The following is a 72,089-nucleotide window of genomic DNA, read 5'->3' as shown; positions in this document are numbered from 1 at the left end:
TATCTCTAAACTAAACTAAACTAAATTTTAATGCCAACCTCAAAATTAAATGAGTCAGGATGTATTGAAATAACACATTGTCATCTGTTGAATATGGAACATATACTTTCATAATCCCTCAGGACTGTAGGGCCTGTCCCACTGACCTTCAACTGCGAGCTGGATTGAACACACACCACACACACACACACACACACACACACACACACACACACACACACACACACACACACACACACACACACACACACACACACACACACACACACACACACACACACACACACACACACACACACACACACACACACACACACACACACACACACACTGCGAAGGCGGGCCAGGGAAATTGTCTGAAATTCACACCCGCCATGAACAGAAAGGTAAAATACGGCTGCATAGTGTGCGGTAAGTCCTTCACAGAGTTCGAGAGAAGGGGAGAGAAGGAGAGAGAATGGGGGGAAAAGGTGTCGAGAAGGAGTAGAGACACTTTTAAGAAGCCAGCCAACTTATAATAAAGTTTTGTGGGCATTTTACATTACCAGTCGGTTTTCCTTGGTCCTGAAAACTCCAATGAGCCAATGAGCGAAGGAGATTGCCTACGGCTGCCCTCGACTGCCTGTAACTAAATAGCGACCCCACTCCACTGCACTACGAGTCAAAAAGAACCATGCCGACCAATTTTTACTTGCGGAAAATGATTCAACATGCTGAAACATTTTCCTCGACCAAGCTGAGGCCGCGAGTATGTGGGAACTTCCCTCAAACATGAAGGAGAGTTCCAGTGGACCTCATAGGACCACGTGTCGACCATGCTGCGAGTTTGGGTCGAGGGCAAACTCTTCTAAACTCGCAGAATAGGTCGCCGCAGTGGGACAGCCCCTATAGACATACTAGACACATCACAATGGAATGTTTTGTCAAAATCCCTGGGTGTTTATGCAGAATAATCAATACCAAGGAAGGTTAAATGCTCTAATTCACTTTCACAAATTCAAAAGTTCACAAGCCATAGTAGTAGAATTAGGCCATTCGGCCCATCGAGTCTACTCCACCATTCAATCATGGCTGATCTCTGCCTCCTAATCCCATTTTCCTGCCTTCTCCCCATAACACTCGACACCCGTTCTAATTAAGAATTTGTCTATCTCCGCCTTAAAAATATTCACTGACAGCCTCCACAGCCCTCTGTGGCAATGAGTTCCAGATTAGCTACCCTCTGACTAAAGAAGTTCCTCCTCACCTCCTTTCTAAAAGAGCGTTCTTTAATTCTGAGGCTATGATTTCTGGTCCTAGACTCTCCCAGCAGAGGAAACATCCTTTCCACATCCACTCTATCGATGCCTTTCATTATTCTGTAAGTTTCAATGAGGTCTTCCCTCAACCTTCTAAACTCCAGCCGAGTACAGGCCCAGTGCCGTTCACTTGCACTCTACTCCCAATGTGCTAAATGCACCACGCTGATATGTTTATCAAACTACAGCTGACACAAATCAGCAGTTGGCAATGAGCAATGTTGTTTGCTTTTTTTGTTTAGAAGTAGAATTGATTTTCTTCCAAAGCCAAAAAGTGATGTTTCTAATCTTTACAAATGCTCAGGATTGTAGTTGTGATTAGTTATGAAATCTCTGCTTCTTGAGACGTTTGTCCTTTTCTGTGATCATCTGCTCTCAATTAAAATGGAAAATTACAATCATTGCAAGCAGCTTGATTTATATTTCCATAAACATTATAATGAATGAATGAATGAATGAATGAATGAATGAATGAATAAGTTTATTGGCCAAGTATGTTCACATACAAGGAATTTGCCTTGGTGCTCCACTCACAAGTAACAACACGACACACAGTGAACAATTAAGAATAAAACATAAAAACATTAGGAATCAAACATTATAGTTTAAACTTGTGAATGAAATAAAATACCGGAGCAAAAGGAGGCTACAGACTTTTGGTTATTGAGTAGAGCTACTGCTCGTGGATAAAAAGCTGCTTTTACTCAAATAGAGAAAGCTAGTAGACAGAATGGGAGGCAGGAAGCAGAAAAGGGAAGCACTCGGACACAAGAGGAGAAAGAAGAAAAAGGAAATAAACAGAGAATAAGAGGCGGGGGGTTTCTTAAATGTGCATATTTTAATGCTAGATTGTAAGAAAAGTGGATGAGCTTAGAGTCTGGATTGACACCTGGAAGTATGATGTTGTGGCGATCAGTGAAACATGGTTGCAGGAGGGCTGTGATTGGAAACTAAATATTCCAGGATTTCGTAGCTTCAGGTGTGATAGAATTGGAGGGGCAAGAGGTGGAGGTGTTGCATTGCTTGTCAGGGAAGATATTACAGCAGTGCTTTGGCAGGATAGATTGGAGGGCTCGTCTAGGGAGGCTATTTGGGTGGAACTGAGAAGTGGGAAAGGGGTAGCAACACTTATAGGGGTGTATTATTATAGACCGCCAAATGGGGAGCGAGAATTGGAAGAGCAAATATGTAAGGAGATAGCAGATATTAGTAGTAAGCACAAGGTAGTGATTGTGGGAGATTTCAACTTTCCACACATAGACTGGGAAACACATTCTGTAAATGGGCTGGATGGTTTGGAGTTTGTAAAATGTGTGCAGGATAGTTTTTTGCAGCAATACATAGAGGTACCTACTAGAGGAGGGGCAGTGCTGGACCTCCTGTTAGGAAATGAGACGGGACAGGTGGCGAAGGTATGCGTTGGGGAGCACTTCGGGTCCAGTGATCACAATGCCATTAGTTTCAATATAATTATGGAGACGGTCAGAACTGGACCTAGGGTTGAGATTTTTGATTGGAGAAAGGCTAACTTTGATGAGATGCGAAATGATTTAAAAGGAGTGAACTGGGACATTTTGTTTTATGGGAAGGATGTAGAAGAGAAATGGAGGACATTTAAAGGGGAAATTTTAAGAGTACAGAATCTTTATGTTCCTGTTCGGTTGAAAGGAAACAGTAAAAATTGGAAATAGCCCTGGTTTTCAAGGAAATTTGGACATCTTTTTGGAAAAAGAGGGAGATCTACAATAATTATAGGCAGCATGGAGTAAATGAGGTGCTTGAGGAGTATAAGGAATGTAAAAAGAATCTTAAGAAAGAAATTAGAAAAGCAAAAAGAAGACATGAGGTTGCTTTGGCAAGTAAGGTGAAAGTAAATCCAAAGGGTTTCTACAGCTATATTAATAGCAAAAGGATAACGAGGGATAAAATTGGTCCATTGGAGAGACAGAGTGGACAGCTATCTGCAGAGCCAAAAGAGATGGGGGAGATATTGAACAATTTCTTTTCTTCAATATTCACCAAGGAGAAGGATATTAAATTGTGAGGTAAGGGAAACTAGTAGAGTAGCTATGGATACTATGAGTTTCAAAGTAAAAGAAGTACTGACACTTTTGAAAAATATAAAAACCGATAAGTCTCCAGGTCCTGACAGGATATTCCCTAGGACATTCAGGGAAGTTAGTGTAGAAATAGCCGGGGCTATGACAGAAATATTTCAAATGTCATTAGAAACGGGAATAGTCCCTGAGGATTGGTGTACTGCGCATGTTGTTCCATTGTTTAAAAAGGGTTCTAAGAGTAAACCTAGCAATTATAGACCTGTTAGTTTGACTTCAGAGGTGGGCAAATTAATGGAAAAGATACTTAGAGATAATATATAGAAGCATCTGGATAAATAGGGTCTGGTTTGGGACAGTCAACATGGATTTGTGCCTGGAAGGTCATGTTTGACTAATTTTCTGGAATTATTTGAAGAGATTACGCGGGAAATTGATGAGGGTAAAGCAGTGGATGTTGTCTGTATGGAAATTAGTAAGGCCTTTGACAAGGTTCCTCATTGATGGTTGGTTAAGAAGGTTCAACTGTTGGGTATAAATGCAGGAGTAGCAAGATGGATTCAACAGTGGCTGATGGCAGATGCCAGAGAGTAATGGTGGATGGCTGTTTGTCGGGTTGGAGGCAGGTGACTAGTGGGGTGCCTCAGGGATCTGTGTTGGGTCCTTTGTTGTTTGTCATGTACATCAATGATCTGGATGAAGGTGTGGTAAATTGGATTAGTAAGTATGCAGATGATACCAAGATTGTTGTGGATTGAAGTGTTGTGGATAATGAAGAGGATTTCCAAAGTCTACAGAGTGATTTAGGCCATTTGGAAGAATGGGCTGAAAGATGGCAGATGGAGTTTAATGCTGATAAATGTGAGGTGCTACACCTTGGCAGGACAAAAGGCAGGTGGGACTAAGGGAAAATAATTGTTCGGCACGGACTTGTAGGGCCGAGATGGCCTGTTTCCGTGCTGTAATTGTTATATGATTATATGGTTATATGGTTTATGTCTGGCTGTGGCAGCTTTGACAGTCCAGAGTCGCCTTCCAGAGGGTAGTGATTCAAAGAGTTTGTGGCCAGGGTGAGAGGAGTTAGAGATTATCTTACCCGCTCGCTTCCTGGCCCTTGCAGTGTACAGTTCGTCAATGAAGAGAAGGTTGCAGCCAACAACCTTCTCTGCTGATCGGCCGATTCGCTGCAGCCTCCGGATGTCGTGCTTGGTGGCTGAGCCAAACCAGACCATGAAGGAGAAGGTGAGGACAGACTCTATGATGGCCGTATAAAATTGGGCCATCATTGCCTGTGGCAGATTATGCTTCCTCAGCTGCTGCAGGAAGTACATCCTCTGTTGTGCCTTTTTGACTGTGGAGTCGATGGTGGCCCCCCACTTAAGGTCCTTGGAGATGATGGTTCCAAGGAACTTAAATGACTGCACAGATGTGACTGTGGTGTTGTTGATGGTGAGTGGGGTGAGGGGAGGGGGAGTTCTCCTAAAGTCTAAAATCAATTCCACTGTCTTAAGAGCATTGAGCTCTAGGTTGTTACGATGGCACCAGGATGCCAGCTGTGTCTCTTCCTGTCTGTAGGCAGATTTGGTAGAGAGAGTAGAGGAGAGGAGAGAGTACGCAGCCTTGCGGTGCTCCTATGTTGAGGGTCTGTGGGTCCGAGATGTGCTTTCCCAGCCTCACAAGCTGCTTCCTGTCCGTCAGGAAGTTGGTGATCCATTGACAGAGGGGTTCAGGCACAGTCAACTCCGAAGGTTTGGAGCGTAGTAGCTCTGGCACAATGGTGTTGAATGCAGAGCTAAAATCAACAATCTGGGTGAGAAAGTTTTTTCTCACCTCAGTCTTAAATGGCCTCCCCTTTATTCTAAGACAGTGGCCCCTGGTTCTGGACTCGCCCAACATTGGGAACATTTTTCCTGCATCTAGCTTGTCCAGTCCTTTTATAATTTTAAATGTTTTTTATCTCAGATTCCCCCTCATCCTTCTAAACTCCAGTGAATACAAGCCTAGTCTTTTCAATCTTTCCTCATATGACGGTCCCGCCATCCCAGGGATCAATCTCGTGAACCTACGCTGCACTGCCTCAATCACAAGGATGTCCTTCCTCAAATTAGGAGACCAAAACTATACACAATTGTTGGTACGGTGCAGGAAGGAAAAGGAGGTTTAGGGCTCAGCATAGGGAAACCAGTGTGGAGTAAGGAAGGTCCAACAGAGAGGAGGAAATTGGTCATAGAGCGGGTACATCGTCAGGAGGAAGCAGTGCGATGTATAAGGGCAGTAGCTCAGGTTAAGCTGGGACAGTGGATGAACTGGGAAAGTGTAGAAAAGAGGAGGGACCTGTGGTGCATGGAGGCGGGTCCTGTAAGTTTCCTTATAAGGGCTATTTATGATGTGGTGCCATCACTGCAGAACCTCAAACAATGGGTAGCTGGGGACCCGGCGTGTCCCTTGTGTACAGAGGTGGCAATGTTGAGGCATATTTTGTCAGGATGTAGGACTAGCCTCTCTCAGGGTCTATATACGTGGTGGCATAACCAGGTATTGAAGTGTATCGCTGCAGCAATTGAGAGGAAGGGAGTACAGATGGATTCAATGGGCATCAGGACTGGGAGTGTGGTGATTATTTTTGTCCGTGAGGGAGAGAGAGGTAGAGGTGGGAAGTTTTCAGACAGGTACGAGTCAGGCCAGTTACGGGGAGCCAGTGATTGGGAGATGCGGGTAGATTTAGGAGGAAAGCCTGTTGTTCCGCAGGGAATCATTAGTGCTAGTTTGAGGCCTGATACAGTTTCATGGTCAGTTAGTCAGTGGATAGTGTATTTTATAGAACTGGCAGTGCCCTGGGAGAACAGTGGATGAGGCTGATGAATGGAATAGGCTTAGATATGTACAGTTGGCAGCAGAAGTTGACCAGCGAGGATGGGGAGCAAGAGTACGTGCGTTAGAGGCGGGTTGTAAAGGTTTCATAGCCAGATCCACCACGTCGCTATTTGGAGAGCTGGGAATCCGCAGACAGAGTTTGCTTCAGGCTGTAAAGCAGATGTCAGAGGAAACAGAGCAAGGCAGTAGGTGGATTTGGTGAAGAAGAAATAGTGTCAGTTGGGGGCGGAAAGGAAATGTATAGCATGCAGTTTGTGTATTTCTTTGTACCTGTAGTCTGTGTAAGTCTTATGCAAGGGTGTTTGTGGTGTTACAAGCTAATGATGGGCTGGCATTAGTGGAAGATAGGATGTAGGTGTTTAGCATTTGTAAGAGTGAACTAATTGGCTCCAGCTTCCTTTGTTTAGTAGATACTGGTAGCGGAGATGGTGAGAGTGGGGGTGGTTCTGGGATGCCAGAACCAATTGCTGAGCTTTCCCGAGGTGTTGTGGGCCTAACTCAATGAAATACCATTGAAGGGAGGTGCCCACTTGATGATCCCAATGATATACTTGTATCCAGTGGCGGGCTGGCCAGGGTGTCAGCTTGCCCGGTGGCAAGTGGGCCCCTGATGAAGTGATAGCAACGGATGGCAAGTGTGCCCCTGTTAAATGATAGCATTATAGTTGTGGGTGGGCCCCTTTGGTCTCCTGGCAACCAATATTTTTAGACCCAGTCTGCCACTGCTTGTATCTACAGGATTGTCAAGTCAAGAGAATTTATTGTCATGTGTCCCAGATAGGACAATGAAATTCTTGCATTGCTGCAGCACAACAGAATATTTTAGGCATAAATACAGATCAGATCAGTGTGTCCATATACCATAGAATATATATATCTACACACACACATAAATACACAGGTAAAGTGTAATAGGCTGTTATAGTTCAGAGTTTGTTTGAATCACCGGTTCCTCGCTCCCCTCCATTGAGTCTGTCCAAAGCAAGCGCTGTCTGCGGAGGGCGCTCGGCATCACCAAGGACTGCTCTCACCCCAACCATGGACTGTTTACCCTCCTACCATTCGGGAGGCGCTACAGGTCTCTCCGTTGCCGAACCAGCAGGTCGAGGAACAGCTTCTTCCTCTGTCACTCTACTCAACAACGTACCTCGGTGACTGCCAACCACCACCCCCCCCCGGACACTTATTATTATTTATTCAAATAATTTGCTATGTCGCTCTTCCAGGAAGATGCTAAATGCATTTCGTTGTCTCTGTACTGTACACTGACAATGACAATTAAAATTGAATCTGAATCTGAATCTGAATTGAAGTTGTGTTTAATAGACTGATGGCTGTGGGGAAGAAGCTGTTCCTGAATCTGGATGTTGCTGATTTCAGGCACCAGAGTGTAGTGGGGAGATGAGTGTGTGGCCAGGATGATGTGGGTCCTTGATGGTGTTGCCAGCCTTTTTGAGGCAGCGACTGCGATAGATCCCCTCTATGGTAGGGAGGTCAGAGCCGATGATGGACTGGGCAGTGTTTACAACTTTTTGCAGCCTTTTCCGCTCCTGGGCGCTCAAGTTGCCGAACTGTTTTTTTTTAAAGAGCTTGTTAATATGTAGATAGCTGTTTTTTGCATACGGAGTTATTTATTGTGAGTTGGTATATTTAGTTAGATAGTTAGATAATACTTTGGCTTTGGGCTTGGTTTTCTTAGTTGAGTGCTTATCCTGGAGTTACAGCACAACTACTTTGTGTTTTAATTGTAATTTAAATTAACATTTAATCTGCAAATACACTAGTTCCTAAAAATACCAGAGAGGCTAAGGATGAGATACATTTTGTTTGAAATAAAAGCAGGAGCAGCTGCAACCAGTTCTGTAAATTCAAAAGTCACAGTAAAATCATAATCTGCTGAATATGTCATTGATAATGTACATATTTGTCCATTTTACTAGCAAAAATCCAGCTGGTATATTTAGTGTAAAAACACGAGAAGAACCTATTCACTTTATTATTCAAATACGTAAATTACATTCATTGATTTTACTTGATCTAACGCAAACTTATTTGTGTTTCTTTACATATCCTCTCTTTGGTTTAGATTCCAGCTACACTGCGGAAACAGGCCCTTCGGCCCACTGAGTCTGTGCCAACCAGCGATCCCCGCACCCTAACACTATCCTACACACACTAAGGGCAATTTACGATTGTACCAAACCAATTAGCCTACAAACCTATACGTCTTTGGAGTGTGGGAGGAAACCTGAGCTCGTGGAGAAAACACACGCAGGTCACGTGGAGAACGTACAAATCTTGTAACAGACAAGTACCCCATGTCAGGATCGAACCCGGGCATTTGGCGCTGTAAGGCAACAACCTTACCGCTACGCCCCCGTCCCACAACTACGACTTTCCTACCTCTCTCTTGCTCTGTCCTAGCTCTGACTATCTTTTTGCTTTATTATCATCATATCTTTATTGCTTCCTCTTGCCTAACCTTTCCTGTTTCTCTCGTTCCTCTATCCATTTTCTTTAAAAGAATGTAGCATTTCTATTTTCTAATACAGCCACTCTCTTCCATTCAGTCATCTCTCTCCTGCGTCACGCTGCCTTTGAATTACGTGGTTAGCACTTCCTTTGCCTCATCCTCTTTGTTCACTTCCTGTTTATTTTAACCATTTTCATCGTCTGCCATTGTGTCTGGCTTAGACTTTTAAGTTTCCAAACTCCATTTATAAAACTGGTTTTTAGAATCATCAATAAGTTATTTCAGGATACATAACTGTGAAAAGAATAATATATTTGACTATTCCACAACAAAAGGATATTTTTGTGTTGGAAGGAACTGTAGATTCAATTCAATTCAACTTTAATGTCATCGCACAAATACAAGTATCAGTACAACGAAATGCAGTTTTGCGTCAGTCCGTAGTAGTTGTACATAAAGAGAAAAAAAACAAGAAAAAAAATAGAAAGAGAGAAGATACAGAATAATCAGGAAATACAGAATGATTAAACAAAGGGGGACGGAGGGACCAGAGAAGTCTATCGTCGGGACTCCGAGTTCAGCAGTGTGATTGTGTTGTTATAGAAGCTTTTCCTCATCCTGCTGGTACGTGACCTGAGGCTCCTGTACCGCCTCCCTGATGGGAGGAGGGCAAACAGTCCATGGTTGGGGTGTGAGGGGTCTTTGATGATCATCCCAGCCCGTCTCAGACACCGTTTTCGGTGGAGGGCATCCATGTCAGGGAGCGGGGCACCGATGATGTGCTGCGCGGTTTTCACCACCCAGATGCTTTATAAACTGAAGACAGACACAAAGTGCTGGAGCAACTCAGCGGAATCTGTGACCTGCGTGGGCTTTTTTTAGTTTAGTTTAGAGATACAGCGCAGAAACAGGCCCTTCGGCCCACCGGGTCCTCACCGCACATTAACACTATCCTACAACCACTAGGGGAAGGGAAGAAGAAAGAAACCTGTACATCTTTGGAGTGTGGAAGGAAACCGAAGATCTCGGAGAAAACCCATGCAGGTCACGGGGAGAACGTACAAACTCCGTACAGACAGCACCCGTAGTCGGGATCGAACCCGGTTCTCTGGCGCTTCATTCACTATAAGGCAGCGTAAACGCCCTACTTGTCTCCGGGAGCTTTGGTTTCCTCCCACACACCAGCATTTTGTGTCTATATAACAATATTTTTATTTGAAAAGTATTATCTGGTCTCAGAATTACACAACTGGAAATGATTATTAAACTTGTTAATAAACACAAAATGCTGGAGTAGCACAACAGGCCAGGCCGCGTCTCTGGCGAGATGGAATGGGTGATGTTTTGGGTCGAGACCCTTCAGGCTGAGAGTCAGGGGAGAGGGAGTCTAGAGATATGGAAACATAGAAACATAGAAATTAGGTGCAGGAGTAGGCCATTCAGCCCTTCAAGCCTGCACCGCCATTCAATATGATCATGGCTGATCATCCAACTCAGTATCCCGTACCTGCCTTCTCTCCATACCCCCTGATCCCCTTAGCCAGAAGGGCCACATCTAACTCCCTCTTAAATATAGCCAATGAACTGGCCTGGGGAAGAGCACAGTGTGAAAACAACACATCAAAGCAGACGATGATAAGGAAATGTAGACCGGTTCATTGTTGGCTGAGGGGAAGGTGACAAGGAGGCATGCAATCAGTACAATTAATCAGGAGGGCAATGAAACTAGTCAGAGAATTCGGATGGGGGAGGGATAGGAAAACAAGGGTTATTCGAAGTTTGTGAAATCAATATTCATACTGCTGGGTTGTAAGCTGCCCAAGCAAAATATGAAGTGTTGTTCCTCAATTTGCGCTGGGCCTCACTCTGACAGACTTGTTAAATTGGTCAATGTTCATAAATTCAATATGACAATATTTAAGATAAATATTAGTCATATAGCACTTCAGCTCAACTTGCCCATGGGACATCTACACTAGTCCCACCTACGCACATCAGACCCATATCCCTCTAAACCTTTCTAAGCCATGTACTTTTCCTTGTAAAATCCAACATCCACTCTGTGAAAACGGTACCACTCGAGGCAAAAGGAATCACGGTGTGGCGCGGCGTGGCGCATCCCAATGGCTGGCATGTCTCACCTACCGTGGGAGCAGGAACCCGCCTGGAGAGGGAAGCCACGGAGACGAGGACAGAGGGAGATCGGACAGAAGAACCAGGAGGTCTTACCTGCTGTCCTTAAGGTCGGCTGCGGCAGCCCCCCCCGGGAACAAGGGCTGAAGAGGGAGGGCCGTGCAAGGAGAGGGACGATGGTTCACAGGATGATCGGGATAGAGGCGATGGCTGCAACGGGCCTCCATGCCCAGCTACAGCTGGGACTGTAAAATGACACCAAAATGGCACATCTTGCGTATAGACTCAGTGGGCTGTTCTGTACATTATGTATTGAGCAGGGGATTGTGTTTATGTATGATGAGTGTGTGGCACCTTCACACTCACGTTGGTATTGCATACAGCCTGTTACCACTGGCAACTTGCCAGCAGCCACACGAGAAGGCCCAGCCACAAGACCACAATAACAACTCCATCAGATGCACTAATTGGCCTTATCTGCACACTGGTTATGATTGGTGAGAATGTAGGCAAAAGGGGCCTTCTGGAATAAATGTAACACATGGTGTCTGGCTCAGCTAGATGTTGTTTGTTCTTTGCTTTCAGTAGATCCTGCAATAGTCTGGCTAAGATGAATGCAAAAAAATATTTCACTGTACCTTGGTACATGTGATAATGAAGAAACCATTGAACTATTCAATCTTTCACCTCCAAGTATAAATCTATGTCCCCTGGTTCTTAATTTCCCAATTCTTTGTAAAAGCCTGCATTTACCCTATCTATTCCCCTCATGGTCTTATACACCTCTATAAAATCACCCCCTCATCCTCCTGCTCTCCAAGGAACAAAGTCCTTGCCTTCCCAACCTCTCCCTATAACTCAGGCCATCAAGTCCTGGCAACGTCCTCAGGTGTGGTGCTTGGTGGTTGAGCCAAACCAGACCATGATGGAGAAGGTGAGGACAGACTCTACGATGGCCGTGTAGAATTGGACCATCATTGCCTGTGGCAGATTGTGCTTCCTCAGCTGCCATAGGAAGTGCATCCTCTGTTGGGCCTTTTTGACCGTGGAGTCGATGGTAGCCCCCCACTTAAGGTCCTTGGAGATGATTGTTCCCAGGAACTTAAATGACTCCACAGATGTGACTGTGGTGTTGTTGATGGATCCGGACCGCAACGGCCTTGAGCCCCAGGCCGAGCTCGGCGATCGTTTGCCTGCTTCTGCTGCTGTTGGAGGTGAGACGTTGCGTCGCGCCAGGGTCTTGGGCCTGTCCCACTTTGGCCGTCAGTTACGCGACAGGCCGGTGGCGCGCGAAGATTTTGTTTGCTACAAAACTTTCGAAGACCCGCTCGATGTCGCGCACAACTACATACCCCTCCTCGCTTCTCAGTGGGACCGGCCAAACGATGCCCGTGCCCCTCAACGCGACCACGAGGTCACGTAATTTGCGTGCCAAGGACAAGTAAGTGGGACAGGGCCTTAAGAATTTCAGTGCTCTCTCTGGGACATTTGACAATAAAACACTCTTGACTCTTGACTTGCTGTTCCCCATTGAGTTCAATTACCTCTTAGTGGCGCTGTTGGTGAAATCATCGTCCCAATTTCCCCCCACTTGATTGCACCAAAGTAGAACCAGGCGTACCTCTGCGTTTTGTGCTGCCGGTCTAACTTCAGCTGGTACCTGCCCACATTTAAAACACAGCACCTTTAATAATTTTCTTTGAACAAATAACACCACCTGCAAAATGAACAACAAGGTGGTTTCAAACAGAGCCATGAATACAATGGATACGGATTCTTAGGTGACACGGTGAATCTAATAGACAGGGGCGCGCGGTGTGTTTTTGAAAGTGGGGGGGAGGTGAGCGATCACTGATCACCAGCCTCGGGGGTGCCCGGCGAGGGAGCGGAGAGATCGAGTGGGGGGAGGGGGGTCCCACAGTAGGGATTTTTTGGAGTTTGATGCATTAAAATCATGTTTTGGTGCATTGTAGAAGTGTGATTTCAATGTTTTTTTAAGACAATGTAGAGCCTACATGAGAGATGGGAGCAGGTGATTATTATTTTCATTATTGCTTGTCCTCCACAAACTGGGGGATAATAATACTGGCCATCCCCCACCTCAAAAAATGGGGGGGGGGGGGGGGTATAACCCCCACCCCACTGGGGCACCGGTCACCAGGTTCCAGGTATCAGGGGGGGATGTTGGAGCGGGAGGGTGTTGTTGGGCAAGAGGGGTTGTGTTGCGCTGGAGATGTTGGCATGCAGGGAGGTGTGGAGTTGGCACCAATATTGCTGCTGGTGTCGAAGGTGCAGTTGGTGGCGGCCATTTGGCCCATTGAGCCCAGCCTGTCGTCTATTTGAACGAGCACCCTCCTAGGTCCCCTTCTACCTTGTGTAGGAAGGAACTGCAGACGCTGGTTTATACTGAAAATAGAAACAAAATGCTTGGGTAACTCACTGGATCAGACAGCATCTCTGAAGAAGGGTCCCGACCCGAAACGATACTTCATCCATTCATTTTCTCCAGAGATGCTGCCTTACTGAGCTACTCCAGCATGTTGTGTCTATCTCTCCTATTCCCTTCCATCTTCCTCACAGACTTTAACAACGTTTCCCCTTTAGTGCGAGGCCCAGCCCTCTTTACGAAGGGTCTCCTGAAGCACTGTCTCTCTGCCGATTGCCTCTGGTGTGTTCACCGAAGCCCATGTTGTACATCTCTTGGAACAACTTCTCCTTGTTTGTTCCACCACAGGATTGTGAACATGCTCTCAGTCTCCTACCCCCTTCCCCTGCAACGTAAATAGCCCGAGAGTCTACACATGACTGAGACCTTTCATCGCTCACCCATTCTGGCTTCCCTACGAACTCTTGACATCTGTCCAGGTGTGAGACCAGAGCTGACCCTGGAATCTATCCGGGGTTAGCCAGTGTTTGGCATGGCAGCTCTGTGTGTTTTTTGTCCCTGATTCCTCTATCAATAGGAGCAGGAAGGTTGGGTTGTTCAGCAGCGTTCTCCATTAGTCCGACCCCTTGACCCTTCCACATGGCTCTGTGTGTGTGTGTGTGTGTGTGTGGGAAGCCTCCACTCTCCCTCCTCCCCACCCGCCGCCAGCCTGTCCCTACCGCGGTGAGTTGCTAACCCCCCCCCACCCCCTCCTGGTATGTTATAGGTGAGGTTGGTGCTTGCTGCAGACATTGAACCATCCGTGTCGGTCACTAAAGTACATCCGCTGGGCTGGCCGCTAACTCCCAGGGGAAACAGCGGTAAAAATGTGGGGGGGGTGGGGCTGCAGCCCCCCCCCAGCCCCGCGGCCAGTGATAGAGTCATAGAGTGATACAGTGTGGAAACAGACCCTTCAGCCCAACATGCCCACACCGGCCACCAATGTCCCAGCAACACTTGTGCCACCTGCCCACATTTGGTCCGTATCCCTCCAAACCTGTCCTATCCATGTACCTTTTTTAAAATTCAAAAATACTTTATTCGAGAAATAGATACAGTGTATACAATTAAACATGATCCTTACAAAACTCCATCCAACATTCTCAGAGGCTGCATATACATTCAATAGTGCTTACACAAATGACATGTATCTCCCCACCCTGGCCATTCATGTGGCCCACTGGCGTGGAATCCCTTCCCTTATTTTTGAGGGGTGTCTCCACCACACCCTGCCCCCCATGTCCAGCATGAAGGACCCCAGACTGTGGTCCTCCCCCACCGAGCCTTGGCATTGGCTGCACCAGCCACCGAGCTTCAGTGCGTCCCTCAGCACGTACTCCTGCTGTCTAAAGGGCTTGTCCCACTTGGGCGTTATTTGCGTGTCATTTGCGCAACATCATTTTGACGCACATGTGATGTGTGCAAGGTGCGCATTACGTGCGCATGGTGAGGCGTGGCGGCATAGGCAGTGACGCGCGATGCCCCAGGATTTTGGGATGTACAAAATCTTCGCGCGCCACCTGCGTGCCGTGCAAATGACGCCCAAGTGGGACAGGGCCATAACTGTTTCTTAAACGTTGGGATAGACCCAGCCTCGACTACCTCCTCTGGCAGCTTGTTCCATACACCCACCACCCTCTATTGAAGGGGGTTGGGGGGGATGGGGAGATGAGTTGTTTGGCAACAACTGTCGGGGATTTGTGGCGAAATAAAAATTGTTGTGGGTTTTTAAAAAAAAAGATGTGGATGTGCCCAAGAATGAACTTGCAGATGAGTTGGTGAAAATGCAACAGGGAAGTCCCACTAAACCTGCAACAAGTCGCAGTCAAACAGTCCCATTACATTAGGACGAGGAGTAAAGGGAGCAGAGGCTGGATGTATGTATGTATGAGCCTCTTGAGTTGGCCCTTGTGATGAAGCAGCCTCTGGGGGTGGCGATGCAACCAGAAGGCACTTTGCTACAAAGCACCGCCCCCAAGTTGCCTTGGCCCGGACACACGGGCGAGTGCAGCCAGCCAGCCAGCCAGCAGCAGGGCAGCAGTGGCAGTGTGAAGCAAGCCGGGCTGCTTTCATTCACCATGAGTGCACGCTTTGAGCCGGGGGACGACCTCCTCGCCTTGACTGTGGAGACTGAGCGTGATCGTGAGCCGCGAGTGGACCAGGCTGAGGTGGGACAGCAGGGCAGCGGGGAGTCGCCAGCGAGTCGCGGCTACACTGGGATGCAGCGAGCAGCCAACACACGCTTCAACCTCGCGTCCTGCTGCCGCTCTGACAAAGTGGCAAACGACCCAAGTGACCCGCTGCCAGGTAACTCGCCCCAATACTCTATTATACTGTGGTTTATGTGTCTGCACTGGAGTGTCTGCACAGTGAAACTTCTCATGGTGGAAGAGAACTTTTAGTTTCTACAATGACTAAGCAAACAGCACATGGCTGAGTCATGAGGTTTGTGGGATTAAGTTACTTCCCAAAGTGTGTATTCCTTTCATCAACAAGTTCTTTGTATGTCAGAGTTGGATTCAAATGGAGTCTGTCGTATTTTTCCTCTTGGCAATTCCTTTCATGGTGATTTATACTGGAGTTGGGGAGACGCAAAATACTGAAAATAATCTTTTAAAAATAACGTATTGTATGTAGGGTCTCTTAAAGTAGAGTCATACGGTATGGACACAGGCCCTTTGGCCCAATTTGATCACGCCTACCAGGATACCCCATCTACCCTAGTCCTACCTGCTCATGTTTGGCCCATATCCCTCTCAACATTTCCTATCCGTGTACCTGTACAAAAGCAGATTAAATATTGAAATAGTGAACAGCAGATGTTGGTTTATACAAATGTCGTTTATAGTTTCACTTTTTCTGGCAGCTATCTCCATATACCCACCACCATCTGTGTTAAATAGTTGCCCCTTCACTTCCCTATTATTTTTTTTGCCCTCTCACAGAGCCTATTTCCTCTGGTTCTTGACTCCCGCTTGGAGTGCATACTGTCGTTGTGTCCTTGGGCAAGACACTTCACCCACCTTTGCCTGTAATGGAATGTTACGGTGGCAGGCGCGGGCACACCGCGACGCCCTGTGTCTCCCTTTCAAGGGAGATGCTAAAAATGCATTTCGTTGTCTCTGTACTGTACACTGACAATGACAATAAATTGAATCATTTCATTTCATTTCATTTCAAGAACCAGATCTATCTATTTCCCACATGACCATATATACCTCTGGATGAGGTCACCCCCCCCCCCCCCTCCAATGAATACAGTCCTCGCTTGCCCAACCTCTTCCTGTCTTTCAGCCCCTCTGTCAACATCCTCGTAAATCTTCTCTGCATCCTTTCCCGCTTCACAATATTACAAGCAGGGTGGCCAAAACTGAACACAGTACTGCAAATGTGACCTCACCAACATCCTGTAGAACTGTAACACAACATCCTGATTTCTATAGTCAATACCCTAATGATGAAGGCCAATGTACCGAAAGCCTTCTTGATCACCCTATATCTACCTTTGATACAACTTTCAAGGAATTGTGTATCAGCACTCCTAGATTCCACTTCTCTATAGGGTGATTTCACTAAAGGTCACTGGCATTATTAACTTACTTTTGATAAATTCAGCGAGCAAACGCGATAATTCCCGATATTTTGGACCTGTAAATATCCACGGCAAATGTCGGCTGTTCATTTCCACCGGTTTGGCACCTTCAGTTCCCTCTTGAATTTACCTTACTTGCTATCTTTTTTTTCTCCTGTAAATCTAGGTAGCTGTGCCTCACGGTCACCCCGACTGGCACAGTAAATTGCAGCTCACAACCTCGCCGTTTTCTATGTTTTTAACGGGTGGGAAAATGCGTTTTTTCCCATCCACTAACATGTACCGAACCCTCGAGTGTCCTCCACTTGAGAATTTTGGTCACGTGGGTGCGGATCTACGCTCCAGTGACCTTTAGTGAAATCACCCTATAGCATGCCCCAGGGCCCTGCCATTCACTGTGTAGGTCTTGCCTGGGTTTGGCTTTGCAGAATGCAACACTCCTCACTTATCTGCATTAAACTCCATTAAGTATATGCTCGGCTCACTTGCCCAACTGATCATTGTCTCGGAAGGAACTGCAGGTCTGGTTTACACCCAAAGTAGACACAACATGCTGGAGTAACTCAGGCAGCATCTCTGGATCTCGGTACGAAACGTCACCCATTGCTTTTATTCCGAGATGCTGCCTGTCCCACTGAGTTACCCCAGAATTCAATGTCTTGCTGTCATTTTTGATAACCATCGTTGCTACACTCACTTCAGTGTCATCTACAAACTCTGTTCCTGGGGAATTTCCCCAAACTTTTTCGATCGCAACAAATGGAAAATATTGTCATTAGAAAAATAATATATTTCCAATAGTTGTAATGAAATGAGAAGTCTGGAGAGAAAAATTGGATGGCAAGTGAATGAATTGGCCATGCTAACAAAAGTGTGACAAATTGGAGGAACAACACCTCGTGTTTTGCTTGCGCTTGCTTTCCCACTCTCTCCATCCCTCCCCCACCCTAGCTCTCCCACTAGTTTCACTCCTGATTAATTTTACTGATTGTATGCCTCCTTGTCACATTCCCCTCGGCTAACAATGAACGATGAATGAACATTGTCTGCTTTGATCTGTCATTTTCACACCTTACCCGCACACATATCTCCATGTCTACCTCTCCCCTAAAGGGCATGCCCCACTGTACGAGGTAATTCAAGAGCTCTCCCGAGTTAAAAAAAAAATCAAACTCGTGGTAAGCACGTAGAATGTACGTAGCGGGTACGTCGGAGCTCGGGACGTCTCTTAGCGGCTTGTACTCGGGGAAACGCGGTAAGCTCGTGAAGATTTTTCAACATGTTGAAAAATGTCCACGGGAGCCCCGAGTACCTACGAGCGGCTGTTACCGTAATTCTCTGAGTTCGAATCGGGAAAACTCGGGAGAACTCTTGAATTATCTCGTACAGTGGGACAGGCCCTTAACTCTGAAGAAGTCTGAAGAAGAGTTTCGACCTGAAACATCACCCATTCCTTCTCTCCAGAGATGCTGCCTGACCCGCTGAGTTACTCCAGCTTTTTGTGTTTCATCAAAAGTGTGACCGAGGTGTTTTATGTAGAATTACTGCAGATGATGAACAGAAAGAGTTTCGAGTGGGTATTCTGGAGCATGAGATGGGGGTGGTTGAAGGATTGTAGTCAGTGGTGGAATAGGAGAGGCCATTGATTAAGGAGTTCTGTGTTTGAGGCATTGGAGTTTCAGGATTTGGAGTGGGAGTGGGGAGGGTTACAGGGTCGGTAAAGGATGATACGGTAAAGAGTTTTAAATGCAAGGACAAGAATTATATATTTGACTGGCTGATGTACATTAATGTGAACAAAGGCTTCTTTGTTAAGGCAATTATATAAAGTTGCAGTTTTTGCTAAGTGGCCAGGAATTAGATTCAGATTCCAGGAATTATACAGAGACAACGTGTTTGAGTTTTGGAGGGAGGAATGGATAGTTAGCTGGTGAATAATTTGTAATGTGTAGGAAGGAGCTGCAGATGCTTGTTTAAGCCAAAAATAGACACAAACTCAGCGGGTCAGGCGGCATCCCTGGAGAAAAGGAATGGGTGACGTTTCGGGTCGAGACCCTTCTTTAGACTGAGTCAGGGGAAAGGGAAACGAGAGATATAGACGGTGATGTAGAACAAATGAATGAAACTTATGCAAGAAGTCAAGGGGCTGTCCCACTTGGGCGACCTATTTGGCGAGTTTAGAAGAGTTTGAAAAAATGACGTTGAAGACCTTCTTCGACTATGTAGAAGACCTCATTCCACCCCCTTCGACTATGTAGAAGACCAGCTTCCACTAGCTACGACTAGCTTGGGGAAAATTGGACACCGAATAGTGGAGAATGAAGACGACCTCCTTCGATCTCCTTCGACTATGAAGACTATCTACATCTACCTTTGACTATGTTCGACTACCCTCGATTACCTACGACTAACATGCCGACCTACTATGACCTACTTCGACTAAACCTACGAGTAAAATAAAGTATCGTTTTTTTTCCAAGGCGACCTCTTTTTATTTGCGGGCATTTTTCAGCATGTTGAAAAATACGTAGCGACCTAGCTGAGGCATCGAGTACGCGGGGACCACTCTCGAGCATGAAGGAGAGTTAAGAAGACCTCCTACGACCTTGTGTCGACCATGCTGCGAGTATGAGTCGGGGGCAAACTCGCCAGAACTCGCGGATTAAGTCGCCCAAGTAGGACAAGCCATTAACGATGAGGCGGAGAGCAGGAGGAATGACAGAGGGGGAGCAGCGAGAGAGCGCAATGCAGAACTCTCGTCTGAGAGAGGAGGAGAGCTTCTTCAGAGTAGGTATACCTTGAGGAGATTTCACAGTGGAGCAGATAAAATGTGTCGGAAGGCACTGCAGATGCTGGTTTAAACTGGAGATAGACACAAAAGCTGGAGTAACTCAGCAGGGCAGGCAGCATCTCTGGTGAAAAGGAAAGGGCGACTTTTTGGGTCGAGTCCCTTCGTCAGATTGAGAATACCGTCTATATCTCTCTCGTTTCCCTCTCCCCTGGCTCTCAGTCCGAAGAAGGGCCTTGACCCAAAACATCACCTATTCCTTTTCTCCAGAGATGCTGCCTAACTCGCTGAGTTACTCCAAATAATTTGCAATAGTCAATTGTGAAGCTGCTGGATATTTGGCGAGGCAGGGCGGACCAGGTGAAGGTTGCAACCTCCCACCCCTCTCTCCCACTCATCTACGCACTAAGGGCAATGTGCAGCACCTATTTGGGACGCAAGAGGAAACACGAGCATCTGAAGGAAATGCTCATGGGTCACAGAGAACGTGCAAACTCCACGCAGACAGTGCCTGAGGTCAGGATTGAACTTGTGTCTCTGGTGCTGTGAGCCTGTGGCTTTACTAACTGCCTGGACCGACGCTTAAAGTGTAGAAGAGTAGAGCAGCAGTGATGGGTTAAGTTTGAGATTTGAAGGGACAGAGCACTTGAAGGGGGAATGACCGGGTGAGAGGGATAAATAGGGTGGGCAAATAATTAATGTGCATGAGCCCGTGGAATACATTTCCTTTTGACCAAACTTGGTCTGGGGTTTAATAATAATAGAGATGGCGCTGGAGCATGGTGACACTTTGTGTACCAGCCCAGTATCAATCACAATTATTCTACCCGGCAAACCTTGATTCTAAGCGCTGTAACTATATTTCCGCACTCTGTTAATATTCTCTTTAGCAGTGTTTAAGAAGGAACTGCAGATGGGGAGTCTGCATCCTGGCGTCATGAACATTGAATTCTCCCAATTTTGTTAGTCCTTGCTGTCTCCTCCCATCCCCCAGCCTTCGGGCTCCTCCTCCTCCTTTTTCCTTTCTTCTCCCCCCCCCACCCCCCATCAGTCTGAAAAAGGGTTTCGGCCCGAAACGTTGCCTATTTCCTTCGCTCCACAGATGCTGCTGCACCCGCTGAGTTTCTCCAGCATTTTGTGTACCTTCTCTTTAGCAGTACCTGTTACACCTCCATGTGGTGTGATTTGCCAATGGATGGTGTGACTTGCCTGGACAGTAGGCAAGATATATTCAAATATCTATTTCTGTACACGTAACAATTCCAGTTTGCGGTCAAAAGCAGCACCCACGAGAATGGATAAAACAAAGTTTGCTCAGTGATTAGACAAATATTGGCTGTTATCAAACATGCTCTCCCCCCCCCCCCCCCCCCCCGGCAGCAGGTGAGTTGCATGGACTATTCACAATCTGCTACATTTTGGAACACGGTGTACAGTGAAGGTTACATTGTCAAATTGTCCAAGAGTCAGCCCTCGGGTGCCATATTCCACCAGATTGATAAATCCTGTAGCACTGCACTAGCCCAGGATGCATATTCAACAAGAGATTTCTCCCTTCCCCGTCTATTGGCTGGTCCCTTCCTTCAAAGACAGAAACTGCACTAATCCTCAACTGCATTGATGGGCATAAAAAGCTGGAGTAACTCAGCAGGTCAGACAGCATCTCTGGAGAGAAGGAATAGTTCCTATACCTCCTCCCTCGACTGTTTGGGGACCCCGACAGTCCTTTCAGGTTAGGCAGAGGTTCACTTGCACCTCCTCCAACCTCAGCTACTGTATCCGTTGTTTAAGGTGTGGACTGTTATACATCGCGTCAGACCAAACATGGACTGGGCGATCGTTTTGCTGAACACCTTTGCTCAGCCCGCCTGGACCAACCTGATATTCCGGTTGCTGAACACTTTCATTCCCCTCCCCATTCCCACACTGACCTTTCTGTCCTGGGCCTCCTCTAGAGTGAGGCTAATCACAAATTGGAGGAACAGCATCTCATATTTCACTTGGGCAGCTTACAACACAGTGATGTAAATATTGATTTTTCTAACTTAAGTAGCCCTTGCATCCCCTCGCTCTCTGTCCCTCCCCCACCGTACTAGCTTTAGACTTGTCTTGTTGAGTCTCATTGTCTGTAACTTGTTTTCACCTAGAGCACAGGAAACAATGGCCTGTTTCCTTTATCATCGTTACTTTTTTTCATATCGTTCATTCATTTGTTCTGTATCTCTCTGTATTACCATCTATATCTCTCGTTTCCCTTGCCCGTCTCAGTCTGATGAAGTGTCTCGACCCGAAACGTCACCTATTCCTTTTCTCCAGAGATGCAGTCTGACCCGATGGGTTACTCAAGCTTTTTGTGTCTATCTTCGGTTTAAACCAGCATCTGCCATTCCTTCATACACATCATCAACTGCATTGATAGCTTGTCTGCAAAGAGCTGTTGGTCACCTGTGGGAAGGAAATGGAACATAATATTCAGTCCATAGACTTGGGATCAATCTCGGATCATTGCCTTGCATTTAAGGAGCTAGCTTTGCTTGCTGGTGATCAGATGACTGAATCCCACAAATAGCAACACCAGCCTTCATGTACTCTACAGTGGAATATATGCTCCTTCTTTCTTGGCCAACAGCCTCAGAAAGATCATGGATCCACTTAAAATAAACACTGTGGAATACAGTGCCCATAATGTTTGGGACAAAGACCCATCATTTATTTATTTGCCTCTGTACTCCACAATTTGAGATTTGTAATAGAAAAAAATCACATGTGGTTAAAGTGCGCATTGTCAGATTTTATTAAAGGCCATTTGTATACATTTTGGTTTCACCATGTAGAAATTACAGCAGTCCAGTCTTCCCATTTCAGGGCACCATAATGTTTGGGACACAGCAATGTCATGTGAATGAAAGTAGTCATGTTTAGTATTTTGTTGCATAACCTTTGTATGCAATGACTGCTTGAAGTCTGTGATTCATGGACATCACCAGTTGCTGGATGTCTTCTCTGGTGATGCTCTGCCAGGCCTGTATTGCAGCCATTCTTTAGCTTATGCTTGTTTTGGGGCATAAGCTAAAGATAGACATGATATATACCACAATGACATGCAGCAAAATTGTAATACAGTTACTCAATTCTTTTTACACATTGCAATGAATACAATTTCTATTATTTCATTCCACTTCCAAACAAAAATCTGGTTGGATTATTCATTGTATGATCAACCTCGGTGAGATCAAGCGCAGGCTTGGCGATCGCTTCGCACAACACCTCCACTCAGTTAGCAATAACCAACCTGATCTCCCGGTGGCTCAGCACTTCAACTCACCCTCCCATTCCGAATCCGACCTTTCTGTCCTGGGCCTCCTCCATGGCCAGAGTGAGTCCCACCGCAAACTGGAGGAACAGCACCTCATATTTCGCTTGGGTAGTTTACACCCCAGCGGTATGAACATTGACTTCTCCAATTTCAGGTAGTCCTTGCTTTCTCCCTCCTTCCCCTTCCCTTCGCAGATCTCCCACAGCCTACTGTCTCCACCGCTTCCTTTCTCTTTCCGCCCCCCCCCCCCCCCCCCCGATCATATCAGTCTGAAGAAGGGTCTCGACCCGAAACGGCGTCTATTCCTTCGCTCCATAGTTGCTGCCTCCTCACCCGCTGATCTTCTCCAGCTTTGTCTACCAACGGGATCCCACCACTGGCCACATCTTCCCATCTCCTCCCCTGTCGGCTTTCTGAAGAGACCGCTCCCTCCGTAACTCCCTGGTCAATTAGTCCCTTCCCACCCAAACCACCCCCTCTCCAAGCAATTTCCCTCGCAACAGCAGGAAATACTTGTTGCTTTACCTCCCCCCTTGACTCCATCCAAGGACCCAAGCAGTCTTTCCAGGTGCGGCAGAGGTTCACCTGCACCTCCTCCAACCTCATCTATTGCATCCGCTGCTCTAGATGTCAGCTGACCTACATCGGTGAGACCAAGCGTAGGCTTGGCGATCGCTTCGCCCAACACCTCCGCTCGGATCGCAATAACCAACCTGATCTCCCGGTGGCTCAGCACTTCAACTCCCCCTCCCATTCCGAATCCGACCTTTCTGTCCTGGGCCTCCGCCGTGGTTAGAGTGAGGACCACTGTAAATTGGAGAAGCAGCACCTCATATTTCACTTGGGCAGTTTACACCCTAACATTTTGACTTCTCCAATTTCAGCTTTCTCCTCCGCTTCCCAGCTCCCCCTCAGCCCATTGTGTCCGCCTCTTCCGTTCTTCTTTCCGCCCCCCCCCCCTCCCTCACATCAGTCTGAAGAAGGGTCTCGACCCGAAACGTCGCCTATTTCCTTCGCTCCATAAATGCTGCCTCACCCGCTGAGTTTCTCCAGCATTTTTGTCTCCCCATTCACACAAGTTCTGTTATCCCACTTTCCTCACCCACTCCCTACACATGAGGGGCAATTTTACAGAGACAAGTTAACCTACAAAGCCAATGCGTCTTTGGGATGTGGGAGGAAACCCACACGCTTGCAGGGAGAATGTGCAAATTCGACAAAGACAGTGCCTGAGGACAGGATCGAACACAGATCTCTGGCGTGTGAGGCAGCAAGTCCACCATCTATGCCACTATATTTTATTTTCCAACACACAAAAAATTATACGTTGATAACTTTGGTTACTAAAAAAAAGAAAATATCTATTTTCAGTTTTAAATCTCTAAGTGACGCTATGCCACCCTTTACAGCTACTGTATGTTTTAATTCAGTTCAAGGCTATTGGGGCAGTACATTGGCCATAAAGTTGCTGCCTAAAAGTGCCAGAGACCCAGAATTGATCCTGAATATGGGTGCTGTCTGTATGGAGTTTGCTCCTTTTCCCTTTGATCGCATGGGTTTTCTCCGGGTGCTCTTGTATATGTGTGTGTATATATATATATATACTGAACTGAATTAAAACATACAGTAGCTGTAAAGGGTGGTATAGCGTCACTTAGAGATTTAAAACTGAAAATAGATATTTTCTTTTTTTTAGTAACCAAAGTTATCAACGTATAATTTTTATAATTATATATATATAATTTCTTCTATCCAGAGATGCTGGCTGCTCCATGGAGTTCCCCTGCCCAATTAAAGCATGGACAATTTAACATTTTTATCAAGCCAATTAACTGACAAACCTGTACGTCTTTGGAGTGTGGGCAGAAACCGAATATCTCGGAGAAAATCCACGCAGATCACGGCGAGAACGTACAAACTCCATACAGACAGCACCCGTAGTAGGGATCGAACACGGGTCTCTGGCGCTGCATTTTGCTGTAAGGAAGCAACTCTACTGCTGCGCCACCGTGACCGCCCAATAAGTGGGCAATGGAATTGTTCCCAGAGGCAGCATCAACTCAATTGCCTCCTTTGCCTTCTGGTAGTATGAAATAACTAGGAAAAGCAGAAACTTGCATATATTTAGTACACTTTAACACAATAAGGTGTCACAAGGCATTTCACATTGCCAATGACAAGCAAATTAGGACACTAAACAAGGAGGCTCCTAATAAATGTAGAAAAGGGGAAGAGGGTTACAGAAATTAAGGAATGGCAAACTGAAACCTGACTCAGCAGTGGCGGGACAACCAAAACTGAGCAACGCACATGTCACAATCAGAGCTGTGGGCACCAATCACTATCAGACACCGTTTTTAATTTATTTAAATTGCAATCCTTGTCTTCCAGTTTGACCATAATTTCCCTCCAATAGACAATAGACATTAGGTGCAGGAGTAGGCCATTTGGCCCTTCGAGCCAGCACCGCCATTTAATGTGATCATGGCTGATCATCCCCAATCAGTACCTCCTTCCTTATCGATGTAATTATTACATAGAAAAGCAAGGAAATTATGGTCAAACTGGAAAACAAGCATCGCAATTTAAAAATGTATAATTAAAGACAATGCCTGGTTGACTGGTAGTGAATGGAGGTCGGCAGAGGGAAGAGGAAGAACTGGAGTATTGTTCGCTTGCTGGCATGGGCAATCAAATGTTATATTTGCAAATTATATTTGCATATCATATTTCAAAACAGGTTGAAATCAAGCGGAACGGCAGGCTGGTAACATACGCGGCAAACATTATGGAAAAAACTTGCACAGTAGCATTCTTTTGGGTTCAATGAACAACAGCAATGAATTGGATCTTTTCAAAGTGTGCCATCGTTTCAGGATCTCTAAAGCCACACCAGACAGCAGACGTGTGAAGTCTGAAGAAGGGTCTCGACCAGAAACGTCACTCATTCCTTCTCTCCAGAGACGCTGCCTGTCCCGCTGAGTTACTCCAGCTTTTTGTGTCTATCTTCGATGTAAACCAGCCTCTGTTGTTCCTTCTTGCACATGTGTTAGGTGTGGTTCGGCATGAAATGACATGCCCTCTCGAACTACAACCCCAAGGCATCGGCAAACGAGTCAGGCAGCATGGTTGTAACGAAAGTTGAAGCTCTCGGATTCCTATTAATTCTTTTCCCCTTCATCTTAAACCAGTGGCTCTCAACCTTTTTGGCGCTACGTACGTGTATACGCGAACAAAATACTGTGTGTAGTATGTACCTTTGTTAGGTTCCTTAAAATGGGCTCGACAAATGGATATATTATTTATGACCGCTTCATGTCCCCCAGGTTAAGAACCATGTCCTGACCCCCAAGTTGAGAACCACTGCCTTAAACTGATGTCCTCTTGTCCTCGATTCACATACTCTGGGCAAGAGACTCTAATAGAAAAATATTGAAAGACGTATGCAGTGAGGCTGGATCTCCAACTTAATCAACAACTTCCCTATCATTGATAATTTAGCTTAGCTTAGAGATACAGCACGGAAACAAACCCTTCGGCCCACCTAGTCCGCACCGACAGCCGACCGCACATTAACAGTATATCCTACACACACTGGGGACAATTTTACATTTTTAGACCAAGCCAATTAACCTAAAAGGCTGGGGGCCAGGGAAAGCGGGGGAGCGCTGTCTGCACGATGAAGAGGAATGTAAACGGTTGTCACAGTGCTCGGTAAGTCCTTTAGAGAGCGCGGAGGGGAGAAGGAGCGGAGACGCTTTTAAGAAGTATAATAAAGTTTAGTGGGCATTTTACCTGCCGGTAGGTTTTCCTTGGTTCTGAAAACTCCAATGAGCCAATCAAAATGCCCGGTCAGCGAAGGAGATTGCTTACGGCTACCCTCGACTGCCTGTAACTACATAGCGATCCCACTCCACTGCAGTACGAGTCAAAAAGAGCCATGCCGACCACATTTGACTCGCGGAAAATTTTCAACATTCTGAACATTTTCCCGCGAACTAGCTGAGGTCACGAGTATTCGGGAACTTCCCTCGAGCATGAAGGAGAGTTCCAGTGACCTCATAGGATTTCCTCGGACCACGTGTCGACCATGCTGCAAGTTTGAAGGTCGAAGACACTCTTCTAAACTCGCAGATTAGGTTGCCGCAGTGAGGCAGCCCCTTTATCTGTTCCACCAACATTTCATTTCCTTACGTTCTGGGGTCCTGGACTATCCAGATGGCTTTAATTCTTTCCTTCGCTGAGAGATAAATGGCTCTTGAGATGGTGTCGAAAGCGATTCACAAACACGTGGTGAATGTTTGTATTGAGGAATGGTATTGCACACTGGGGCTATGTTGGGAGAAGATGTTTTTGTCCAGTGGGATCTCACACGCAAGCAAGTTTTATCTTACAAACTCGTGATTTTTTTTTTTAAAGCTAGAATGTTCATATCTTTAGTAGCCATGCATTATAGTTCGTAGGTAGGAAAATAGCAATGAATAAGATGAATCTCTTCCGAGACATTTTTTTAATGTATTACTTGATGTGATGCCATGTGGTCACGTGTGTGACATTTTGGTTCACTTCCCAAAGAATGGCCCAGTGGATGTTTAGTCCAAGGTAGACAAAAGTGCTGGAGAAACTCAGCGGGTGCAGCAGCATCTATGGAGCGAAGAAAATAGGCAACGTTTCGGGCCGAAACTTTGCCTATTTCCTTCGCTCCATAGATGCTGCTGCATCTGCTGAGTTTCTCCAGCACTTTTGTCTACCTTCGATTTTCCAGCATCTGCAGTTCCTTCTTAAACAGATGTTTAGTCCAAGGCCCATTCTCTCAACTGCGTCAGTGAATGTGCTAATAATGGCTTGGAAGTCGGCCTCGGAGTTTGCACATGAGTAGACTCTTGACTGAGGTTGGGGTGGCACTACCTGGAATGGTTCTGGAGCGAGAGTGCTGGGAGTTGAAATTCACATGTACATCAGTTCCACTCCGGTCGGGGCTTGGTGGAGTTGGGTTCAATATTAGAGAGAAACGTTGGGGTGATGAATGCAGCCTTCCTTGACCCTACTGTGCATTGGGATTGGGTCGGTGGACCCTCTGGTTAAAATCACAGGTTGTCCATTATTGTGCAGCACACAGAACCACATTTGGAAAAAAAATACTCTCCACAGACCTCTCTGGCTGAGAGTCGGAGGCTTTTGGAAATTCAAGGAGGACCATGCTTGATGTTATTGTTGGTGTTTTTGTTTCTCTGCACTTTACTTGGACTTGTCGTGTGACTAAACTAGTGTCCACATTACTGGGTGGAAACTGCATGGTGACTCTGGCCAGAGGCAATGACGTACAGACTGAGCTGGGGACTCCATGCAAGGTTTTCTTTTTAATAGATCAATGTCATTAGTATTGAAATAGACTGCAACAGTTGCCCTTATTTTAATAGCTGTTGTCGCTCAATTATATCCTTGACCCTGGTTCTATGGAGGCAATAAACCATCCTAGAAACATAGAAAATAGGTGCAGGAATAGGCCATTTGGCCCTTCAATATGATCGTCAAATCAAGTCAAGTCGAGTCGAGTGATTATTGTCATGTGTCCCAGATAGGATAATTAAATTCTTGCTTGCTGCAGCACAACAGAGTATTGTAAGCATAAATACAGAACAGTTCAGTGTGTCTATATAGCATAGACCAAATCTATACACATAAATAAACAGATAATGTGCAATAGGCTGTTACAATTCAGAATTTGTTTGATGGCGAGTTTAATAGCCCGATGGATGTGGGGAAGATGCTGTTCCTGAACCTGGATGTACCAGATTTCAGGCTCCTGTACCTTCTACCTGATGGCAGCGGAGAGATGAGTGTGTGGCCAGGATGGTGTGGGTACTTGATGATATTGGCTGCCTTTTTGAGGCAGCGACTGCGATAGATCCCTTCGATGGTGGGGAGGTCAGAGCCGATGATGGAGTGGGCAGTGGTCACAACTTTCTACATTATTTTCTGCTCCTGGATGCTCAAGTTGCCAAACCAAGCCACGATGCAACCGGTCAGTATGCTCTCTACTGTGCACCTGTAGAAGTTGGAGAGAGTCCTCTTTGACATATCGACTCTCCGTAATCTTCTCAGGAAGTAGAGGCGTTGATGTGCTTTCTTTATAATTGCATCAGTGTGCTGGGACCAGGAAAGATCTTTGGAAATATGTATGCTTAGGAATTTGAAGTTCTTGACCCTTTCCACCATATAAACAGGACTATGGGTCCCCATCCTACCCCTTCCAAAGTCCACAATCAGTTCCTTGGTTTTGCTGGTGTTGAGAGCCAGGTTATTGTGCTGGCACCATTTGGTCAATTGGTCGATCTCACTTCTATACTCTGACTCGTCACCATCAGTGATTCGTCCCACAACAGTGGTGTCGTCAGCGAACTTGTTAATGGAGTTCGCACTATGACCGGCTACGCAGTCATGAGTATAGAGGGAGTACAGCAGGGGGCTGAGCATGCAGCCTTGAGGTGCTCCCATGCTGATTGTTATCGAGGCTGACACATTTCCACCAATGCGGACAGACTGTGGTCTGTGGTTATGGCTGATCATCCAAAATCAGTATCCCGTTCCTGCTTTCTCCCCATATCCCTTGATTCCGTTAGCCCTAAGAGCTAAATCTAACTCTCTCTTGAAACCATCCTGTGAATTGGCCTCCACGCCTCCTGTGGCAGAGAATCCCGCAGATTTGCAACTCTTTGGGTGAAAACATTGTTCTTTATCCCAGTCCTAAATGGCCTACCCCTTATTCTTAAACTGTGACCCTTGGTTCTGGACTCCCCCAACATCGGGAACATTTTTCCTGCATCCTAGCCTGACCAATTCCCTCTCATCCTTTTAAATTCCAGTGAATATCTTTCATCATATGTCAGACCTGCCATCCCGGGAATTAACCTGGTGAATCTACGCTGCATTGTAATGATGTCCTTCCTCAAAACCTGGAATTACATTTGCACTGTAGCAATCTCTGATTGCTCGCCTAACAGAAATTCCTATGGTAGACACAAAATGCTGGAGCAACTCAGTGGGTGAGGTAGCATCTCTGGAGAGAAGGAATGGGTGTTGTTTCGGGTCGAGACCCTTCTTCAGACAGCAATCCCTATGACTTGATGCTTTGCTCGTTCTCCTCCTTACCTGAAAAGCGGAGCTATCCACAGAGCTTTGGGTTTGGCTGCCTTTGCATTCCCCAAGAAACCCACTCCACCATAAGTGTCACGCGAAGATACTGCTTCAAGATTAAGATGCAGATTTCCGCAATTGCCCTTTTGGATGGCCTGCGGTGAGGACAACTGTTGCTCCAACACCTGATGAACAAAGACATTCTTCCTTGTGCTTGTAAAACTGCAGCAAATACAACTTTCATTGTTGTGGACGTGGTTCATATGACAATTCAAAGATAGACATAAGCCAGAGATAGAGAGATTCTTGATTAGTACGGGTGTCAGAGGTTATGGGGAGAAGGCAGGAGAATGGGGTTAGGAGGGAGAGATAGATCAGCCATGATTGCATGACGGAGTGGACTTGATGGGCCGAATGGCCAAATTCTATTCCTATCACTTATCACTTATCACTTAAGACACAAAATGCTGGGAGTAACTCAGCGGAACAGATAGCATCTCTGGAGAGAAGGAATAGGTGATGGTTTGGGTCGAGACCCTTCTTCAGTCTCTTCATATGACAATTCAACGCTTGTGACTTTTTCCTGTGATGCCCCAAAAGTGGGAAGCACCTTAGAAAATAGGTGGAGGAGTAGGCCATTTGGCCCTTCCAGCCATTCAATATGATCATAGGTGATCATCCAAAATCAATACCCTGTCAGTCTCTTCATATGACAATTCAACCTCTCCCTGGACAAGTCCGTGGTCCCTGCCTGCTTCAAAAAATCCAACATTGTACCTGTACTAAAGAATGCCTCCCCAGCCTGTCTGAATGACTACCGACCGGTGGCCCTTACCTCGGTAGTCATGAAATGCTTTGAGAGGCTGGTGAAGAAACACATTTGCGCCTTCTTCCCTCGCAACATGGACCTGTTGCAGTTCGCATACCGTCCGAACAGATCCACGGACGATGCGGTCTCCCAGGGTCTGCACACCGCTCTCACCTTGACAGCCAGAAGGGGGGCTACGTGAGGATGCTGTTCATAGACTACAGTTCAGCCTTCAACGCGATAGTCCCCATCAGACTGGCTGAATGCTGGAACTGGAACTGAACACTCCCCTGTGTGCCTGGGTTCTGGACTTTCTCAACGCCAGGCCCCAGCTGGTCAGGATGGGGAGACATACCTCCAATCCCCTCACCCTGAGCGCAGGATCCCCCCCAGGGTTGTGTCCTCAGCCCCCTACTGTACTCCCTGTACATACATGACTGTGTGGCTAGGTTCAGCTCCAACTCCATCATCAAGTTTGCTGCTGATGACGTTGTGGTGGTGGGCCTGATCTCCGATAACAATGAGAAGACCTACCGGGAGGAGGTGGCTGATCTGGCACTCTGGTGTCAGGACAACAGCCTCCTCTTGAATGTCAGTAAAACTAAGGAGCTGATTGTGGACTTTAGAAGAGCACAGCATACACGTACACCCCACTGGAGATAAATGGGGCTACTGTGGCAAGGGTGAGCTGCTTTAAATACTTGGGAATCCACATCACAGATGATCTGACATGGACAACACACACTGCCGCACTGGTGAGTAAGGCAAGGCAGCGCCTTTACCAAGTCAGGCAGCTGAGGAAATTCAGAGTCTCTCTGAGGATCCTTCAATACTTCTACTCTGGTGCAGTAGAAAGTATCCTGACCCGAAATATCTCGACCTGGTTTGGGAACTGCTCTGCCCAGGACAAGAAGGCTCTGCAGGGAGTAGAGCATTTGGCCGAAGGCACTATGGAAATTTCACTCACCCCCCTGCAGGACCTATACATCAGAAGGTGCAAATCCAGAGCCAGCAACGTTATGGGGGACCTCTACCACCCCAGCAACGGACTGTTCCAGCTGCTACGGTCAGGCAAACGCCTCCGCTGTCACGCTGTGAAAACAGAGAGGATGAGACGGAGTTTCTTCCCACAGGCTGTCAGTATTGTAAACTCTGATCTCACCAGGGACTTTTTTAAATGTAATTACTGGTTCAGTTCTGCAGTTGTTTTGCACAATCCCGCAGGCATTGCCATTTTCATTTCACTGTACATCTTGTATGTGTATGTGACAAATAACCTTGACTCGAGGTTATTGCTCTGTGAATTAGAGTATTCATCTTGGGGTAAATGTTTTTCAAGCAGTGTGGAGGGGAGGTGTGAATAAAACATGGAGTGAGGAAAGCAGGAAAGATCCTGTGCTGAGTTGCAAGATATCGTAGCGTAGACAATAGTAGCTGGATATCAGAAATGAAGGAGATCCCAGCAGATCAGGCAGCAACTGCTGAGAGGGCAAAACAGTAATGTGATGTCTGACATCTCACATACACACAGCTTCGTATCTTCCAGCCTCTGTCTCTTGTTACTCTGACACCATCCTTGATTCGAGCTATTCCAGGGCAGGATACAGCAGAAGCAGTTGTGCAATGGCCCTAGAACTTCTCAAGATAGACACAAAAAGCTGGAGTAACTCAGCGGGACAGGCAGCGTGCCTGGTGAGAAGGAATGGGTGACGTTTCGGGTCGAGACTTGTTACAGGTCATTTGTTGGCATTGAAAAAAAACACTGCTTTCTGTTTACTGAAATATGAGTAATTTTTTTTAAAAAGGGTGCAGTTTTATTATATTTCCTCCTTTCCTGTTCCTCATTCCCATAACAGCTTAAGTCTTTTATGTTTTTGGCTACAAACACAATCGGCGTTTCTGGCTGAGACCTTGCTCTAGTAGAGGGGAGACACCCAGTATGAAGAGGTGGTGGTGGAGGGGTTCGGGGTGAGGCAGGGACTGGCAGGCGATGAGAGAAACCAGGTAAGGAGGAAGGTGGTGGTCGGATTGAGACAGGTACGGGAGAGGTAAGAGTACGTGGCATCAGTGGATGGGTGGGGCTCGGGTGGGGGTGAGGTAGAGAGAGAATGCTGGGCTACCTGATGTGAGAGAAATCAACATTCATACCACTGGGCTGTGAGCTGCCCAAGTGAAATATGAGATGCTGTTCCTCCAAACTGCGTTTAGCCTCACTCTGACAATGGAGGAGACCGAGGACAGAAAGCTCTGTGTAGGAATGGGAAGGAGAATTAAAGTGTCCAGCAACCGGGAAATCAGGTTGGTTCACACAGGCTGAGCAAAGGTGTAGGGACGGCAGTCTGGTCGGTGAGTGAATTGAGAGCCAGTGGAGAGTGATAATGTGGACAACAGTGTGTGGGACATCGTGTAATGCAGACCAGGAAGGCAGGACATGTGGGCATGACTTCCACTCCCACCAGAACGTAAAACAAGGGACGGGAGACACAACAAAACAAGCTGAGCCGATATCACAGATGAACGATTGATGCTGACACTGAAATCGAGTTGCCCTAAAATTGTTGCACTCATTATTGATTTCAGAAAGTTCAGTGAGCTGCAAGGTGCCCATATGAAAGATGGGGTGTCCTTCCTCAAGTTTGCACTATGATAAGGTGGACAACAGTGGACGACAGATGGTGCAATGGGCTAAGTGTTTGGCTGGCGACCGGAAGGTAGCCGGTTCGAATCCCGCTTGGAGTGCATACTGTCATTGTGTCCTTGGGCAAGACACTTCACCCACCTTTGCCTGCGTGTGAATGTGTGTGAATGTGTGTGAATGTGTGTGAGTGATTGGTGGTGGTCGGAGGGGCCGTAGGCGCAGATTAGCAGCCACGCTTCCGTCAGTCTGCCCCAGGGCAGCTGTGGCTACAGAAGTAGCTCACCACCACCGAGTGTGACCGAGGAGTGAATGAATAATGCGATGTAAAGCGCCTTGCGTATCTAGAAAGGCGCTATATAAATCCCATCCATTATTATTATTAAAAGTGTAGGACTCGCGTAAACAAGTCTGTAGTCTCCTTTTGCTCTGGTATTTTTATTTCATTCACATGCTTAAACTATAATGTTTTATTCTTAATGTTTTAATGTTCTATTCTTAATTGTTTCCTGTATGTCGTGTTGTAACTTGCGAGCGGAGCACCAAGGCAAATTCCTTGTATGTGTACATACTTGGCCAATAAACGTATTCATTAAACTTCATAACAGTAAACGTTGGCACCGATCGCTAATAGCTCAGAATGGGAGTGGATGGAAAATTAAAGTGTCAGGCAACAAAAAGCTCAGGACTGCAAAATGAATGCAGGTGCTCCGCAAAGCAGTCGCCAATCTGTGGTGAATTCTCCTTGGGAGAGAAGATAGAGAAAGCAAGTTGGGTCAACTGGCATTGTGTGTCCCACTTACGTGTCCTTGGCATGCAAATTACGCGACCTCGTGGTCGCGTTGAGGCGCACGGGCATCGTATGGCCGCGCGGGGCCGGTTCCCACAGTGCAGAGGGGTATGTAGTTGTGCGTGACATCGCGTGGGGCTCCTAGAATTTTTGTAGTGAACGAAATCTTCGCGCGCCAATGGCCTGTCGCGTAACTGACGGCCAAAGTGGGACAGGCCCAAGACCCTGGCGCAACGCAACGTCTCACCTCCAACAGCAGAAGAAGCAGGCAAACGATCGCCGAACTCAGCCTGGGGCTCACGGCCATTGCGGTCCGGATCCGCCCCCAATACTACTCCCAGAGCGGGGCCAAGACGGTTGGAGATAGACACAAAATGCAGGAGTAACTCAGCGGGACCGGCAGCATCTCTGGAGAGAAGCAATGGGTGACGTTTCTGGTCAAGACACTTCTTTTCAGACTGAAGAAGAGTCTCGACACAAAACATCACCCATTGCTTCTATCCAGAGATGCTGCCGGTCCCGCTGAGTTACTCCAGCTTTGTGTCCATCTTCAAATGACGTCACGCGCTCCAGACGGCTGTGTGTACGCATGTAATCGCGCCCGACCTTTGCGGGACCGTCTCAGCTCAACGCGACCATGAGGTCGCGTAATTTGCGTGCCAAGGACACGTAAGTGGGACAGGCCCTTAACTCTGACCACGTTGTTCACACTGAATGCAGACGGAAGCAGTGAGGAGGGAGAAAGCTGGTGAAGAGAGGAATGCTGGAGCCAAGCCTGATCAGTGAGGGATGGATACAGGTGGGTGGAGATAGTGATATGTGGAGCCAGAGGTGACATGGAAACAAGAGAGTGATAGATAAGGAACATAGAGGAGGAGTGAGATGTAAATGTGGAGGGAAAGAAACAGGTGGAAGGGTCCAGGGAGAGCGGAAAGAGGGAGGATAAGGGGAATGGGAGCCTTGGAAAAGGAAGTTAGCAGATGAGCGGATGGTGGAGGTTGGGGGGAGGGGAGGTAAAGGTGTGCGCACCAGAGGGGGGTGCGACAAACATGTTGTTTTAGGGGGTATTACTTGATATTGGAGAATTCACTGTTCAAATTGTTGAGTCGTAAGTTACCCAAGCAGAACATGACGTGTTGTTTCTCCAGTTTGCGTTTGACATCACTGTGGTAGCGGACAAGGCCGAAAACAGAAAGTTTGACAATAGACAATAGGTGCAGGAGTAGGCCATTCGGCCCTTCGAGCCAGCACCGCCATTCACTGTGATCACAGCTGATCATCCCCAATCTGTACCCCGTTCCTGCCTTCTCCCCATATCATCTGATTCCGCTATCTTTAAGAGCCCTATCTAGCTCTCTCTTGAAATTATCCAGAGAACCGGCCTCCTGAGGCAGAGAATTCCACACACTCACAACTCTCTGTGAGGAAAAAGTGTTTCCTTGTCTCCGTTCTAAATGGCTTACCCTTTATTCTTAAACTGTGGCCCCTGGCTCTGGACTCCCCCAACATCGGGAACATGTTTCCTGCCTCTAGCGTGTCCAAACCATCTTATATGTTTCAATGAGAACCCCTCTCATCCTTCTAAACTCCAGAGTGTACAAGCCCTGCCGCTCCATTCTCTCAGCATTGGTAATGGTTAAAATGGCTGGAAACCAGGGGACCGAGCCGGCGTTTCAGCTAAATGGTCGATTAGTCTATGCTTGGTTTTGCCGACGTGAAAGAGGCCACATGGGGATCAGCCGGGTGAAACAGGCCAGGTGAGAACAGATGCAGGTGAAGCCCTGTCTCACCTGGACGGGCTGTTGGAATCCATGGATACATGTGAGAAAGGAAATGTGGGGATGGCTGTTACATGGAGTCAGTCAAAGTGGTATATTCTCACCATAAATCAAAGTGCATATTGGAATACAACATGAAAACAGGCCCCTTGGGCTACCTCATCCCTGCCAACCAAGATGACCACCAGGGGCGCCGTACAATTGGCAGCCCCGCCAACAGTCTTTTTTCGTCTTTTTAAATTTTTTTTAGTGTGTTCAAAAGTTCGTGTCAATGTTCTCCGGTTTGTTTTATGTGGGGGGAGGGGGAGGGAGAAACGTTTTTTTCAGTTTCTTACCTTGCCGGAGATGCGATAACTTTTCGGATCGCATTCTCTGGTCACTCTGCGGCCTACCATCGATGGAGCTGGAGGCCTCCTCGAACTGACCTTGGCCCCCATCGCGGGGCGTGGACTTACATCGGAGTCGACCCCTTGCCTGGGAGTGCTCCAACTGCGGCCTGCGGTCGGGAGCTCCAATGTCGCGGGAGGTTCGACCAGCCCCGACGCGGGTTTGATAGCCCGGCACGGGAGAGCTGACACCCCCCCCCCCCCCCCCCCCCCCCCCCCCCCCCGATGCAGGAGCTGATCGCCTCGACACGGAGGGCCCAAAACACCGCTGGCTATGGGAGTCAAGATCATCCCGTCAACGGAGGGTTCGAGGCCCCCAACCGCGAGGGAGAGCTAAGGGAAGAGATTGAACTTTTTTTCGCCTTCCATCACAGTGTGGAATGTGGAGGAGTCACTGTGGTGGATGTTTATATTAAAATGTGTTTTGTGTGTTCTGTTGCTTTTTATTTGTATGACTGACTTGGCAAATGAAATTCCTCATATGTTGCAAAACATACTTGGCTAATAAAGTATTATTGTGATTGAACCTAGTCTCTCATGTGCCTGCATTTGGCCCGTACCCCAATAAACCATCCTTATGCAGAAATCTGTCAGTGTCATTACCTGCTGCAGTTCTACCTGTCCCCAGTGTTGCGAAACATGGTCCTGAAACCAAAGCGATACATTGTGCCAGTCAGCTGGACATCGCCACACCACCTGACCTTTGTGGGGAAAGGTACATCCAGACCACCAACTTTGACCACAAGTCCATCGGGCCGTGGTTAGCATTGAACATCTTGCAGGACAAGGACCCCATGGACCTGGTGGCCTGGTTCCCTCAGCTGTCTGCCCAGTTTCTCCAGTGAAGTGCTTCATCGCCAGAACTTGCCAACAGGCACCAGACCTCGCTTGGCTGGTAGTCAGAGGGTCACTCCCAGAAATTGCTTTCCTGGACGGTCTGAGTCTTACTACCAATGCATGCTGCACTCGGGGTAGTGGCTGTGGGGAGGAGATAGTTGACAACCTCTTTGCAAGTGTAGGTTTGTGAAGCGGGTGTGGAGAATGATGGGTGGCTCAGCGGTAGAGTTGCTGCCATGCAGCACCAGAGACCCGGGTTCGATCCTGACTACTGGTGCTGTCTGCATGGAATTTGCACGTTCTCCCCGTGACCTGCGTGAGTTTTCTCCGAAATCTTCGGTTTCGTCCCACACTCCACAAAGACACGTACGGGTGTGTAGGCTAACTGGCTTGGTATAAATATAAATTGTCCCTAGTACGATACGATACGATAAACTTTATTCATCCCTGGAGGGAAGTTGGTCTGGCAACAGTCACAACACACAACAAGGTACACAAACTTGAAATTAAAATTTTTTTAAAAGAAGAAATGGACAAGCGACTGTTGTTTGACTGCCGTGTGCACAGCGCCTTCACTGGAACTCATGAACAAACAAACCCAGACTTATCCCCTGGGCATTCTAAACTAGAGTGCCTCCCCACTGTCCTTCACGGTGGTTCCCCCAAGCCGGGTCCCCATTGTCTTCCCCTCCCCACCCCTTCACGCTCAGTGTGTAAACGGGTGGGGATCGGTGGTCAGCATGGACTTGGTGGGCCAAAGGGCTTGTTTCCGCACTGTATCTTTAAGCTAAACCAAACGATGCAAGGGTCCTTGTCACAGTTCATCATGAGCAGCTCGGTAACAGAGGACTCGCCCATTCACGGCTATTCCCAGATTGACGGACTCCATGTTCCCTGGGACTCATTCGGAGATGCACTTTAAGTACAGCTTGGTCTCTCGGCACAGTGAGATGACTGTCGGGGAATGTTGCCAACTGGCCCGCTCCAGACTGCAGGAGCACATGCTGAGGGACGCACTGAAGCTCGGCGCAGCCAACGCCAAGGCTCAGTGGGGTGCGGGGGACTACAGTCTAAGGTCCTCCTGCTACTGGACATTGAGGGACAGAGTCTGGTGGGAGCACCCCATAAACGAGGGATAGGATATTAGCTCAGGGTGCCACATGAGAGGCAAGGGTGTTCTGTTTAAAGGTAGGTGCAAACACTATTTATTGAGTACTAGACTAAGTGGGACCCGTTGGGTCCCATGTTCACATGGGAGGGCTGGTCCCCCAAAGCAATATTCCACCTCCCCACCAATTCCAATATAGGTGGCCAGTGGGGTGGGGGTTGGGGGGCTTTCTGGGGTGCTAGTATGGGTGTTGTGGGCTGAAGGAACTGGTTTCCAGATGGCTGGTATGGACATTGTGGGCCGAATGGATTCTTGGGCTGGCAGCTCAGTCACTCAGGGCTGGTGAGCTGGCAGCTGGTGGGCTGGCAGTTCACTCGCGGCTATTCCTTGAAGTGCAGGCCACCAAATTCAATTTCATAGCATTTCAAGCAGAGTGCAGGCCACCAAATTCAATCTCATAGCATTTCAAGCAGAGTGCAGGCCACCAAATTACCAAAACTCATTGCATTGTCATTAAGGGCTAACAAATCATTTATTGCAAGTACATTGCAGACTCACAGTTCAGTTGATTCACAGTTTCGAATCACAGTTGTGGACTCTCCCTCACGATCTTCCAGAGTGACTGACTCATGTTCAGGCAACCGGGGTTTTATAGTCCTGCCCCCAGAAGGGGCGTGACCTTCATTGTGGTGATTGACAGGCGAGAAGACCAATCAGCTGATCTCATGATTTTTTTAAACACTCATAACTTTTTTATTTTTCATCGATGGGAAAAATCCTCAGGGCTGCCTCAGCCGAGGAGGACTGTGCATAAGATGGCCAAAAATCATAGCGATATATGGTAGCGTTTTTTCTAAAATCAATATACAGCGCCGACAAGAAGTGGTCAAGGCGAGACTTTTAGTTATATAGATGATACAATTTAATTTATAGACTGAGAATGTATGAAGAGGTGCTGCTGTTATTGTTTTGTATATATTTTTAATACTGAATAAAGTTTATTTTCATGGAAAAAACTATTTTTGATATAATTATTGTACCTGGCTCAACTACTTCCTGTGGCAGCTCGTTCCATCTTCCTTTGTGTGAAAAGGTATTTCCTTGGGTTCCTATGAAATCTTTCCTCTCCTTAAACCTCGGCCCTCTAGTTCTTGATTTCCACAACCTGGGGGAGAAAGGATAAGGCATCTTGATTTCTGATTCTTGATTAGTACGGGTAATAGATTCACCTGTTTCTTGATTAGTAGGTGTGATGTTGTGGGAATTACAGGGACGTGGCTGCAAGAGGATCGGAGCTGGGAGCTGAATATTCGGGGTTGTACATCATGTCGGAATGACAGGGAGGTGGGCAGAGGGGATGGGGTAGCTCTGTTGGTTAGGAATGAAATTCAGTCCTTAATGAGGGGTGACATAGGATCAGTGAATTGTGGATGGAGTTGAAATTATAAGGGTCAAAAGACCCCAATGGGAGGTGGAGCTGAGAAATTATAAGGGTCAAAAGACCCTAATGGGAGGTTCAGGATATAGGGTACAAGTTACATCAGAAGGTACAATTGGCATGTAAGAAAGGCAGTGTTACGGTGGTCATGGAAGATTTGAATATGCAGGTAGACTGGGGAAATCAGGTTGGTATTGGACCCCAAGAAAGGGAAAAATTTATAGAGTGCCTCCGAGATGGATTCTTAGAGCAGCTTGTAGTGGAGCCTACCAGGGAAAAGGCAATTCTGGATTTAGTGTTAAGTAACGAACCGGATTTGATAAGGTAAAGGAACCACTAGCAGGTAGTGACCGCAATATGATAAGTTTTAATCTGCAATTTGAGAGGGAGAAGGTGAAATCGGTATTGTAGCTGAGCAAAGGGGACTACAGAGGCATGAGGGAGGAGCTGGCCAAAGTAGACTGGAAAAGGACCCTAGCAGGGTGGGACAGCAATGGCAGGAATTTCTGGGAATAATCCGGAGGATGCAGGATCTTTTCATTCCAACGAGGAAGAAAGACTCTAGGGGTAGTAAGAGGCGATCGTGGTTGACAACGGAAGTCAAGGACAGTATAAAACTAAAAGATAAGATGTATAACATAGCAAAGATCAGTGGGAAGCCAGAGGATTGGGAAGATTTTAAAGAACAACAGAGGGTTAGTAAAAAGACAATACGGGGAGAAAAGATGAAATACGAAGGTAAGCTTGCCAATAATATAAAAGATGATAGCAAGAGTTTCTTCAGTTATATAAAGAGTAAGCGCACAAGAGTGGACGTTGGACTGCTGGAGAATGATGCAGGAGAAGTGATAATGGGGAACAAAGAAATGGCAGACGAGTTGAATAACTTTGCATCAGTCCTTTGCCCAGATTAGGTGAATTGAGGACGAGAGGACATAGGTTTAAGGTGAAGGGGAAAAGATTTAATAGGGATCTGAGGGGTAACTTTTTCACAAAGGGCGTTGGGTGTATGGGACAAGCTGCCAGAGGAGGTAGTTGAGGCTGGGACTATCCCAATGTTTAAGAAACAGTTAGACAGGTACACGGATAGGACAGGTTTGGAGGGATATGGACCAAGCGCAGGCAGGTGGGACTAATGTAGTTGGGACATGTTGGCTGGTGTGGGCAAGTTAGGCCAAAGGACCAGTTTCTACACTCTTATCACTCTGTGCCTCTATCTATGGCTTTGTGCTATCTGACCTGCTAAGGTATTCTGGCTTTTTGTGTCGTTCATACATTTGTGCAGACTAGTGCAAGACGCATGAACAAATGTTTTCACGTCCCAACTCGACACCTTTTAGATTTATTCAACGTGGCACGGCTGGTTTGTCCGTCTCAGTTCCAAGTTCTCTTCCCCTATTTCCTTGGAAGTGAGAGGGACAAAGTTTAAAGTAGATGCAAGATCCTCTTGCAGCCACGTTGGGTGTATGGAACAAGCTGCCAGAGGAGGTAGTTGAGGCAGGGACTATCCCAATGTTTAAGAAACAGTTAGACAGGTGCATGGATAGGACAGGTTTGGAGGGATATGGACCAAGCGGAGGCAGGTGGGACTAGTATAGCTGGGACATGTTAGCCAATGTGGGCAGAAGGGCCTGTTTCCACACTATATCACTCTATTGGACATGACGCCATGCTCCAAGCATTCTTTCGATCAACTTGTTGAAACCAAGTATCCAAAATGCATTTAAGTGCTTTGGATCTCCCTATATAAAAAATGCCCGTATCATTTCTATACTTTACTGTTCATAAGCTCACTGAAGTGCCTTGCAATATCAAATCGAGAAATGTGCTTCCAAATTTCCTTCTCTCCCTTGCTTTGTCTCTTGTCTCCTAAAAATGACTGAAGTTACATCATTGAGTCTGTTCTTAGTTTAGTTTAGAGTACAGCATGGAAACAGGCCCTTCGGCCCACCGAATCCGCACCGACCAATGATCCCCGCACATTAACACTATCCTACACACACTAGGGGCAATTTTACACTTTTATGAAGCCAATTAACCTACAAACCTGTACGTCTTTGGAGTGTGGGAGGAAACCGAAGATCTCTGAGAAAACTCACGGGAAGAACGTACAAACTCCATACAGATAGTCGGGATCGAACCCGGGTCTCCGGTGCTGCAAGCGCTGTAAGGCAGCAACTCTAGCGCTGCACCACTGTGCCACATTAGTGTTCTATTCCATGCTCCAAACGATCTATGATCCTGTTTGCCATATTTACCACTTTACATGCTCTGTGTGCGCAAGAAACAATATTCAAACAAAGGGGCCCACTGTATGCTGCAGACAAAATTCCAACTGCACGCTGTAAACAAGTTCATTAGAAACACTATTGAAAGAATTCCTAGTTTCTTTAAATTTGTGTATTTGATCGCTAACTTTTAGCACTCCGTTCTGCACTTCAAGTCAATTTATTTTTTAAATCGACTCTTCTGCGTACATTGTTATTGGGTTGATCTTAAGGACTATGATAAAACATGTGCCTTTAAAATGTAAAGTAATTAAATAAAGTAGCAGAACGATGCACATGTCTTAATATGATTTAATATGTGGCTTCATAATCTTAACCTGCTCAGTGCCACCGTCGACTATACTCGTGACAAAATGTTTACTCAGAAGATAGACTCAAAAAAGCCGGAGTAACTCAGCAGGACAGGCAGCATCTCTGGAGAGAAGGAATGGGTGACGTTTTGGATCGAGACCCTTCTTCGTGTTTACATCTCAGTGCAACCCCCCGAGTATATTTGTTTTGGCTTAATTTTGGCTTAGTCAAGTCATAAGGTCATAAGGAATAGCGACAGAATTAGGCCATTCGGCCCATCAATACTCCACCATTCAATCATGGCTGATCTATCTCTCCCCTCCTAACCCCATTCTCCTGCCTTCTCTCCATAACCCCTGATAATCACGAATCTGTTCATTTATCCCGTAAAAATATCCATTGACTTGGCCTCCACAGCCTTCAGTGGCAAAGAATTCCACAGATTCACCACCCTCTGACTAAAGAAATTCCTTCTCATCTCCTTCCTAAAGGAACGTCCTTTAATTCTGAAGCTGTGACCTCTGGTCCTAGACTCTCCCACTAGTGGAAACATCCTCTCCCCATCCACTCTATCCAGGCCTTTCACTATTCTGTATGTTTCAATGAGGTCCCTCCCCCTTCTGCAAAACTCGAACGAGTACAGGCCCAGGGCCGACATCATATGCTCATCAGAGGTTAACTCATTCCTGGGATCATTCTTGTAAACCTCCTCTGGGCCCTCTCCAAATTATTCTTTTTATTCTGCCCACTGATTGTGCTGCTGAAGTTTAGTTGTGTGATGAAATAAATATGACTCTGTTGCAATGAATTTCCCTGTACTGTGAATTCTTTGTTCCTGCATTGCTAAATTATTTTGGTAACCGGAGTCTTCTTGTTTTGCAGTGGCAGAGAAGAAGCCTAAATGGGTAGGCCTTGGATTATGTTACGCCTTGTTCTCCTGTTTATTCTTTTCCTCCGTTTCCCTTTTGGTGAAGAAAATTGAAGGAATCCATTCCCTGGAAATCAGTGGGATTCGATGTTTATTTCAGTGGTTGTTTACATTCCCGATTATTATCTACAAAGAGTAAGTATGGAATATGTATATTGTAGTGCATGCACTGCGCTTGAAGCCGCTGCAGCAGGAGGAACAGCATTCATGTACCCAGAGTTAAGACATGATGGAGACTCCACTATATTTCTGAGTGTGTTCATCGCCCATCAGGTGATATTTACTTTTTTTAGTTTAGTTTAGAGATACAGCACGGGAACAGGCCCTTCGGCCCAACGTGTTCGCATCGACCTGCGATCCCCGCACATTAGCACTATCCTACACACACCAGGGACAATTGTTTTACAATTTCACCAAGCCTGTACGTCTTTGGAGCGTGGGAGGGAACCAAAGATCTCAGAGAAAATCCACGCAGGTCACGGGGAGAACGTACAAACTCCATACAGATAGCACCCGTAGTCAGGATCGAACCCAGGTCTCTGGTGCTGTGAGGCAGTAACTTTACCGCTGTGCCACCATGCTGCCCTTTAATTTGCAAATGTGTAGAAATATTACGGGGATACAAAACCAATTGTATACGAGAAAGACAAGATTTATGTAGTTGATGGTGAGGAGGATAATTTTGGGCTACAGAACAATATTGATCGGCTGAAAGTAAGCATGCAGGAACAGCAGGCAGTGAAGAAAACGAATGGCATGTTGGCCTTCATAACAAGAGTAGTCGAGTGTAGGAGCAAAGTGGTCCTTCGGCAGTTGTACAGAGCCCTAGTGAGACCACACCTGGAGTAATGTGTGCAGTTTTGGTCCCCTAATTTGAGGAAGGACATTCTTGCCATTGAGGGAGTGCAGCGTAGGTTTACAAGGTTAATTCCCGGGATGGAGGGACTGTCATATGCTGAGAGAATGGAGCGGCTGGGCTTGTACACTTTGGAATTTAGAAGGATGGGAGGGGATCTTATTGAAACATAAGATTATAAAGGGTTTGGACACGCTAGAGGCAGGAATGATGTTTCCGGTGTTGGGGGAGTCCAGAACCAGTGGCCACAGTTTAAGAATAAGGAGTAAGCCTCTTAAAGATAGAGGAGTCACGAGATATGAGGAGAAGGCAGGAACGGGCTACTGATTGGGGATGATCAGTCATGATCACATTGAATGGTTCGAATCGAATGGCCTACTCGTGCACCTATTGTCTATTGATTAGTTGGATGGAGCAATGGCGGATTCCTAATAAAGGTGGATCATACATTGTCATGAGGATGTATCGGGGAACAGGTGTACAAATTAACGTATCACTGATGGTAGCATTAAAAGTAGATAGGTGGGGAAGATGGACATTTTAAATGTGTAGGAAGGAACTGCAGATAGATGTTGGTTTGAACCGAAGATAGACACAAAATGCTGGAATAGCTCAGCAGGACAGGCAGCATCTCTGGAGAGAAGGAATGGATGACGTTTCGGGTTGACTTTAATTAAATGGGGTAGGGAATATAAGAGCATGGAAGTCAGATACAACTTTATAAAAATTTGTTGAAGCCATGGCTAGACTATTTGGTGTAGTTTGATCACCACACTGTAGGAAATATGTGGATGAACTGGAGACTGTGGATGTACCGGATGCAATTTGACTTTATGTCAATGGAAAAGTACGCACAGAATGCTGTGATTTACAAATAACGGCATGGAACACAAACTTAGAAATTTGAGTTTTGCACCAATTATGATCACTCCATCATGTGGTGGATTGTAGGGGACACTCGGCAAAGGTGCGGAGAAGATTTTGATAGGAATTTCCCAGGCATTGGGTGCTTCAGCTTATAGTTGATAGACAGCTGAAGATCAAACCAGAGCGCTTCAAGGTGACGCTCACAACCACAGGGAGAGCTTGGAATTCCACAAAGTTTGTTAAAGGGCCTGTCCCAAGGGCATGCGACCTGCATGCGGCAAGCGCGACCTAAAGGGCCGGTCCCATCAGCATGCGCTTGCATGCGGCAAGCGCGACCTAACATGGTCACTTGAGCTGTAAAGCCTCGTGGGGCCGGTCCCACTTCGATCGCCAGAGCCGTATGGAGTTGTGCGGAGCTGGTCCCGACATCGCGCGGGGCTCCGAAAAAATGACCGTGTTCAAAAATTCTGCGCGGCAACGGCCTGCCGGCCCGCAGCCACCTCGACGCTGTGTCACTCACTCGACCTCCGCGCGGCACCCGCTTCTGGTTTGGTCGCGCTTGCCACATGCCGTATGGCTCAAGTGACCACGTTAGGTTGCACTTGCCACATGCAGGCGCATGCTGGTGCGACCGCCCCTTTAGGTAGCGCTTGCCGCATGCAGGTCGCATGCCCGTGGGACAGGCCCTTAAGGGGTTGGACACGCTAGAGGCAGGAAACATGTTCCCGATGTTGGGGGAGTCCAGAACCAGGGGCCACAGTTTAAGAATAAGGAGTAAGCCATTTACAACGGAGACGAGGAAACACTTTTTCTCACAGAGAGTGGTGAGTCTGGAATTCTCTGTCTCAGAGGGCGGTGGAGGTGGGTTCTCTGGATGCTTTCAAGAGAGAGCTAGATAGGGGGGAAAAAAAGTTTAGTATGTGTGTGTATGTACACACTGGCTTTCAGGTTGAAATAACCTAATCCTGATACAATTTTTAATTATTATTTGTAGACCATAGGCAGCATAGGAACAGGTCCTTCAGCACACGATGTCTGCACCAAACATAAATCCAAGCTTCCTATATCCATATCCCATTACATGCATGTCAATGCGCTTTTCCAAACGCCTTTTAAATGGCATTATCATATGCGTCTCTCCAACCACCCCCAGCATCCAGGTTCCCAACACCCTCTGTGTACAACTTGCCTCACACATCTACTTTAAACTTTGTCCCTCTCACTTTTATGAAATGGGTATTGTCCCAAGGAAATAGGGGAAGAGAACTTGGAACTGAGACGGGCAAACCAGGCGTGCCACGTTGAATAAATCTGAAACGTGCCGAGTTGGGACGTGAGAACATTTGTTCATGCGTCTTGCACTAGTCTGCAAAAATGTATGAACGACACAAAAAGCTGAAGTAGCTTTGCAGGTCAGACAGCACGAAGCCATAGATAGAGGCACAGAGTGATAGAGTGTAGAAACAGGCCCTTTGGCCCAACTTGCCCGCACCGGCCAACATGTCCTAACGACCTGCCTGCACTTGGTCCCAACTACACTAGTCCCACCTGCCTGCACTTGGTCCCAACTACACTAGTCCCACCTGCCTCCAAAGCTGTCCTATACATGTACCTGTCTTAACTGTTTCTTAAACATTGTGATAGTCCCCGCCTCAACTATCTCCTCTGGCAGCTTGTTCCATACACCAACCACTCTTTGTGTGCAAAAGTTATCCCAACACACCCCCCCCTCCCCCGCCAAGATTCTTATTAAATCTTTTCCCTTTCACCTTGAACCTGGTCCTCGATTCCCCTACTCTGGTCAAGAGACTCTGTACATCTACCCAATCTATTCCTCTCATGATTTTGTACACCTCTATAAGATCTCCCCTCATCCTCCTGTGCTCCATGGAATAGAGACCCAACCTACTGAACTTCTCCCTATAGGTCCCACCCTCTAGTCCTGGCAACATCCTTGTAAATCTTTTCTGAATCTTTTCAAGCTTGACAATATCTTTCCTATAACATGGTGCCCAGAACTGAACACAATATTTTAAATGTGGTCTCACCAACGTCTTATACAACTACCACATGTCCTCCCAACTTCTATACTCAATACTCTGACTAATGAAGGCCAAAGTGCCAAAAGCCTTTTTGATCACCTTATCCACCTGTGACTCATCCTTCAAGGAACCATGCACCTGTACTCCTAGATCCCTCTGCTCTACAACACTATCCAGAGGTCTACCATTCACTGTGTAGGTCCTGCCCTTGTTCGACGTCCCAAAACGCAACACCTCACACTTCTCTGTATTAAATTCCATCAACCATTCCTCTGCCCACCTGGCCAATCGATCCAGATCCTGCTGCAATCGTTCACAACCATCTTCACTATCTGCAAAACCACTCATTTTTGTATCATCAACAAACTCGCTAATCTTGCCCTGTATGTTCTCATCCAAATCATTGATGTCGATCACAAACAGTAACGGGCCCAGCACCGTAACCTGAGGCACACCACTAGTCACAGGCCTCCATTCTGAGAAGAAACCTTCTGCCATCATCCTCTGCTTCCTTCCATGGAGCCAGTTTCCAACCTGCATGGTCACCTCTTCCTTTTCTTCAGAGATGCTGTCTGACCTGCTATGGTTTTTTGTGTCATAGAAACATAGAAATTAGGTGCAGGAGTAGGCCATTCGGCCCTTCGAGCCTGCACCGCCATTCAACATGATCATGGCTGATCATCCAACTCAGTATCCCGTACCTGCCTTCTCTCCATACCCTCTGATCCCCTTAGCCACAAGGGCCACATCTAACTCCCTCTTAAATATAGCCAACAAACTGGCCTCAACTACCCTCTGTGGCAGAGAGTTCCAGAGATTCACCACTCTCTGTGTGAAATCTTTGGTTTAAGCCAGCATCTACAGTTCCTTCCTACACAACACGTATGAATGAATCACCCCCTCTGCACTTATGAATGATATGCTCGCATTATGCTTGGGCATAATGGCTGCTTATTTAGATGAGAACAACTGGTCTGAAACAAAACAGAGCTTGAGGCCGCACTACCAAGGGGACAGGCCTTAAAGCTGAAAAATTAGTTCATCTTTTTCTTGGGTGAGTCCAAGCTTTTTATGATTTAATCTGAAGATGAACGGAAAACAATTGGGCCTGAGTAACGCAGAAAACACTTAACTTGGGAAAGTGAAAACGGATATGAAATTTGATTCAGGGTGAGACATGAGCAGATTTTTACCAATGTGTTTTGTTTTCAGAGTGGACATTCGCGGACCCAAGGGCCTCAGAGTGTTGCTTTTCTTGCGGGGTTTCCTTGGTGCCACGGCCATGATGTTGCTCTTCTACGCCATTCAGCAGATGCCTTTGGCCGACGCCACGGTCATCATGTTCAGTAACACAGTCTTTGTCTCTATCTTTGCGTGGATTTTTCTGAAGGAAAAGTGCACCCCGCTGGATCCCATCTTCATCATTTTGACGTTGGTCGGGGTGGTTCTCATCGCGAGGCCACGCTTTCTGTTTGGCGCTCACGTCGCCGGGCTTGGACGCGACTACTACAGCCACATCAAGGGGACGGCCGCTGCTTTTGGAAGTGCGATCTGTGCAGCAATCACCCTGATAGTGATCCGGAAAATGGGGAAGTCCGTCCACTATTTCCTCTCCATTTGGTACTACTCCTCGGTGGGCACCATCCTCAGCGTGTGCGCGGTGTCGGTAATCCAGGAATGGAACTTGCCCTTCTGCGGGAAGGACCGAGCGTTTTTGATCCTGATCGGCCTACTGGGGGTAGGAGGGCAGGCCTTCCTCACCAAAGCCTTGCAGATAGAGAAGGCTGCGCCCGTGGCACTTATGAAGACCATGGAAGTGGTCCTCGCCTTTGTATTTCAATATTTCTTCCTAAATCGCTCTCCTACCTGGTGGAGCTTCGGAGGGGCTCTCTGTGTGACATGTGGCACCAGTGGGGTTGCTATTCAGAAGTGGTACGTCAACACCAGAAAAGCAAAGACAAACCAAAATTAACCAATGCCCTTTATATTTGGAAGTGAGAGACATCTTCTCAGGAACGCGGCTAAAATTTGAAACTAGTTATTATTCAATTGCCATTTTTCTGAACACTGACTAAATACTCAAAATGATAAACCAAGATTTTCTCAGGATAATGCACCTATTAAAAGAATTGTTTAAATGGTGCATATTTGAAGTTTTTTGAATGATTTGGACTTCTTGCATTTGAAATCCAGTTGCAATAAAGTTGTGTAATTGTGTGTGAGATTTTTGCACTACATACTATGTTTAGAACATGATTTGCATTTGCTTTCAGAGGTCAGGCATCTATCCCGCATCTCTCTTAATCCAGTTGTGGTTTGGTTTGATGCGGTTGTCTGTGAATCAGCAAGTCATGAGCTCGAGCCTTTCTCCAGAGACTTGTGCACACAGTCTCAGTCGAGAGAGTGCCTTGTCAATGAGACGATGAACTGAAGCCCCGACTGACCTCGCGGGTATGTAAAAGACACAAAAAGGTTTCATAGGACTCCAAAGACACCCAGTTAAATTCTCATTTTGTTCAGGTCAACATTTACATAGAAACATAGAAAATAGGTACAGGAGGAGGCCATTCGGCCCTTCGAGCCAGCACCGCCATTCATTGTGATCATGGCTGATCGTCTTCAATCAATAACCCATGCCTGCCTTCTCTCCATATCCCTTGATTCCACTAGCCCCTAGAGCTCTATCTAACTCCCATTTAAATCCATCCAGTGATTTGGCCTCCACTGCCCTCTGTGGCAGGGAATTCCACAAATTCACAACTCTCTGAGTGAAAACGTTTTTTCTCACCTCAGTCTTAAATGGCCTCCCCTTTATTCTAAGACTGTGGCCCCTAGTTCTGGACGTGCCCAACATTGGGAACATTTTTCCTGCATCTAGCTTGTCCACTCCATTTATAATTTTATATGTTTCTATAAGATCCCCCCTTGTCCTTTTAAACTCCAGTGAATACAAGTCTAGTCTTTTCAATCTTTCCTCATATGACAGTCCCGCCATCCCAGGGATCAATCTCGTGAACCTACACTGCACTGCCTCAATCACAAGGATGTCCTTCCTCAAATTAGGAGACCAAAACTGCACGCAATACTCCACATGTGGTCTTACCAGATGTGGTCTTATTCTACAACATATCAAAAACAGATGACCTTATTTATTTCCGTTCTGCACTGGAGACCTTGTGGTGTTCTGCAACAAGAGACTAGACTTTAAGTAACTCAATGACTATAAAGCACTTTGGAATATCGCAAGGTTATGACAGTGCTCCATTTATGTGCTGTGGCATGCCTTGTATCCACTTGGGGCCTGCTGAAAATGGCCATTCACATGCTTACTGCGGGTGACAGCTTTACAATGGATTCTTTACTTGGTTTCTCGAACTGCACTTTAGGCTTTTTTCTGTTTAGATGCAGACCCCGTCCAGGTTGTGGCACTCACTGTTCCATTCTGAGAGCTGTCCCATAACCCGGACGGTTTGCAAGTTGGGAATGAATAAAAGCGAGTGTGTGGGAGAGAGCATCACGGAGACAGATGTGGCAGACGTGGGAGAGAGGGTCGCCGGTTGAACTCAGTGACTTCAGATAGTCACAACATGCTGGAGTAACTCAGCGGGACAGGCAGCATCTCTGGAGAGAAGGGATGGGTGGCGTTTCGGCTCGAGACCCTTCTTGAACCCTAACCCGAACGCTTGATCCGAAACGTCACCCATTCCTTCTCCCCAGAGATGCTGCCCGTCCCGCTGAGTTACTCCTTTGACAGACTTGGTGAATCCAGTCGGCACTCCCAGAGGTACCCCATTGTCACCCAGCAGAAGATGTCTGCACCTCCAGCGAGGGGCTCTCCCACCCGCTAGTGTGTTGTCTATACGTTGGTGCTCAGGGATTCTGTTTGTGATTTTATGCAATAACAATTGCACTATTGTATCTATTAAAATATTTGATAAAAGTTCTCATTTCAACATTTGAGCGTAAAAAATTTGATTTTGGATTTCTTGAGAAAATAAAACCTGGTTGTATTTTTGATGTACATGTAATTGGTACAATAGAGGCCTTTTTGTTTGTAAAGGATAATCATCCAGTAACATTCTAATTACCAAAGCAATGACCAAAGGTTTAAATGCAGAGATCTTCCCTACTGTTTCCAATGTGTAACTAGAATGAGTGTATGAGTGATTATAACGTATGGCGTATTAAACATCATCAGGCATTGTGTTATGTCGGATAGATCTTGTGATAGGAATAGAAGAAGGCCATTCAGCCCATCAAATCTACTTCAATCTTGATTGATCTATCTCTCCCTCCTAACCCCATTCTCCTGCCTTTACCCCATAACCCCTGACACCCGCACTAATCAAGAATCTGTCTATCTCTGCCTTAAAAATATCCACTGACTTTGCCTCCACAGCTTTCTGTGGCAAAGAACTCCACAGATTCACCATCCTCTGACTCAAGAAATTCCTCCCCTTTTCCTTCCTAAAAGAATGTCCTTTAATTCTGAGGCTATGACCTCTAGTCCTAGACTCTCCCACATGTGGAAACATCCTCCCCACATCCACTCTATCCAAGCCTTTCACTATTCTGTCTGTTTCAATGACGTCTCCCCTCATTCTTCTAATCTCCAGCGAGTACAGTGCCCAGTGCCGACAAATGCTCATCATATGTTATCTCATCGCGGCTGACAGAGTAATATCGGATAGGGGCTGTGACCTGCCCATTACAGTATGATTAACATTGTAAAAGTTTGTTTGACCTATCCTGGAATAAGCTTTTTTTGTAATAAATTGTAAATGGAGAGTTAGAATTGTGACAAAACCAAATATGATTGTAAAATGGTGCTGGGTACTTTATTCACACCATAGCAAAATAACTGCAGTTTAAGTGGTATGGAACAGGATAAAAATGCAACTATACAAGGTTTCAAAGTGTTCACAGACACTGGTATTGTGTGGTCTTTTTGCCTTTTTTCCAATTTGTTGTGAGAATGTTGTCAAACTAACTGCATATGTTGCATTAAATTCCTTCTGCCACTATTTTTGTTTGAATTATAATCCTTCCAAAATACACCAATACTGTGTCAATTGAAGTAGCATTGAGAGGAACTTGATGTCTATTAGCTAAGTTGTGTGAGAACATTGCTTACAGTCATGCCCAAGATTCACCTCTGCTTCTCTCTTATTTTACTGCCACATCCATTTCAAATGCATCATAGGCTAAATAATTTAAGAAGGAACTGCAGATGCTGGAAAATCGAAGGTACACAAGAAAGCTGGAGAAACTCAGCAGGGTGCAGCAGCATCTATGGAGCGAAGGAAATAGGCAACGTTTTGGGCCGAAACCCTTCTGAAGGCTCTGCAAGTGACTGCAAGAAGCTGTAGATCGTCATACAGACCAGACTTCCTCACATTGACTCCATCTAAATCTCACACTATTTTGGGAAATCTCACACTAACATAATCATTGATACACAAAAAAGCTGGAGAAACTCAGCGGGTGCAGCAGCATCTATGGAGCGAAGGAAATAGGCAACGTTTCGGGCCGAAACCCTTCTTCGGACTGATTGGGGGCGGGGACAAGAAAGGAAAAAGGAGGGGGGGAGCCCGAAGGCTGGGGGATGGGAGGAGACAGCAGGGGGACTGAGGAAGGGGAGGAGACAGCAAGGACTAACAAAATTGGGAGAATTCGATGTTCATGCCTCCAGGATGCAGACTCCCCAAACGGAATATGAGGTGTTGTTCATCCAATTTCCGGTGCTGCTCGCTGTGGCCATGGAGGAGACCCAGGACAGAGAGGTTGGAGACGGAGTGGGAGGGGGAGTTGAAGTGCTGAGCCACCGGGAGGTCAGCTTGGTTATTGCGGACTGAGCGGAGGTGTTCGGCGAAACGATCGCCCAACCGTTGCCTATTTCCTTCGCTCCATAGATGCTGCTGCACCCGCTGAGTTCCTCCAGCTTTTTTGTGTACCTTCGATTCTCCAGCATCTGCAGTTCCTTCTTAAACATAATCAATGACTTGTCTCAGCCCGAGACCAAGCGCAGGCTCAGCGATCGTTTCGCTAAACACCCCCGCCCAGTCAGTATTAACCAAGCTGACCTCCCGGTGGCCCAGCACTTCAACTCTCCCTCCCATTCCCAATCTGACCTTTCAGTTCAGGGCCTCTTCCATGGCCAGAGTGAGGCCCAGCGCTAATTGGAGGAACAGCACCTTATATTTTACTTGGGTCGTTTATGGTATGAACATTGACTTCTCTAATTTTAGATAGCCTTGTTTTCTCCCTCCTTCCCCTCCCCCCCCCCCCCCCCCCCCCCCCGACATCAGTCTGAGGAAGGGTCTCGACCCAAAAGATCACCTATTCCTTCACTCCATAGATGCTGCCTCACCTACTGAGTTTCTCCAGCATTTTTTGTCTGCCTCCGATTGTTCCAGCATCTGCAGTTCTTTCTTAAACAGCCATTCTTTCGGGGAGACTATGCGGCGTTTGGGCGATCGTTTCGCCGAACACCTCCGCTCAGTCCGCAATAACCTACCTGAACTCCCGGTGGCTCAGCACTTCTACTCCCCCTCCCATTCCCAATCCGACCTCTCTGTCCTGGGTCTCCTTCGTTGCCAGAGTGAGCAACACCGGAAATTGGAGGTACAGCACCTCATATTCCACCTGGGCAGCTTGCATCCTGATGGCATGAATGTTGAATTCTCCCAATTTTGCTAGCCCTTGCTGTCTCCTCCCCTTCCTTAACCCTCAAGCTGTCTCCTCCCATCCCCCCGCCCTCGGGCTCCTCCTCCCCTTTTTCCTTCCTTCTCCCCTCCCACCCCCCATCAGTCTGAAGAAGGGTTTCGGCCCGAAACGTTGCCTATTTTCTTCGCTCCATAGATGCTGCTGCACCCACTGAGTTTCTCCAGCAATTGTGTGTACCAGCCATTCTTTCCCCTTGGCCCTGCAGTGCCTCGTTGAGGATATTGAACAGTCAATGGAACTGATGCGCTACAATGCTGAGAACTATATTCTGCACTATGTATCTTGAACTTTGCTCTATCTAGTGATTCGATTGTATTTATATACAGTATCTGATTTGATTGGATACAATGCAAAGTTTTTTACTCCACCTCGAAACGGTGACAATAATAAACCTGAACTTTAAATTAATTCCCATTTGCTTCAAGTTATATATCATTTAATAGTTGACTATGCACTTCCTGGTGTAGAGACACATAACACTAGATGTTGGAAACCAGAGCAAATAAAATAAACTACTAGAATAACTAATTGGGTTGAGATGCAGCATCAGCGCTTCCTGGTGTGAGTTTAGTTTAGTTTAGAGACACAGCAGGGAAACAGGCCCTTCGGCCCAACGTGTTTGTATCGACTAGCGATCCCCGCACATTAGCACTATCTTACACCAGGGACAATTATTTTACAATGACACCAAGCCAGTAACCTACACACCTGTACGTCTTTGGAGTGTGGGAGGGAACCGAAGATCTCAGAGAAAATCCACGCAGGTCACGGGGAGAACGTACAAACTCCATACAGACAGCACCCGTAGTCAGGATCGAACCCAGGTCTCTGGCTCTGTAAGGCAGCAACTCTACCGCTAAACCACCTTGCCATCCAGTCAGGCAAATGACATAAATGTAGCACTAAGGATGATATCAGTTCTAGAGCAGTACTTTTAGAAGTATTGCAGGAGGAATTCTTTGCCACAGAAGGCTGTGGAGGCCAAGTCAATGGATATTTTTAAGGCAGAGATAGACAGATTCTTGATTAGTACGGGTATCAGGGGTTACGGGGAGAAGGCAGGAGAATGGGGTTAGGACAGAAGATAGATCAGCCATGATTGATTGGTAGAGTAGGCTCGATGGGCCAAATGGCCTTATTCTGCTCCTATCTCTTATGTATTATGAATATGGATACTGGCATTGTGGGGCAGGGCACTATGTGGATAACTGGCTACTGTTGCCACTGCCAACACTCTCAGCCACTCTCAGATCAGGGCCATTGACTGCAGGTCCATAGCTACACCCTGGCTGGCCGTTGGCCGGTCCACTGACTCAGCCGATCCTCACCCCTCCCACCAGCACCAACTGAGATCCAAGCGAGGGGCCTTCACACTCCCAATGTTTCACACCTCTCCTGGCTCCTACTGCTACCTCCATCCCACAGGAGCCCTTAACACTGACACCACTGGGTCCTGATGCCCCCCCCCTCCACCGTATACCGACCATTCTACTTCTACCCACCACAACAACAACACCCCTCCCTCACAAGCCCCTCACCTGTGAAGCCCCATCTATCCCTCACAATGCCACCCTCTGCCCTCAGAGCCTGGGTTGGACCCCATCCCTAAAGCCCCTGTCCCACTTTCATGACCTAATTCACGACCTCTGCCGAGTTTGCCCGTGACTCATACTCGCAGCATGGTCTTCACGAGGTCGTAGGTAGATCGTAGAAGGCCGTGATGCTAGTCGTAGGTGGTCGGAGGCAGTCGAACTTAATAGCTCCAGGATGAAAAAAAGGTCAGTAGAAAAAAAAGGTAATTCAAACAGCAGAACGTCACCTCCTTCACTCCAAGGTATGTTCATTCATAGCTGGAGAGTTTTTTGGAGAGGAAACTTGTGTTTTACTTCGGAGTCACGTGAGTGACTACGTGACAAACCCGTCCAGCATGCATGCGCGACGTTGCGTTCACGCAGATGCAACAGCGACGAACGGGAGTACGGGTGCTCCCGCTACAAGCCCGAAAGAATGGACCGTTAGGTAAGCACTTACCCACAGGTTCGATTTTACAAACTTTGCACCTCTTTGTTGCTCCAGGGGAAACTGGAGAGAGGGAAGCAGAACCGAGGGAAGCGGCCCCCGTTCGACTCCAGGGAAGGAGCGTTCCGTCAGTGGAGGGGGCGAGAGACGGCACCTGGACCGCACACGCTGCGGTCCACAGTCAGGGTACTGAGCCGATGCCCAGCCCGCTAACAGCTGTCTGACCAACAGCAGTGGACTGGAGGGAAACTCAAAAACCGGCCGGTAATCCCTGCATACCCCCGACAAGGAGACTCGCCGCCCGAGAACCGCAGATGCCGCCCGAAAACGGCAGGCAGCCTCTAGAGCAAAGTCAGCAACCAAACCTCGGGCTGGAGACAGACACGGAAGATGGAACCGGCACTTCAAAATACCGCCCGAGAGCAAGTAACTGTCTGGTCTCCAAGCCTAGAGAAAGGTCATGCAGTAAAAACTCCAGCGAGACTTGCCTCGGGAGCAGGGGCAAGCTCGCCAAGGGAGCATAACACTCCCGCTCCAGTGCACTAACAGCACTGGCCATCTCCCTTATCGAGGGATCGACGGAGACCAGGGCTGGGCTGGTCAAGAAGAGGGGTCACTGGCTGAACAACATCAAGAGTATGCTTGAGGTACAGGATCAGGGAGCTGCTGGGTGTGAGATAATGCTACGTGGCTACACCACGAGTGAGATGGCCTTTTCAGTCTAAACTGACGGCCAGCTTACTACCTGTTTTTTCAAATAAATAAATAAATAAAAACCTCTCCAAGACAGGTAGTCATGAGGTGTTGGATTTTACCACGCCTCCCCAAAACTGCATTTACTCAAAGTGCCTATAATTACTGGGGGTACATTGAGCAGGGCATTTAAAAACCCAAATATCTTAAATTGCACTTGATACCCCTGACGTCGGCTATCATTTTCGCATGCTCATTCCAGAGGGGCAGGGTAGTATGGCAAAACACCTGACCCTACTGTTTCACAGTATGCTCCGCAACTTCTCGAAGGAAGTCATAAAACCTGCCCTCAACCTAAAAAAATCACAGGTCTGTGAGAACGCCGACCTCACAACCACAGATCCTGCTATTTGGTAAATTTACCAAACCAAGCCTAAAAATTGGACGAAGTATCCAAGATATTCGGCATCAAGAGGGCAGGGCCTGGAATGAGCAAACCACACAAAACCAGACAGCAGTACCTCCACGCGTCCACCAGTAGGCGTCTACTTAATGTTACTGGTGAAAGCTCGGGGACCGCATGCCAGTCCCTGTAAGCCTTTTCAGGCCAGGGTCCAGAGCGAGCCCCATGGTAAATGCGCCACCCCCCAACAACACCATCCCTACAGACAAGGAACCAGAAACCGAAGAAATGAACACACCACTAAACAACAGTGAAGACAGATAAGTATGGTTCCTACCATCACATAAAAGGTGAAGGGTTTGTACTAACGGGGGGATCACACCTGGGTTTGGAAGCATGAAGAACTATCACACTTGGTAGTTATATACCAAAAGTATTTAAGGATAAAAATTATATTAAGAAACTTGCCACCAGTTCAGCATGCACCCCAAAGGGGTTTACCCTCCCACTAAAAAAGAATATGAGGGACTAGCAGAACTGGAGAAGATATACAAAGGGGTCATAAAGAAGTCTAATATGAACTTTTGGAACCAAAAAACCCAAAGATGGTGAATGTCGCACCATCATTGACTTAACCACTTGAGTATTTTCACCAGGTATACACACTTTATGGAAACTGCTAACTGTAGATTTCCTAGGATACTTTATGGTAGACATCGACTTAAAAGATGCATACTATTCAGTACCCATTCATAAAAGATCTTCGGAGATACCACAATTTACCTGGATGGGGTAACTATGGCAGTATAAATTATTGACAATGGCTAATATGAGCCAAAACTGTTTCCAAGCTATTCAAACCAGCCCTGACAATATTAAGGAACATATCGTCATGGCATGCCTCAATTATATTAACGACAGACAAAACCATGGAAATAGCTAAATCAGCAGCATTAGCTACTAAAACTTATTTAGCCTGGGCTTTGTCATACAATCCAGATAGATCTACGTTGACACCATCCACAACTGTTGACTATCTGGTATTCAATTAACTCTATCCACTTGTCTATAACATTGCCATAAGGAGAGTCAGCGCATGGCACAACCTGTATCAATTAATGGTAACAATCAACCAACCATTCAACAAAGTGGTTAGAGTAATTGGGAATTAGTAGCAGCATTACCAGCTACTTAACTTGACCCTTTCCATTAGAGCTAAGGTGCTAGTGTTTAAACAAAATACCCCATACCCAGAACATGGTGGCAAATGGACTAATGTGGAGTGGTCATCACTATAGACACTGGGCATAAAACCTAGTTGGAAATATTGAGTGCGTTCTATGGGTAAAAGCATATTGTACAATAGTGCACCATTTTGCATGTTCGTTTATAAATTAACAACATCACAGTGGTGACATATACCAAACCACATGGGCGGAATAAAATCGATATCATATGACAATTTATTTAACATTGGTAACCGTATGTCATCAAACATATTTTACCATCAGCAACTTACCTACCAGGTGAGCTAAATACTGTAAACAGACCTATTAAACCAAAGTATTTGCTGAAATTACAAAGCAATATGGAACACCAGATATCGATTTCCTTGTATTCCAATTGAATCACCACGTACCGATGTATGTCGCATGAAACCAGACTTTGAGGCAGCGGCAATGGATACATTCCCGCTGAACTGGGGGGGGGGGGGGGAATCTAATCTCTCTGTTCTCCCCTTTTTTCTACCTCATCAGTCAGGTACTACGGCCTCATCAGTCGGGTACTACGCAAAATACAGATGGACATAACATTAGACAATGTCACGTTTACCATTCAGGGGCTGGTCAAACAGAGCAGACCAGGAACATCAGGTCCAGTCATGGAATTCCGGGCACACCCACCTGAACCTCGGTTATGTGTCATGACTCACTTATTGAATTACATTGACACAATAAGAAATCCCCGAGGGAGAGAAAAAGCCTTATGGGTCAGCCAATAGAAACCTCATGGTTGGGTGACGAGCCAAACTATCTCAGGTGGCTCAAGCAGGTACTGGGATTGGTGGAGTAAATCTAAAGTGTATAAATCTTACTCCACCAGGGCAGCATCCACATTGGTGACTAAGAGGATGGACGTGCCTATGGACCACATCCTGGCTACAGCAGATTGGTCTAGGAGTATATGTTCCAAACTTTTATAACAAGCCGCTGGCAGAACCTGTATCGTTTGCAGAAAAAGTATTAGAATCTGCAAAAAAATATATAATTTAAGCCCGGGGGAGCATTTTGGTCTTGTTATTGTTAATAACACCATTATTGTTTTACAAACAGGTTCATGGTTGATTGCGATAACATACTTCCTCCCTCGAATGACTTCGGCAGCGAGTGAAGTATGAACTGTTACACGGTTTGAAATCACAGAGCTTTAAAATCTTCACGTAGTCACTCACGTGACTCCGAAGTAAAATAGTAAGATTAAACGAGAACTTACCAGTTCGAAGTTTGATCTGTATTTTATGAGGAGTTACGATGAGGGATTACGTGCCCTCCGCTCCCACCCTCAATTATAGAGATCAACTGGTATTTTTAGTTCTCCTTTTCTTTACTATGTTTATTTCAATTATTGTGTTTCCTGTGATTCCACACCGCTGCTTTGAAGTATGTCGCGCATGCGTGCTGGACGGGTTCTTCACGTAATCCCTCATCGTAACTCCTCATAAAATATAGATCAAACTTCAAACTGGTAAGTTCTCGTTTAATCTTACTATTTTAGAGATGGCACCAAAAAGGCAGCAGCGCAGGGGAGGGCACAACCCTAAAAAACCAGCCATGCAGGTGTTGCCCACCCAGGAGAAGGATTGGCAGGAGGTGATGCCACAGGAGGTGATAGTGCAGGGGGAGGTAGCCCTGCATGAGATACCCCTGGAGCTGGAGACCAGGGTGGTAGTATATGTTCCCACCACCACCCCATCCTTCACTGCCTCATTTGAAGGCAGCAAAGCAGCCCTTTCTCCTGTGTCTGACACAGTATCAAAGGCAGATGCCCCATTGGTGGTGAGGGAGGGCTGGAGGAAGGTTGTGCCCTACACTTTCACCAGGCAGCAGGAGGGGGACCTTGAGGAATGGTTCCAGCAGAATGCTATCCTGTACGAAAAGGAAAATGAGGGGTACAGGGGCAGGGACAAGAATGGCATGCTTGCCATCCACTGCCCCACATGTGTGCTTAAAGTTCCATCTTTTGTCAAAGCCCAGCACCACTCTCTTCCAGTCATCTGGTGTACTGGGACAGTCCATCACATCGTCTCCATTCACCAATTGAGACCTCTTCTTGTGCTCTTCACCCTTGCTCTTCCCCTTCTGCCTTTCTTAAAAGGCTGCTGAAGCAAAAGGGCTACTGTAAACAGCACTAAAACGTACACGGTCGAAGCCAGTCTTCAACATAGTCGAAGGAGCTCGAAGGAGGTCTTCAACATAGTCATAGAAGGTCTTCAACAGTTGAAGGAGGCCGTAGAAATAGTCGTAGGAGGTCGTACACATAGTCATGGGAAGTCATAGGAGGTCGTAGGTTACCGCGACCTTGATTTTTTTAATAGACAATAGACAATAGGTGCAGGAGTAGGTCGTTCGGCCCTTCGAGCCAGCACTGCCATTCAATGTGATCATGGCTGATCATCCCCAATCAGTACCCCGTTCCTGCCTTCTCCCCACATCCCCTGACTCCGCTATTTTTTAGAGCCCTATCTAGCTCTCTCTTGAAAGCATCCAGAGAACCTGCCTCCACCGCCCTCTGAGGCAGAGAATTCGACAGACTCACCACTCTCTGTGAGAAAAAGTGTTTCCTCGTCTCCGTTCTAAATGGCTTACTCCTTATTCTTATTATAGGTTGTTTAACGTCGTCAGAGGTCGCGATTTAGGTCGTGAAAGTGGGACAGGGGCTTTACCCCTCTTGGGTTTCCATCCCCCACCTCCTTTCCGATGCAGAACAGTCAGTCCCCAACAGAAGCCATACCTTTTACCTCGACATTCACACCTCTACTGGTTCTGAGCCTGCCACGATGTAGAGCTCACCTCTGCCTCCTGGCCTTTTCCTCTGGCAAGGAGTCCTCGCCTCCAGTCAGGCCACCTCCACCCGTCTCCAACATTCCTCCTCACGGACTCTTGCTGTCGGACATCTACCCCCTTTGGACCTTTTTATTTCCAACTGCAGACAGGACATTAACTGTCTTGCCTTCTCCGCTCCCCTTACCCAGTCTCACCCCCTCTGAGCGCACAGCCCTCCACTCACTCAGTAACAATTCCAACATTAATCACCAGGTGCGCTGAATGATTGGCAGCCTGATTGTTTTTTCGTCTTTATGTTAATTTTTAGTGTGTTTTATAAGTTTGTGTAAATGTTCTCTGGTTTGTTTTATTTGGGGGGGTGGGGGGAAACTTTTTTTCAGTTTCTTACCTTGCTGGAGACGCGATGCTTCCGGATCGCATGGAGCTGGAGGCTTCCTCGGACTGACGTTGGGCCCCACCGTGGGCCGCGGACTTAATATTGGAGCTGATCCCTTGCCTGGGATCGCTCCAACCGCGGCCTGCGGACTTACCATCAAGAGCTCGCAGTCTCCGGAGAGGCCAGTTGGGAGCTGACGAACGCAGAGGCTCGACCAGCCCCGACGCGGGGTTTGATCGCCCGGCGCGGGGGAACTGACATCCCCCCGTTACAGGAGCTGATCGCCCCAATGCGGAGGGCCCAAAACGCCGCCGGCTACGGGAGTGAAGATCGTCCCGTCAACGTAGGGCTCAAAGCTCCCGACTGCGGGAGAGCTAAGGGAAGAGATTGAACTTTTTTTCGCCTTCCATCACAGTGGGGAATGTGGAGGAGTCACTGTGGTGGATGTTTAATTAAAATGTGTGTTTTGTGTGTTCTGTTGCATTTTATTTGTGTGACTGACTTGGCAAATGAAGTTCCTCGTATGTTGCAAAACATACTTGGCTAATAAAGTATTATTGTGATTGTGATTGTGATTATTATTAAACTCTACGACATGGATGTGCTGTTATAGTCTGACATGTTTACCTGTACCGTGCTGAGGCCAGGCACCAGTTCTCAGACACCATCAGGCCATCATCTCCCAGACTGTTATCGATCTCAACACCTCTGGCAATATCCCCTCCACAACCTCCAACATTATACTGTCCAATCCCACATTGCCGGCTTCTATCACCTTCCCAAAATCTGACCTACATGCGAGACACTTCAACTCTTCAATAACTTTCAATATGTAGACAGCCATTGCCTCATCTTTACTATGGACGTCCACTATACTGCTCCACCCCACACCCCACCGGGAAGGTATCAAGCCCCTCCCATTCTTCCATGAATAGAGACCCACTCAGTTTCCCTCCACCAACACTCTCTGCCGTCTGGTGGAAGTTGTCCTCAAGTCAAAGGTGTAGCCATGGCCACTTGCCAGGCCCCAGCTGTGCCTGCACATTTGTTGGTTCCATCAAACAGTCCTTGCTTTAAACATACGCTGGCACCGTCCCCTAACATTCTCGCTCCATTGACAAATCCCTTCTCACCCAAACTACCCCCCCCCCCCCCATCTCCAGGTGGTCTCCCCTGCAGCTGTAGAAGATGTAAACCCCCCCTGTCCCGATATGTCCTCCCTCACATCCATCCATAGAACCCCCCAGCTGTTCTTCCAGGTGAGACAGAAGCTCTTGTGCATCTCTTCTAACCTCATCCACTGCACCGGTGTTTCTAATGTGTCCTCCTATACATCAGCGAGAGCAAGCATAGACCGGTCAACTATTTTGCCAAACACGCGTTTTGTCTGCCGGGATCTACTGGATCGCCTGGTTGCTGACCGTTTTAACTCGCCTTCCCATTCCCATATTGACTACCCTGACCTGGGCCTCCTCTATTGCCAGAGTTTAAATGTAGTTTTTGTGTTATTTTTTTTTGTTGGTGTGTGTGTGGGGGGGGTGGGGGTGGGGTGGGAGGGGGGGAAACGTTTTTAAATCTCTCCCTGCACTGGAGACCCGACCTTTTCTCGTCGGGTTTCCGTTGTCGTTGGGGCCGCAACGAGGAGCGGCCTCCAACAGGAAGAAGCCGGGGACTCTGGTGCTACGACTCACCGTCGCCGTCGCGGGGCTGGCCGAGTCCGGAGCGGGTGGAGCGGTGGAGGAGCGCTGCTGCTGCTGCTGCTGCTGCTGCTACCGGAGAGTCGGAGGCTCCAACGGCAGGTCTGTGGACGGCGGCACCGGGAGCCCGCGGCTCCCTGGAGGGAGACCGCTTTTCAGGGCTCTCGCAACGGCGACTTCCCCCGCCCGAGTTGCGGGGTTGAAGAGCTCCTGGAGCGGGGCCTAACATCACTGCCCCGCGCGGCTTGGAATGGCCGCGGGACTCTGCGAGCGCACGCCGGGGGCTCTAACAGCAAGACCCGGTGTGCGACCTCGCACCACCCGGCGTGGCTTTAATGGCCGCGGGACAATCGCCATCGCCAGCCGGGGGCTTTGACTTTGACTCTGACATCGGGGGGGGGGGGAGAGTGCAGTGGAGAGATAAGTTTATTAGGCCTTCCATCACAGCGATGTGATGGATGTTTATGTAAATTATGTTGTGTCTTGGGTCTATGTGTTTGTAATGTATGGCTGCAGAAACGGCATTTCGTTTGGACCTCAAGGGGTCCAAATGACAATTAAATGTATCTTGATCTTGTAAAGCCATGTGCAATCTGGAGGAACAGCACCTCATATTCTGCTAAGGGTTACATTTGTTCCACAATAACGTTGCTTATAGTAATTCCCAGGCTTTTGCATCAATTTTTCTTGCATCATTCTGTAACAAGCTGTTGCATGTGTAAACTAATCTGAAAAATGGTGTTTATATTTTGAAAAGTGATGAAACAATAAGTACTGTGACTGATAATTGGGAAAGAAGAATTGGGTGGCACTAAAAATGTGCAATATCTGGTCAGTTTTGGTCTTGTAATCAAATGGTCACTGAAGCTGTGGAGTTGCATGAGTATTTCTTCTGTTTGCTTTCATTTGCTATTAGCCTTCAGAGTAATAGAGCTCTACAACATGGAACCAAGCACTTGGACCAGCCTTGTCTACGTTGTGAAGTTTGCACATTGGGCTAGTCCCATTTGCCCGCATTTGGTCCATATCCCTCCAAATTCATCCTATACATATAGGCGTCCAAATGTCTTTTAAAAGTCATAAAGTATCTCCACTTCTATAGCGTCCCCTGGCAGCTCACTCCAGATACAGACTACCCTCTGAGTGAATATCTTGTCCCCAAGGGAATATCTTGCCCCCATATTTTGTCACCAAACTTAAGACTATCTAGTTTATGAATCCTTGCCCAGGGGAAATGACTGTGAGCATTCACCTTATCCATGTACCTCATGAGCTTCCATGTCTCAATAAAGTCATCCCTCAGGCTCCTCTGCTCCAAATACAAAAGTCCCAGCCTATCCAACCCTCTCACCATATCGCCACAAAAGTCCACAAGCCTCTGTAACATCTTGGTGAATCTCTTTTGAACCCTTTCCAACTAAATCACCTGCTTCCTATATCTTGGACTATCAGAATCGCACCCAGCTCTACAGGTTAGGCCCTCTTCGGTCATGGCTGACCATGGGTGTCTCCAGGGTGCTATTCCCTATATGGAGGACACCTGTACGTGACTTTGTTTAACGTGGGGAGACTGGTGCACAGACAGCCACCCCACGGTCTTTGACAGATCTGGGCCTGGATCCAGTGGCATGGAGTCCAAGACGACTCGAGACCCTTTTCTGCTGCAGCCTTCATCCGCCTTCCCAGCCGTTGTGACGCTCCACTAAGGTCAGCCATCGTCCTCCGCCTGTTCCGCCATTGAGGTCTTGGTTGCATTGCTCTTTGTCAGAGACCTCCCCCTTGACCTTACCGCCATGGGTGGCCCTACCAGGAGCATGGCTCCAGACGGCATCGTTCTCAGGATCTCAGGTCCACACAAGCTTCTCCACCACGTCAAGGTGACAATCCACGGAGAAGTGCACAAGTTACCAGTAACTTGTAAGATACATCATAATGTCCCAACTTTTGTGCTCAGTAACCTTCCCAACGAAGGCAAGCATGCCGAATGCCTTCTTCCACCATACTGTGCACCTAAGTCGCCACTTTCAGGTAACCATGCACCTGTAATCGCAGATCTCTCTGTTCTCCAACGCTCTCCAGGGCTTCATTGATAACCGTGTAAGCCCTTCCCTGTTTGACAGTGATAAGTGCAACATCTCAGACTTGTGAGAGTTATAGAACATAGACTCAATATGTTGGAGTAACTCAGCGGGACAGGCAACATCTCTGTAGAGGAGGAATGTGGGACATTTTCGGGTTGAGACCCTTCTTCAGATTGAGAGTTTAATTCCATTTGCCATTGCTTGGACCACCTTCCCAGCTCATCTGTCTTCCAACCTAAAACATCACCTACCATTTTTTTAAAGCTGGTATGGTACTGTCACAAACAGTTTCTGCTGCTTCCTCTCAAGTGTTAGATTGTCTTGTCTTGTCTTGTCTTGTCTTCTCATGTACAGTGACTGCTTAATGAAGCATCTTCTGATAGGCATATTTACCAACATTTTCACAATGTTTATTTCTTCCCATGAATGAATAGTCATCTTTTCAGTCCACTTGCTAACGTGTGTACAGAGAATAACATTTTTTTCATATACTGAATAGATTGTAAATAGGATTGGCAGTATCAACGTTGCCAAATATAAGGGGTGCTCTACCTGGGAAAAACAGACAGATGGCTCTGATGTAATGACTTTCTTGTTACCATTTAGCATTCAAGTCCTATTTGTTGTAAAATTAGTAAAATGGTGTACAAACAAAAAATGGTTAATTTGTGACAATAGAGATCTGGATATTTCTCTGGATAACTTCCCCATTTAAGCGTTCCATTTTTGTGGATATGCTGAGAGAACTTCAGTGTGGTTGGGGAGAAAACTGTGAATGGACTCAGGTGTGTATGGTCCACACCTGTTGAAAACTGTGGCTGGCATGTTCATTTTATTTGAATCTATTAGTAACTAATACTGTAGATGTCTAGGAAGGGACTGCAGATGTTGGTTTGCACTGAAGATAGACACAAAAAGCTGGAGTAACTCAGCGGGTCAGACAGCATCTCTGGAGAGAAGGAATGGGTGAAATTTCAGGTCGAGACCCGAAACGTAACCCATTCCTTCTCTCCAGAGATGCTGCCTGTCCTGTTGAATTACTCCAGTAATTAACAGCTAATAGCTTTAATAAAAACGAGATTGTTTCCAGAAATCCTTGTTCACTTATACTCATACTCATGCTTACTTTATTAGCCAAGTATGTTTTGCAACATACGAGGAATTTGATTTGCTGTACAGTCATACTAATAAAGAACCACATAACACACAAAAATACATTTTAACATGAACATCCACCGCAGTGATTCCTCTGCATTCCTCACTGTGATGAAAGGAGAAAAAAAGTTCAATTTCTTCCCTTCTTTGCCTCCAGCAGTCGGGGGCCTCTAACATTCTGTTGACGGGACGATCTTTACTCCCGTAGCCGGCGGTGGGCCTCCTCATCGAGGCGATCAAACTCCTGCATCAGGGGGGAATCACAGCTACCCCACGCCGGTCGATCTACCTTGGGTCGGTCTAGTCGAACGTTGTGCAGTTTTGCAGCATCCCGACTCGGTGTCTCCGAGACTGCGAGCTCCTTGGTGTTAAAGTCCGCAGGCTTCGGTTGGAGCGTCGATCCCAGGCCAGGAATCGGCTCCGATGGTAAGCCCATGGCCCTGTGGTGGGGCTCATAGTCAGTCCTGAGCAAGGACTCCAGCTCCACGATGTTAGGCCGCAGAGTGACCGGAGATACGAACCAGAAAACAATCGCATCTGAGGCAAGGTCAGCGATTGGAAAAAAAGTTTCCACCTTGACACCATTTAAAATTTCTATCCTGATTGTTTGCTCGGCACACCTTTGATATTATAACGTTTGATAACATAATGCGCACATTGCCAGTATCTATCACACTTAAGCTTTTATAGCTCAGTGCTCATAGATTGGACAGATAATGTAAGATCTCACCTTGTCCTTGAGCACTCCTGGGACATTTCCCCTAGATGTGTGAAGCTCTTGTTGCTACACAGCAATGCTTGCTGTGTCGCTTGGTGTGTGAGCCTGATGCAATATTTACAATGTCACAGTCAGGCAATCTTAAGAGGTCAAAATGTTATTAATATTACCACAAGGGCTCATATTACAAAGTGTACAGAGAGTTCCAGGAAGAGAACTGGTTCACAAGGTCATAAGTGATAGGAGCAGAATTAGGCCATTCGGCCCATCAAGTCTACTCTGCCATTCAATCATGGCTGATCTCTCTCTCCCTCCTAACCCCATTCTCCTGCCTTCACCCCATAACCCCTGATACCCGCACTAATCAAGAATCTATCTATCTCTGCCGTCAAAATATCCACTGACTTGGCTTCCACAGCCTTCTGTGGCAAAGAATTCCACAGATTCACCACCCTCTGACTAAAGAAATTCCTCCTCATCTCCTTGCTAAAAGAACATACTTTAATTCTGAGGCTATGACCTCTAGTCCTAGACTCTCCCACTAGTGGAAACATCCTCTCCACATCCACTATATCCAAGCCTTTCATTATTCTGTGTTTCAATGAGGTTCACCCTCATTCTTCTAAACACCAGCGAGTATAGGCCCAGTGCCGACAAATACTCATCATATGTTAACCTACTCATTCCTGGGATCATTCTTGTAAACATTCTCTGCACCCTCTCCAGTGCCAGTACACCATTCCTCAGATATGGTGCCCAAAATTGCTCATAAAACCCCATATGCGGCCTGACCAGCGCCTTATAGACCTTCGGCATTACATCCTTGTTTTTGTATTTCAGTCCTCTTGAAATAAATGCTAGCATTGCGTTTGTTTGTGCGTTTGTTGTGCTGCACCACATCATGTGGTCATAGTGTAGTGGGAGCAAAAACCACTGGGAACAGTCAGCAATCATCCAAGGCGTTTGAGATCAGGACTGGCGACTGAGCAGAATATGGGAGGATCAGGAAACAAGATATCAGCTTGGTGTGCTTTTTGTATTTTTGTAGGGGCAAGGGGTTGGGGGAATATTTTTTTAAATCTCTTACCTCGACGGAGTTGCGAAATGTTTCCATATGGTTTCTCCGTCCGCACTGCGGCCTAACACCGTGGAGTTGGCGGACTCTGCTGGAGATCGATTTCAGGAACTCCAACCTCGGGAACCTGCGGATTTTAACATCGTGGAGCAAGCGGCCCCTGGGTAGAGACCGACTTCGGGAGCTCCAAAACGCAGCAGCTTCGATCGCCCCGACTGCGGGAGAAAATGAGGGAAGTCACGCAGTGAATGGCAGGGCCTGGGGGGTGGTGTAGAGCAGAGGGATCCAGGAGTGCAGTTACATAGTTTATTGAAGGTGGTGTTACAGGTAGATAGGACGGTCACGAAGGCTTTCAACACATTGCCCTTCATCAATCAGAGTATTGAGTATAGAAGTTGGGCTAAACATAGAAACATAAAGACATAGAAAATAAATGCAGGAGTGGGCCATTCGGCACTTTGAGCCAGCACCACCAATCAATATAATCATGGCTGATCACCCAGAATCAGTACCCCGTTCCTGCTTTCTCCCCATATCCCTTGATACCGTTAGCCCTAAGAGCTCTATACAACTCTCTCTTGAATACATTCAGTGAATTGGCCTCCACTGCCCTCTGTGGCAGAGAATTCCACAGATTCACAACTCTCTGGGTGAAAACATTTTTCCTCATCTCAGTCCTAATTGAGCTACCCCTTATTCTTACACTGTGACCCCTGGTTCTGGACTCCGCCAACATCGGGAACATTTTTCCTGCATCTAGCCTGTCCAATCCCTCAATAATTTTATATGTTTCTAATAAGATCCTCTCATCCTTCTAAATTCCAGTGAATATAAGCCCAGTCGATCCATTCTTTCATCATATGTCAGTCCCGCCATCCCGGACATTAACCTGTTCAACCTATACTGCACTCCCTCAATAACAAGGATGTCCTTCCTCAAACTAGGAGACCAAAACTGCACACAATACTCCAGGCGTGGCCTCATCAGTGCCCTGTACATCTGCAGTAGGACCTCCTAAACAAGAATCTATCCATCTCTGCCTTCAAAATATCTACTGACTTGGCCTCCACAGCCTTCTGTGGCAAAGACTTCCACAGATTCACCACACTCTGACTATAGAAATTCCTCCTCATCTCCTTCCTAAAAGGACGTCCTTTAATTCGGAGGCTATGACCTCTAGTCCTAGACTCTCCCACTAGTGGAAACATCCTCTCCAAATCCCTGGGGATTTATCTGCCTTCAGTCCCAACAGTTTACCTAACACCATTTCCTGACTAATGTGGATTCCCTTCCATTCCTCCCTCCCCTAGATCCTCGGTCCCCTAGTATTTCTGGGAGATTGTTTGTGTCTTCCTTTGTGAAGACAGAACCAAAGTACTTGTTTAACTGGTCTGCCATTTCCTTGTTTCCAATTACAAATTCATCTGTTTCTGACTGTAAGGGACCTACATTTGTCTTCACTAATCATTTCCTCTTCACGTATCTAAAGGAGCTTTTACAGTCAGTTTGTTATATTCTCAAATCAAGGAGGGTATGTTACAGTTGGACAAGGCTTTGGTGAGGCCACATTTGGAGTACTGCGTTCAGTTTGGGTCAACCTGTGATCGGAAGGAAATTGTTATCTGGAAAATGTGCAGAGAAGATTAATGAAGATGATGCCAGGACGCGAGGGCCATAACTACAGGGAGAGGTTGAGCAGGCTACGACTTTATTCTTGGAGCATATGAGGATGAGGGGTGATCTGTGGTGAGAGTGATAGATCGGGTCGATGCACAGAGTCTATTACCCAGAGTAGGGGAATCATGCACCAGGGGACATAGGTTTAAGATGAGGGGGGAAAGATTTAATAAGAACCTGAGGGGTAACTTTTTTACACAAAGGGTGGCCGGTAAATGGAACGCACTGCCGGAGGAAGTAGTTGAGGTTGGTAATATCACAATGTTTAAAAAGCATTTGGACAGGTACATAGATACGATAGATTAGAGGAATATGGGCTAAACACAGGCAGGTGGGACTAGTGTAGAATACGCATGTTGGTTGGTGTGGGCAAGGTGTGCTGAATGGCCTGTTTCCACGTTGTATGCCTCTATGACTCTATAATATACCACATGCCCCCTTCTTTACTCCTTGTACACCCACAACTGTGCAGCCATGTACAAATCTAATTCAATTTACAAATTCACAGACGACACCACCATTATGGGCCGGATATCAAATAATGATGAGACGGAGGACAGGAAGGAGATTGAGAACCTCGTGTCCTTGTGTCGAGACAACAACCTTTCTCTCAATGTCAGCAAGACAAAGGAGACAGTGATGAACCTCAGGAAGTGAAGAGGTACACATCCCTGTTTGCATTGACGGCTCTGAAGTAGAGATGAGTTGAGAACTTCAAATTCGTTGGAGTAAATACCACCAACAACTTGTCCTGGACCACTCATATCAATGCAATTGTCAAGGAAGCACACCTTAGAAAGCTCAGGAAGTTTGGCATGTCCCCTACTACTCTCACCAACTCCTACAGATGCACCACAGAAAGCATTTTATCAAGATACACCACAGCATGGTTTGGGAACAGCTCCATCCAAGACCGCAATAATTTGCAGAGAATTGTGGACGCAGCCCAGACCATCACACAAACCAACCTCCCTTCCATTGACTCCGCTTATACTTCACGCTGCCTCGGCAAGGCCAGCAGCATAATCAAGGACGAGTCGCACCCTGGCCACTCCCTCTTCTCCCCTCTCCTATCGGGCAAAATGTATAGAAGTGTGAAAACGCACACCTCCAGATTCAGGATCAGTTTCTTCCCAGCTGTTATCAGGCAACTGAATCATCCTACCACAACCAGAGAGCGGTGCTGAACTACTATCTACCTCATCGGTGACCCTCAGACTATCTTTGATCGGACTTTACAGGCTTTACCTTGCACTAAACGTCATTCCCTTATCATGTATCTGTACACTGTGAATGGCTCGATTGTCATCATGTATTGTCCTTTAGCTGACTGGTTAGCATGCAACAAACGCTTTTCACTGTACCTCGGTACACGTGGCAATAAACTAAATTAAATTAAAATAAACTAAACTGATCCTTTCTGAAGTGGAACTCACTGGTGAAGAATACCCTGCTATGAGCAATGTCAGGCCCTTGTGCAATGTGTGGGTAAGTCAGAATAAGCAGCATCCACGAGACCTCAACACATAATGGGGCCACAGCTTCAACTTTGTAACTCTTCAATACATCCATAACTCAAGTTACTGATTTTGAGAAATAAATTCAGGAAAATAATCGTCAGAAAATGTGAAAAGCATCTTTATATTTATGGCATATGCAAACAGTTTAACATAAAATATGCTTTACTCTAACTGTTCTTCCTCAGAACAATTACAAATCTGTTATAATATAAATCTAGTGTCAGGCCCTATCTGGTGTTACCTGTCCATTCCTTCCTCATTACCTGACCCATTGGGTTCCTCCAGCACTTGCATGGATTCAAGATCTGATACCTCAGAGTGATTATGTAGGAAGTAACTGCAGATGCTGGTTTAAACCGAGGTTTGACACAAAAAGCTAGCGTAACTCAGCAGGTCAGGCAGCATCTCTGGAGGAAAGGAATAGGTGATGTTTCGGGTTGAGACCCTTTTTCAGTACTCGTTCTCACCCGGCACGCAATGGCCGGTCTCCTGTATCATCGTTACTTTTTTGCATATCATACATTGTTCTATATCTCTCTCTACATCACCGTCTATATCTCTCGTTTCCCTCTCCGCTGAAACTGAGACGCAGTGTGTTAAGCGCCATTTCTTGAAATAGCACACCAAGGGTCTCGACCCAAAATGTCACCTTTTCCTTTCCTCCAGAAATGCTGCCTGACCCACTGGGTTACTCCAGCATATGGTGTCTATCCTCAGTGTAATTGTTGGGAACTCTTGCA

At 46.8% G+C, this 72,089-nt stretch overlaps 1 protein-coding gene across 1 annotated transcript; it reads left to right on the top strand.

The window, feature by feature from the left end:
* The first annotated feature begins 15,147 nt into the window (after window positions 1-15,147).
* slc35g1 (solute carrier family 35 member G1) lies at window positions 15,148-49,366 on the top strand. Its single transcript, XM_055646598.1, has 3 exons — window positions 15,148-15,567; window positions 43,335-43,515; window positions 48,358-49,366. The coding sequence occupies exons 1-3, from the start codon at window positions 15,174-15,176 to the stop codon at window positions 49,115-49,117; spliced, it is 1,335 nt and encodes a 444-aa protein (XP_055502573.1). The 5' UTR covers window positions 15,148-15,173; the 3' UTR covers window positions 49,118-49,366.
* The last annotated feature ends 22,723 nt before the right edge of the window (window positions 49,367-72,089 follow it).

Source organism: Leucoraja erinacea, chromosome 15 (assembly GCF_028641065.1).
Source record: "Leucoraja erinacea ecotype New England chromosome 15, Leri_hhj_1, whole genome shotgun sequence".
In the NCBI taxonomy this organism is placed as follows: Eukaryota; Metazoa; Chordata; class Chondrichthyes; order Rajiformes; family Rajidae; genus Leucoraja; species Leucoraja erinaceus.
This window is presented reverse-complemented; position numbering and strand designations above follow the sequence as displayed.

Excerpts from the sequence above, each read along its gene's own strand:
- slc35g1 (XM_055646598.1), top strand. The coding sequence starts at position 15,174 with ATGAAGCAGCCTCTGGGGGTGGCGATGCAACCAGAAGGCACTTTGCTA. Across the intron at positions 15,568-43,334 it reads CCCAAGTGACCCGCTGCCAG|TGGCAGAGAAGAAGCCTAAA; the intron begins GTAACTCGCCCC and ends CTTGTTTTGCAG. Across the intron at positions 43,516-48,357 it reads CCGATTATTATCTACAAAGA|AGTGGACATTCGCGGACCCA; the intron begins GTAAGTATGGAA and ends TTTTGTTTTCAG.